Genomic DNA, 70,905 nt, shown 5'->3' with positions numbered 1-70,905 from the left:
GCCGTTCCCATCAGGACCATTACAGTTGTTCACCATTTCCTCTGCCCAGAACTCTTCCACCTGCACCTCTGCATAGACAACTCCTTCCTTCCCGCAGGTCCTATTGGAGTACTTAACCTCCCCAGAGACTTGCTTGCTGACCACCCTACTATAGAGTTGACATCCATCCATGATGACCTCACCCTGGGTAATCACCTCCATAGCCCTTGGCATAGCTGAATACAGCTTCTGATGGCATCTGCTGGTTATTATCTACCTTCCTCCACTCAGCCTCCCTTGAGAAGGTTTATGAAAAGAAAGTAAGAATTTTGGATGGGAGTGTCAGTGAAAGGATGGATAAATGAATGAATGGATTGGTGAATGTGTTAGTAGGTAGAAGGCTGTGTGGATAGATGGGTGGATGGATGTGTGGATGGGTGGATGATTAGATGGACGGACAGGTGGATGGATAGATAGGTGGATGATTGAGTGGTTGGGTGGATGCATGGGTAGGAAAATGAACAACTTAATGGGTGGGTGGGTAGATGGGTGTATGGATGGATGGATCGATGGATGGATGGATCGATGGATGGATGGATCGATGGATGGATGGATCGATGGATGGATGGATCGATGGATGGATGGATCGATGGATGGATGGATGATGATTGAATTTGAATGAGTGGTGTCTTAGAAAGGGTTTCTATTGCTCTGACAAAACACCATGACCAGAAAGCAAGTCAGGGAGGAAAGGATTTATTTGGCTTACACTTCTATATCACTGCTCATCATACAAGGAAGTCAGGACAGGAACTTAAACTGGTCGGGAACCAGGAGGCAGAAGCTAATGCAGAGGCCATAGATGGGCCCTACTTCCTGGCTTGCTCATCATGGCTTCCTCAGCCTGCTTTCTTATACACCTCAGGACCACTACCCGGGGATGCCACAACCCACAATGTGCTGGGTCCTCCCCATTAACTATCTAATTAAGAAAATGCCTTCCAGCTGGATATTATGAAGGAATTTTCTGAATTCAAGTTCCCTCCTTTCAGATATGTCTAGCTGTGTCAAGTTGACATAAAAAGAGCCAGCACAGGTGGATGGATGGATGGATAGACAGATGATTGAATAGTTGGATGAATGGATGGAGGTGTGGGTGGGTGGAAGCCTGAGTGCATGGGTGGGTGGGTAGGTGGATGGATGGATGGATGGATGGATGGGTGGATAGTGGGGTGGGTGGAAGACTGAGTGCATGGGTGGGTGGGTGGGTGGATGGATGGGTGGATAGATAATTCAGTGGAAGCATAATACAGTCTGGCTGCCTGCCTCTTTCATGCCTTACTGTTTGCCAAAGAACTGGTCACTTTCAAATAGACTCGCTGTTTTGGTGACTTACTATATTTGTTCCTCATGTAGAATGCTTGCTCAGCAAGTGCAGGGGTTCTTACTGACGTCAGTCCCAGGTCTATGCCTGGTGGGAACAGCAGGGGCTTGCACATATTAAACACTCAGTAAATATTTGCTGGACCAGTCACTGGCCCCCATGCAAAGGGGCCTCCTCATTTCAAGGGCTTGGGGAGAACTGAGTGGGCAGGGGATGGAACAAGGTTGGGATCAGTTTGGGAAGGGAAAGGCCTAGAAACCAGAGGACCCTGAAAAGCCTGGGAGGCTGCAGCTGAGGGTGAGCTTTCTTTCCAGCAGCTTCCTGGCTGTTGTGGCCCACATTCCCCATGGAGTACCACTGCCCTCTTGTGGACTATACCAAGACGTAGCTGGCTCCAGACTGTAGTCTCCCTTCCACCCAGCAGACCAGTTCTCTCAGGCTTGCTTAGTCCAGGTAGCTACTCAGCTGCTTCTATCACGAAGGGCGCCTGCAAGGGAAGCCCAGGAAGCATGTCCTCCCCTTTGAGTCCGTGGCTTCCCATCAGTGTCTGTGGAGTGCCTCTGCCTCCCACCTAGGCCGCTCCCACAGTGTGTGTGCACAGCTGCTTTGTGGTCATCTGAGCTCAGGGGTCATTGCCAGCATGTGTAGTGTGCTGTGAACCCATATGGAGTGCCAGCATGTGTAATGCAATGCTGAGTGGCTGTTGACACCAGGTAAGGCCTGGGCCCCAGAGGGACGGGGTGCCTAGCCCTGACTGGAGAGAAGTGTTTCTCAACCTGTGGTTTGCGACCCCTTTGGGGGTCGAATGACCCTTTCACAGGGGTCAAATATCAGATATCGTGCATATCAGATATTTGCATTACAATTCATAACAGTAGCAAAATTACAGTTTTGAAGTAGAAATGGAAATAATTTTGTGGTTGGGGTCACCACACCATGAGGGACTGTATGAAAGTGTAGCAGCATTAGGAAGCTTGAGAACCACTGCTCTGGAGGATGACCACACCATTTTGCAACAGTGGCCCAGTGGCTGAGAATGTGACCTGGTGGGCTTGCATGCATCTGTGCAATCATGCTGCGTGGCTGACTAGACTGTTATCCTGAACCGAAATTTCCTATCTAATGAATTGATCCAGTTACTAATAGGTAGATTTCATGTCACTAACTGGATGTCTAGATTCCCTGAGAACCCTCAAAGCTCTGGCCGTCTGGCTCTGCACCCATGTTCCCACCTGGGCATGAGAGCTGGGAAGGGCATAAGCTCTGTGCCCCCTTGGTGGAAATGCACTCTCCAGCAGCCTGGTCCTTTGCCAGCGCTTGCTCTCCCCAGCGACCTGCCAGAACCCTATAGCAATTTTACTTGAAGACTCGTGCGGTTTTCCTACAAGGGTATGGATGGCCTTGGTAAAGTGGCTATCAAGGAAGATCACCGAAGGAGGGCCCCTGAAGGGTGGGGGAATGAAGGGATGATACAGTTTGGGGTGACAGTAGGGTACCCAGGACAGGCACCTGCTCCTCCTCTTCTAAAGTCCTTCTCTCTACAGTGCCTTTCACAACCTAAGCTGGGTAACAAAGGAAGATGTGAGGTCGTATCAGCAAAAGAAATCAGCAGCAAGGGGCAGAACACTGGTGGGTGCTGGGCAAGCAGCTGACTACTATGACCTGTGAATACGTTTGTGTCCTCTCCATCTACAGATGAGAGCACTGAGGTTCTGGGAGCTAGGGAAGCAGGCCACATGGCTAGAACTGGTTTTATTTTGATTTTGAGGTTCCCAACTCCAACCTCTGGCCCTCAGAGGCTGTGCATGGGCCTGAGAGGGAGTTTAGCCACCTGCTTTGGATTCACTTGAATGGGGACTTGTGTTGTTAGCATTAACCTCCAGGACTCAGATCAGAGGGCACTGAAGGAGAAAGTGAGAAACAGCAGCCTGGGACCATCTGACAACTTGCCCGAAATGCAAGTTCTCAGGCTCAGTGCTCCATGTGGTCACAAGGCCTATGGGGGTGTGTGTGCTTAGGAAATGTGAGAGTCTCTGGAAGGATTACAAACATACACTCGGGTATGGGGCAGGCTGCCTAAGCAGCTGTACCACCCCTTGCTGGGTTACTTGGCCCGTGGCTCCCTGCAAAGAAGGTCTCAAGCCACAGAGGGAGTGGTGTCCATGTGGAACTGCAGCCCGAGCTCCCAGCCTCTCTCACCACCCTATGCTCTCCTGGTGCATCGGGATCTGCCTGGGGCTCTCTCTACCCTGGTATCCAGCACAGAGCATCAGAGGCCACATAGAGAATGCTGGCAGATTGTTTGGTCCTTCTAGGAGCCTGCCCGGGCCTTCTAGGAGCCCGCCCTCTCCTCCTCATCTGTCTCATTGACCCATTGGTAGCTGATGCTCACTTTCTTCCTCTGGGCCATCACCGCAGTTGCTCTACCCCAGGGCAAGTAGGGAAACTCCTGCGCAGAAGGTCCATCACACCCGTGTCTACAACCATGCACTGGTCATTGAAGCCCACTTCTGCTTGTGCCATCTCCCAGTCGAAAGCTACCCTGCTGTACCCCGAAAAGCCAGAGGCTAATTGGATTTTTTTTTTGCTTGCCTGACTCCCTTTTAAGGTTCCTTACAGCATTGGCCAGGAAAGGCCAAAGGCAGTCAGGGACAAGAAGGAGCAGAAGAACAGTGGAAGGAGAGAAAGAAGAGTGACTTGATGAGCATCCCATCTGTTTTAGCTGTGGGTGGTGGTGGTGGTGGTGGTGGTGGTGGTGGTGGTGGTGGTGGTGGTGGTGGTGCAGGCTGATGTAGTCCCACCTGAACCCTCAGAAAGGCAGGTGTATGAGCAATCATGGCCCATAGTTCTCTGTTGAAATCTCAAAGAGACTGGGGCTTAGAGTTCCATTGTGACATTTTCAACTGCTAGAGTAGGCAGTCTGCCCTGTGGTAGGGTATCGGAGGCTAGATTCCAGCACAGCAGGGTTGCCAGGTGAAGCCCCGTGGGAGGTGAATGGGTTATGAGCATGAAGACCTCATCAATGGAATGGCGTCACTATTTCAAGAGTAGTGTGATAGTGAAAGAGTAGCATACAAAATTAGCCCACTCTTTTCCATTCTCTCTCTCTCTCACTGGCTCAGCCTCAGCCTCTCTTCTCCCACTTTGAGATTGGTTATTCCCACTCAGCCTCACTCTCTTGGATTTCTTAGCCTCTAGTATCCTCAGCAAGTCTCTGTCATTGTGGCAGACCCAGAGAAAAAAATAAAATGAGACCTCATCATGGAAAGATGAGTGTGCCTGGGTTTCTGGTTCTTAGGAGGTTGCAGCAGGTTAGATCACAGGAAACAGAGAAGACTCCACCCCTGGCCGTTTGGCTCCCATGACACCACATTCCAGAGCAGATGTTTGGGGTCCTAAGTTGCCATTGTTTTCCCTCTATCCAGTTCACAAGTACAAAATGTTTCCACTGTATCCAGACATCAAAGAAATGTCAGAATTCTTTGACCTCTGCAGGACAGTCTCTATTATGACTCCACTAATCTGATCTTTGTAGAACACAGCTGTGGCTAGAAACACTCCCAGGTTTGCAAATCCTCAAGCTCTCTCCATTCTCTTCAGGAAACCATTCCGAGTGCACCCAGGATTGTGGCCTCCGTCCTTGACGTGGCTGCCTGACCTCTGGGAAGGAATACGAACGGATGGATAGTTCAGGAGCTGTACCTGCATTTTCTCCTCAAATTCACCTAAGAGCTGTGCAAGGGACTTTCTCTGACCCCCTCCATTTTGCAGATGGGGAAACTGAGACCCAAGGAAGTAAGAGAAACTGTCCACAGTGGCATATCAGTAGTAAGGGTTAGAGCTGCAGCATTGATTCCTGACTAGTGCTTCCTTCAGGGACTACTGACCATTACACACGTCTTTGGTTGGGTTTTTTGTTTGTTTGTTTGTGTTTTGTTTTGTTTTTTTGCTTTCCATTGTCTTGCCTAATTGAAAATGTATCCCCTCATCTTCCAAAGCAATCAGCCCTGGTTACTGCTGAAGACTGTCCTGATCAGCCCTTTTCATACTGCTCTGAGCCCCAACTCTGTGAGTCCCAGCTCTATTGTTGCGTCAGGCATGTGACATCAAGACCCAAGCCTTGCAAAAGCTCTCCACCACTTGCTGGCCATGTAACCTTGGGCCAGTCACCTCACCTTACTGATAACTTCTTGTCACTGACATTAGACTCAAGATAACATCTTCCTCTGAGGCACATGGAAATGTTTAGTGGGACAGTGAACCAAACAGAAGCCTTCAGCACTGGGAGCAGAAGGGCTTCACTAAGAGCTAACTTGGATTTGCTGGTGTGCCCTTAAAACTACCTCTCTGCCCTCTTCAGTTAGGCTGTGATGTGGCAAGGCCAAAGGCCCTTGGATGCTCTCCTTCTAAAGTAGGGAAGGGAAGCGGCCACGTACTGGGGGCTCCTGTACATGCAGCCCTGGATTTTCTTCTCTCTCTCCTCTCCCCTTCCTCTTTTTCCTCTTCCTCCCTCCTCCTCCTCTCCCTCCTCCCTTCCATCCTCCTTCTTTTTCCCCGTTCTCTCTCTTTCCTCTCCTCTCCTCTTCTTCCTTATATTTCTTGTGACAGGGTCTCACACGTAGGCCAAGCTGGGCTGAAACTCATTCAACAGTCCAGACGCACCAAGTTGTGGCAATCCTCCTACCTGAGTCCTCCGAGTGCTGAGATCACAGGCATGAACTGCCATGTCTGACTGGACAGTTTTTACCATGGCTGGCTGGATAGCTTGTTAGTGACTTGACAGCTACCCTGTGGGGCAATGTCATTATCTCCATACTGCAGCTGAGAAGTCTAAATCTTCACAGTAGAAGTGAAGGTAGGAAATGGGACCAATCTGAGACTCAGCACCCTATGTCCCTTGCATTCTAGAGAAAGGCCTCAGGGCATCTTGGTAGAAATCATTGTTTCCACAAAAGAATCTGATACCTCTTACCTGTCCCAGTTTTGGTCTAGATGACACATTCTTTCCTATAGTGGCACTATGATGGTGGTCTTATCCAAAGCCTATATGTGCCTTTGAAGCATCCTCTAGCGTTTGACCACTTCACACCACTGGGCAAGGCCACCCACGATGTCACTGAAGTTCCTCATGCAGAAAAATACACAAAACTATAAAGATGTTGCAAAGAGATTTATTCTGGAACAGAACATCCTGCTCTGGAGAACTGAGGTTGACTCCGAATATAGGCAAGTGACCTTATGGAGAAATGACACTAGACGTTGTCTTCTGGTATCCATACACACATGCGTATGTGTTTCTGCACACATAAAAACATGAACATACAATGTACACACACACACACATACACACACATACACACACACACACACACACACACACACACACACACACACACACACACACTTGGTATGGGAGCTGGCCAGGTCTGGTGACACTTTGTTGACTATATATTCATCTCTCTGACTCTACTTACATAATTCAATGATAATCTACATATAATTTATATTTTCCCAGAACTGCAGCCTTGTCCCAACCCGGGGCAGCCACAGCTATGAAACTCTGAGGCAGAAGGGGAAGAAAGAACCAAGTAAAGAAAAGGGATTCCTCCCTCTTATCTGATTTCTTTCAGATGCTCAACGTGTGGCCTGGTGCTTGTTTGCATATCTGGAATATTTTCTCACTGGCCTTCTCTGCCCACCAGCTCTTCTTCCAGCACAGTGGAGTCTTCAGTGTGTTTCTCTTATCTTCTGAAAAGTGTCATATAGTCTGGGCACTTTGAAGTCAAGCACAGTGATAAATCATCTGTTTTTTTTTAAAATAACCATAAGAACATGTATGTAAAGATTATATATATATACATACACACACACACACATATGTGTGTGTGTGTGTGTGTGTATGCATATAATCTCCATATCTACCCCCTCTAGAGAATCAACCAGTTGGGAGTGTTTTCCCATAACTTGTACCCGATTCCCTTCTCCAGAGTCCTACAAAATTGTTCTGAACATGCTTACTTGCCAGACAGAGAGATGGACTCATGTTCAGAAGTCACACAAGACAGGACTGGAAGTAGAACACACACTGGACGGGCATGTAGGCATCTTGGGAGTGAGGCCTGGTGAGGCAGGGTAGAGCAAGCAGCAGGGCAGTCCAGCTGCAGAGTCGTGGTGCAGACCCCCTGTTCTGACCTGTGGAATCTGGCTGTAAGAAAGGCACCTGCTGTTGCTCGGATGGTGGGACCTCTTTCTGCCCTCACTCCTCCCACACCTGTTTTGTTCTTTCTTGCCTTTCTTCTCCATGCTTACTTTTCCTTCTTGAAAAACAAATTATATACAGTGAAAATGACAAACAAAATTTTCAGTATATTCTCTCATATTCCAAAAGCAACACATATTTTAAAAGTTAGTCATCATCCTTTTTAAAATAGCAAGTTTATTGAGATATAATTTACATACCATACAGTATATGCTTTGTAAACTGAAAGTGTACACTTTAATGGTTTTTTAAATTATATTTGCAGAGTTCAGTACATATCACAATTACCAGAGTTCAGTTTCCATTGCTGTGATAAAGACAAACAAAAAGCAACACGGAGAGGAAAGGATTTATTTGGCTTACACATCCTGAGTTATAATCCATTGAGGGAAGTCAGGGCAGGAACAAAAGCAGGCCAGGAGTCTGAAGGTAGAAACCATAGAGAAGTGGTGTTGACTGGCTTGCTCAGCCTGCTTTCTTATAGCACCCAGGACAAACTGTACAGGAATAGCACTGCCTCCAGGGATGATGTCTCCCACATTAATCATGAATCAAGAAAATTTCATGGCCCAGAAACTTGTGAACAGGCCAATCTTATGGGGACATTGTTTTAGTTACTTACTTTTCTATTGTCATGGCAAAACACCACAACCAGGGCAGCTTATACGAATGTAAAGGTTTAATTTGGGGCTCATGGTTGTAGAGGGTTAGAATCATGAGCATCATGATAAGGTATTGCTGGATCCTAATGGCTCCCTCAGGGGAGGGGATGAGAAGGCTCTGCATCAGTGACACAGACACCAGGAGTCAGTTGAAGGCAAACAACAGACTTGCTTATTCAATAATGGGGAAGGCCTTATATACCCTCTTCCCAGCACCCAGGCTGTGTTCCAATCTAGTGACATTGCATGGTTTGTTCCTCATGGCTGGGCACGATTAGGAGCTCTGACAGCGCCTGTTGCTAGACCCTCAGGCAGACTCCAGGTTGGCTCATAAGGAAGTATGTTATATGCATGCCTTGGCAAATGGTTTGAACCAATTTCCTTGACCCTATGGGCCTGTCCTACTTACTACAGTGGAGATCATGGCAGCAGGCAGGCAGGGATGGCACTGGTACAGTAGCTGAGAGCTTATATCTGATTCACAATCATAAGGCAGAGAGAAAGAGAGAGCTAACTGGGAATGGTGTGGGTTTTTGAAACCTCAAAATCCACCCCTAGTTGTATACCTCTTACAAGAATGCCACACCATCTAATCCTCCCCAAACAATTTCACTCACTGAGGACCAACTGTTCAAACATATGAGCATATGGGGGTCCATTCTCCTTCAAACCACCACAGGTATTTTCTTAGTTTAGGTTCCCTCTTCCTAGATATGTCTAGTTTTGTATTAAGTTGACAAAAACTGACCAGCACAATAGTTAAGAATGTTTTCATTTCCTCTCAGGGAAATGTCACAGCCTTTAGGCAGTTCCTCCAGCACTCCATACCCTCTAGCTTTAGACAATTCTGATCTATTTTTCAACTATAGAGCCCACTCTAGAAACTTCCTATAAATGGCGTCTTATAATAGATGGCTTTCTGTGACTAGGTTTCCTTCATTAAGTATAGTGCCACTAAGATTCAGTCATGGTATAGCCCAGGCCACTGCTTTCTCATCTCATGGATTTAATGTACAAAAGTTAGCAAATGTTGATCATTACAGAGAAGAAAAAAATCACAAATAAGCCCACTATACCCAGTGTAAACATTGTTAGCATTTTAGTGTATTTCATTTCTGTATTAGATATAGACAGACAGAAGAGAGGACTTACCTGTAACCTTCTTTAGAAGTAGTAAGTCCCCTGTGTCTGGGGCTATGGAAGCAGAAGCTGAGAAGTATTACCAGGGATGTTATAGAGTGACTTGAGCATCAGAGGCTGGTGACACAGAATAGTAGACACATTTCCATGCTCTTTCCTGCTTTAGAACTGGAACTTGGAGATTCTATCTAGTTGTTTTCCAGAGACACCTTCATGTGGTTTCCCTAGGGATGCACAGTGGGGCTCAGTTCTCCAGCAACTATATCTAGGTTTCATTTGTGGCTAATGAGTAATATCAAAGAAAATTCTTGATATCCCTGCTATTTTCCATATTTGCCTCATGGACCTGAGTTCTCTACTTTGGCCCTGGTTGCAAGGGTCTTGGATACTTAAGACAGACCTAGTGTGGTTCAGCATCTGCCAACACTTACAGGCAGAAGTTTCCAGGAGAATTGGTTAGCAACAGAAATAGGGAAGGAAGGAAGAAGTGGTGATGGAGGGGGGAAGGATGAAGGATATTCAGGTGAGAGGGAGAGAAGGAACTAACTTTTACTGAGTACTACCTGGTTGCCAGGTACAATATTCAACATGAAGGCAGAATGGGCTAGTGGAAAGACAAAGATTCAGGCCTTTGTTCTCTTAATCATTATTTTTTCCTTGTATTTAATGAACATTTATCAAGCCTGCTATGTGCCAAGTACCATGTTAAAGACTGGGCATTTAGTATTCTGCCTTATGGAGCTTTGGCCTGCTAGGAGAGACAGACATTGGGTAATCAATTCTTCAGAATGATCCCTAAAGACAAACTGACGGATGCTCTAAAAACATGCACGCGCGCGCGCGCGCGCGCGCACACACACACACACACACACACACACACACACACACGAGAGCAGGGATAAGTTTTGATGGAAGAATCACATTCAGACTGTGAGACTTGGGACTTGGGCATGCCAAGGACATTTTCTATGAAGAAATGGTCCTGAAATAAAACTTCCAGCATACAGAGGGACTTATCTGAATCAAAGATGAAAGGATGTTTCCTATTGGAGCCTCGGGGTGGAAACACATTAGAGTGTCTAAAGAAATGAAAGGAGTGTGGCCAAAGATCTCAGACTTCGGCACTCTATAGGACCTGCTCCTTCTTAATCTTCTTCTAGGACACCAATGCTCAGCCGCTTGATGCTCCACTTGAAGCAGTTCAGTGTGAGGCTCTGCTGAGGAAAGCACAATTTTAAAGTTTCTCCATGCTGCACCCCAACTTTCCCACTCATCGAACACCCCACCATGATGTGGGAATGCAGCGGGGATTCTTTTTTTGTTGTTGTTGTTTGGCTTGTTTTTTGAGACAGGGTTTCTCTGTGTAGCTTTGGTGTCTGTCCTGGATCTCACTCTGTAGACCAGGCTGGCCTCGAACTCACAGAGATCCACTTGCCTCTGCCTCCCAGGATTAAAGGCGTGTGCCACCACCCCGTCCTGGATCTCTTAAAAAAAACCTATTCATTTCCTTGCTACCTCCAAATGTGTTCCGAATGCCTGCTCTGTGCTTGCCTTGTGTGAAGTGCTGAGGTTACCGAGGTAGATTTCATAACTTTTTTTATCAGTGAGTGCACAGTCCAATGAAATGGACAAGCATAAAGAAAACACATGCTTGTTTGTGTTTTTCCAGAGAAGATACAAAATAGAAAAACTGCCAACAAGTCCATGAAAAGATGTAGCTAGAGTTTTCCTGCCTTGCCCACAGTCAGGACAAATCTCTGTCACCCGCCAGTCCCACAGCCGCTCAGACCCAACCAAGTAAACACAGACACTTATATTGCTTTCAAACCGTATGACCGTGGCAGGCTTCTTGCTAACTGTTCCTTTATCTTAAATTAACCATTTCCTTTTATCTTAAATTAACCATTTCCATAAATCTATTCCTTAAAGTAATCCATTTCTACAAATCTATACCTCGACACGTGGCTGGTGGCTTATCAGCGTCTTCACATGCTGCTGGTCATGGCGGCGGCTGCAGCGTCTCCTTCTGCCTTTCTGTCCTTTTATTTCTCCTCTCTGTTAGTCCTGCCTATCTTTCCTGCCTAGCCACGGCCGATCAGGTTTTATTTATTAACCAATCAGAGCAACGTGACATACAGACCATCCCCCAGCACAGCCAAGTGCAGACCATCTCAGACACCTGCACTCAGGCCCATGGTCCTAATCATCCTCTATACGGACCTGCTGGGTAACGCCACAAAGAACCCAAGAAGGGCTCCCACAGGACAAACAGAACATCCCACAGCAAAAAGATGTTCAATATCATTAGTCCTTGGGAGGATTCAGGCAACAGCTGAAGAGCTATCATTCACCTCCTATAGATTGGTCATAATTTTAAAAACCAAAAGCAACAAAAGGTGGACTGGGAAGAAGCTCAGTCAGCAAAAGTAATTGCCTCGAGTTTGGTCCCTAGAACGCATGTGAATAAATGCCAAGTGTGATGGTGTGCCCTTGTAATCCCAGTGCAAGGGAGGTGAGGATAAGCAGAGTCTTGGAGCTTGTTGGCCACCTAGCCAAACCTACCCGATGAATTCCAGGCCAGTGGAAGACTCTGTCTCCAAAACGAAATAAACAAAGTGGATGGCTTCATAGAGGAATGACCCTAAAAGTTGTCATGTTCCATTTACATACACATAAGCATCTACAAATATACAAACATGTAGCTATACATATGTATATATGCACACACGCATAAACACAGGTTGGTGAAGATGAGGAGATACTGGGAACTATGTAGTCGCTGCATTGTAAAGAGGCAGCCAGTGTGGAAGTAACTGGCAGCAACTAGTTAACTAGTTTAACTAGTAACTAGCAACTAATTGAACCTAGAATTACTACTTGACCTAGAAATCCTACTTCTTATGTACCTCAAGGAAACGAGTCCCTTGTTCAAACATTTGTATACAAATGCTCGTAACATCATTGTTCATACTAGCAAAAGAATAGAAATGGTCGATATGTCCACTATGGATGAGTGGATCAACAAAATATTTCATCACCACATCAAATAATACTTTCCAGCCATGACCAGTGTGGTGGTGCCTGCACTCTTTAAAGCAGCACTTAAGAGCTGAGGTAGGAAGGTCTCAACTAGAGGCCTACCTGAGCCACATTGAAAAATTCTAGGGGTCATCTCAAAGCAAAACAAAATAAACAAACAACAAAAAAGCTGTTAACATGGTACATTTTTTAATGAAAAGAAAAAAATCATGGAAAACACTGTAAGAAATGGAAATGGTTGCATAATATACAGCTGGGCTATGAAAGGACGACAGTATATAGCTTCAACCACACAGCTACTGTTTCTTTTCAAGTTTTAAAGATTTATTTATTTTACTTTATGTGTACGAGTGTTTTGCCTGAATGTATGCATGTGCACCATGTGTGAGCCTGGTGCCCACAGAAGTCAGAAGACGATGTCGGATGCCCTGGAACTGGAGTTGCAGGAGCCACAATGTGGGTGTTGGGAAGCGAATCCCGGTCCTCTGGTCCCCTGCAAGAGCAGCAAGTGAACTTAACCTCTGAGCCATATATCGATCTCCTTCTTTCCAACCTCTAAGCGCAGCCTACAGAGAAGCCGTGGGTGATTTAACTGTGCTTGCAGAAATACAGTGGCAACAATGTGAAATTAAAAGTGCACGTAACTAAAGATAAGATACAGAAAAGATGAGCAGAGCTGATGGAGCAACCAGGCTGCCGAGCATCCTTATCTCCTAGGATGGGGGAGTCAAGAGATACTGTCTAGGGTTGACAGAACAAGAAATATAGCCTAAGTACACTATCTAAAGCGACACATAAAAGCAATGAAGGAGCGAAGGATACGGTGTGCATGGAGAAGATGGCAGTAGTGGACAGTCTATCTTCGGCTGCCACATTCAGAGGCAACAGCTTAAGCCTATGCACAGGAATAAACAAGGGAACTCATTACCAAGAGAAGCAGCTGAGAGAAGGGAAGGTTTGTCACGAGAGATGATAGTGTGAAAGAGACTATTGACTCTCATCATAAACACACAACGTGCTCTTTGATTTTTAACCATACACACATTACTTTTCTTTTAAAAAGCTGTCATAAATTCTGTAAAGGCAATCATGTCACTCCTGACTATATATATTCTTTCCATAGCTAAGTAAGTTACATTGTGAATCCTTCACGGATCCCTTGGATCCCTTCACAACTTCATCACAACTTACATTGCCAGTGTCATAACCAGCTCTTTCTGAAAGGACTTAGGACTCTAGCCATGCAGCATCTTGGAAACCATTCTCTTCAGTCCTCCAGGCTTTTGCAAGTCTTTATTACCGTTATTACTGTTTTGATATGGGACAAAGGCTCATTGTGTATTGAGCCGGAAGTCACCATGTAAACCAGACCGGCCTTAAATTCATGGAGATCCACCTGCCTCTGCCTCCCAAATGCTGGATTAAAGGCATGTGCTGCCACATGCAGCTTGCACATCTTCTTGCCTCTACCTGATCTCCCATCCTCCATCTCTTCCACAGGCCCACACCCATCTTGCCAGGCTCGGCCTGTGTTAACCTTCCTTCAGAAGCTCTCCTGCGCACGCCACAGGAAATTTGGCTCTCCCTTTCCTTTGCACTTTCTCAGCATCTGGCTTCCCTCTCTGTGAGAGCTCAGGTCACATGGAATTTAACCAGCTGTGTCTAGTTTCCTTCTGTATTGTATGACACATTTTTGTTTTGGTTTCTGTGCCCAAGGCTTGGAACATGCAATATTGAGCTGAATATGATTTTTGAGAGGATGTTTAAAAAATACTTCTCACCAAGAAACGAGGGGAAAACAAGAAAGTTTCAGGAAGCTAGTGCAGTGCACTGTATTACAGCATCACTAGAACCATGAAGAGAGAAACAGATGTTTAACTGGGCGGTGGTGGTGTACACCTTTAATCCCAGCACTTGGGAGGCAGAGGCAGGTGGATCTCTGAGTTCGAGGCCAGTCTGGTCTACAGAGTATCTTCCAGGACATCCAGGGATATACAGAGAAACCCTGTCTCAGAAAGAGAGAGAGAGAGAGAGAGAGAGAGAGAGAGAGAGAGAGAGAGAGAGAGAGAGAGAGAAAAGAAGAAGAAGAAGAAGAAGAAGAAGAAGAAGAAGAAGAAGAAGAAAAGAGAAGAGAAGAGAAGAGAAGAGAAGAGAAGAGAAGAGAAGAAAAGAAAGAAAAGAAACAAAAAGAAAAGAAAAGAAATCGGCTGTCTGCCTGTCCTTCACAATATTAAACACATTTACCATATGACATTGAAAATCTGGTCCTTAAACACAAATGTTCACAACAAGATTATTCATAACAACCAGAAGAATACAATCCAAATGACTGCCTACTGCAAAATGAGTTAGTGGAATATAGTATACCCATACAACAGGATGTTATATTTCACCATGAGGAAAAATGAAGTGTTGCAATATGCCCCTACACAGATGAGCCTTGAATTCATTCTAAGTGAAGCCAGGCACAAAAGATCCCAAACGGTATGTCTCCATTTATATCCGATATATAGAACAGGCAAATTGATAGAGGCAGAAAGCAAATGATGCGTTGTTATGTAGGGCTGAGGCTAGAACAGAGGCAAGTAGACGTGGCTGCTAATGGATACAAGATTTCCTTTTGGGGATGCTAAAACATTGTAAAACTAGATAGTAACGATGATCATACATCTTTATGAATGTAGTAATCGACCACCACATCACACACTTTAAAAAATGAACTTTATGATATTTAAAGTATGACTAAATAAGTTTTTTTTTCAGGGAAAACTGGAAAAGAAAAACAGAAATCCTGGCAGGAAATACACAAAAGGGTGGAGACATGGTCTATTTGGGCCTGCAGGAGTTAATGAGAGTGATTGTTATTCAACTTCACAAAGCAACCCATATACTCTATGATGGATGTATAGCATCCCAAACAAACAAACAGATTGTTAGTATTTTTAAATATCAATAAGGATAGGGAAGAGGGCAATTGCATCTTCTTGATACCTACCACACACTAGGAAGTTCTCTTGATCTGCTTGCTCTCTGCTGTGGTGACAGGATACCCCATCCTAGAACAAATCATTAACAATCGAAGCTTATTTTTCTCACAGTTATGGAGGCTGACAAGGCCAGGATTGAAGGCTTGTATGCCTGTCATTCTAGCACTTGGGAGATGGAGGTAGAAGGATCAAGAGTTGGTCAACTATTGGAGAAATTATTTTGGCCACTCCACGTAGTTAAAAGGATATTTATTTAATGGCGTAACTCACAAATTAAGTAATGGGTAGGTCGCAGGGTCTGGGGAAGGTGTAACGCAGTCCAGCGGTGTTCTCCGGAGCTCTGCACAGTCAATCTGCACCGGTCAGCGTCCCGGCACCACCGAGAGAGCGCCCAGAGAGAGCGCTGACCCATCCAGCTCTCGGGTCCCCCCCCCCTGGCGCCTCCACTCGCCCCGCCTCGTAGGCGTGACAGTTGCCAGAGTCTCAATGGGGGTTGGAACTTCCAGAACCAAGCTGGAATGGCTACCCACTACAGTCAACCTCTGCTATATAGTGAATTGGAGACTGTCCTAGTTTGGTTGCTGTGATAAAGATCATGACCAAAGTCGACTTGGTGGTGAAAGGGTTTGTCTAGCTTATAGCTCTTGAGTCACATCCTTTGTTGAAGGGAGTCAGGTCAGACACTCAAGCAGGACAGGAACCTGGAGACAGGAGCTGATGCAGAAACCATGGACGCATGCTGCTTACTGGCTTTCTCAGCCTGCCTTCTTATATAAACTGGGAGCACTTGCTGAGGGGCAGCCCAGGCCCTAGGAGGCTCAGTGCTCCTGCATCAATCATTAATCAAGAAAATGCACCACAGGTCTCCCTATCAGCCAGTCTGGTGGGGGTATTTTCACAATTGAGGTTCCCTCTCCCAAAATACCTCTAGCTTGTATCAAGTTGACAAAACAAAAAGCCTAACCAGCACAATAATCAAAAGCAATTTGGGGAGAAAAGAGTTTAAAGAGTTTATTTGCTTTATACTTCCACATCACAATCCATCACTGTGGTGGTTTCAGTGAGAATGTTCCCCCATAGGCCCATGCATTTTAACATGGCCCGCAGTTGGTGGCACTGTTTGGGGGAGTCTAGGAGGTGTGGCCTGACTGGAGGAAGTATGTCACTGGCATTGGACTTTCAGGTTTCAAAACCTCCCATCATTTCCAGGGCTCTCTTTCTCTCTCTGCTTCATTCTTGCAGTTCAGTACGCGAGCTGTCAGCTTGCTGCTTCAGCTGCCATGCTTGCTGCTGCCATTCTGGATTCCAGCCCACTGTACTGTAAGTCCAAGGAAATGTTTTCTTCTATAGGTTGCCTTGGCTAGAGTGTTTCATCACAGCAACAGAAAAGTAACTAATACTGAGGGAAGTCAAGGCAGGAACTCAAGGCAGGAGCCTGGAAGCAGGAACTGAAGCAGAGACCATGAAGGAATGCTGCTTACTGGCTTGCTCTCCACAACTCCCTCAGTCTGCTTTTTATATAACTCAAGACCACCTGCCAATGGGTAGTACTACCCACAGTGGGTTTGGATGTTCTTTATCCATCATTAATCAAGGAAAATCTCAATATGATGACGTTTCCTCAATTTAGATTCTCTCCAGATGACCTAGTTGTGTCATGTTGACAAGAAACTAAACATGCAAACAGACATCAAAGGAAAGAAATAAGTGAAAAAAGATCGAAAGCCTATATCTAAGGGCCTTCTTTCCTCATCATAACATGGCAGAAGGGCAAGAAAGGCCAGGTGGGACAGAGAGAGGGAGCACTCACAGTAAGGTCATCAGTCAAGGTCAAGAATGGTGGTACCTGCCTGTAATTCCAGCACTAGGGAGCCTGAGGCAGAAGGATTGCTATGAGTTTAAGGCCATCCTGGGCTACAGTGAGAGTTCATAGGCATCCCTGAGGTGTCGGCAAACTATATTGATGGTGCAGGGCTCCTTTAATTGTTCTGTTCTCACCCTACGCAAGAACTCCCCTAGGATACCACTATTCCTGCCTCTGAAGGGAGCCTACCCACCAGTTCCAGCCTTCTCTGTTCCATACCCCTGCCTCATCCTCATTGGAGTGTTAATGACTCGCTATGTCTTTGTCCCCACCTCATTTCTTTTTTCTCCTCTCCCTCGACTGTAAGGACCATCTAGAGTATCTAACCACTAGGGCATCTCTGTGTGCTTACTGCTGTGCTGAGGGGCTGAGAAACAAGCTTGACAGCATGAAGATGTTGCTGGCCTCACTTCCCTCCTCCCCTCAGTCACTACCCTTCCTCAAATGACAGCCTTGCTCAAGACCTGGGAAGTCCTAGAAGTCACACAAGTTTGACTGAAACTGAGCCTCTAATTTTGACACAAGTACCTTCAACTGCCCACATCACCTCTCCAGTTGGCTGAAGGCTCACGAGAGATGTCCATCTGCCATTTGTACAATGACCCTAGAGACACATGAGGTTTTGTGTCTTTATTTTTCATGATCTTAACTTGAGTACTAGGGTCTTTTGTTTGTTTGTTTGTTTTGTTTTGTTTTTGTTTTTGTTTTTGTTTTTGTTTTTCAAGACAGGGTTTCTCTGTGTAGTTTTGGTGCCTGTCCTGGATCTCACTCTATAGACCAGGCTGGCCTCGAATTCACACAGATCCGCCTGACTCTGTCTCCTAAGTGCTGGGATTAAAGGTGTGCGCCACCGCCACTCAGTAGTACTAGGGTCTTGTATGACCCAAGGTGTCCCTGGCTGTGCTTTCCCATACTTGACTCAGGCTATCTTCTCCAACTTTCTAACACATGACACACACACACATACACACACACACACACACACACACACACACACACACACACACACACACCTCCTGTGTATCTTCTTCTTCTTCTTTTTTTTTTAGAGAGTGTAGTACATGCTAGAGAGCTGTGTACATTAGCTTTAGTCTGCACTCAAGGTGATCACATAGCAGTTCATAAGGGTCAGAAGTGGATTGAAATGCAAATCAATTTGACCTCAGAGTCCAAGTTCTCAACAGCTGCATTAAGAGGCAAATGAGATCCCTGCACCTCCCTCATGCCCGGTCCCTCCGCTTGTCTTCAGAAGCTGAGGACTGTAGTTAAGAGTTTGCATTGGAAGTCAGACAGCTAGTTACCAGACACCACCACTTCCTGACTGTGGGAATGTGGACAAGTTACTTACTTTCCATAGTATCACTTCTTTGGTGACAAATGGCAGTAATAATAGTGAGAATTCAGAGCGTCCAGCCACTTCCATGGTGCAATGTACATAAAGGGATTAGCATGGAGCTTGGCGCATGGTAACCACTCAATGAGTGTCTATGAGCTGGTGGCAGTACCCGAGACAAACACATCATGACAGCACTGTCATTGTTCCTGCTCCTCACCTCATCCTCTTTGTCCCATTATCTACCCCAGAGAATGAGTGATGTATACCAAAAGATATGTCCTAAATCCTGGACTCTAGTTTTATCTCATTTGAAAAAGCATTTTTGGTAGATGTGATTAAGTTAAGGATCTTGGGATGAAGAGATCTGTCTGGGTTATCTTAGTAAATAATCCAATGAAGTGTCCCTATGAGAGAGAGGCAGGAAGCTATTTGATTTTATCATCACAGTATCTGTGTGTTGTTACCTCTATAATGTATTTAAGTTATAAGATGTCTGGAGAACATAGTATCATTCCAAGGCCTTAACTTTTTTTCTGGGGAAGAGGTTAGTGCAGTTTTGGTTGTACACAGGATAGTTGTGTCATTCTGGGTGGCATTATGACTCTTTAAACTGTCTTTGAAGGTTAAACCTGGTTTAAGGAGATGTGTATTGGTGCCAAGTTAATAAGAGATGGTCTTTTAGTGGTTAATTTTACATACTAACTCTAATGGGCCATGTAGTATGCAGATGCTTGATGCAACATTATTCTGGGAAATGGATATGGTATCTATAATCCAAGCACTCAAGAGACTGAGCTGGCGGAGCAAGAGTTCAAGGACAACCTGGCTCCATAGACATACCTTGCCTTAAAAAGCCACGCTACTTCCTCTAGGCTGTGCTCCAGTATTCCTGGATCTCAACCACCTAACATCTGAGTTCCCAGGGAATGCTTTCTTTTCCTGACCCTTTGTTGAAATGTCCATATCTTTCTCTCTTGGTTTCTCCTCTGCCACATGAGCTAGGGGATCTCACTCAGCCCTCCAGACTTCACCACTGACTTCAGCCTTAGAAGTAGTCTTCTTGTCTCCATCATCTGGAGCTTGTCTCCATCGTTCTGCAGCTACATCTCCCGGAAGGTAGGTCTTCATGGTCTTCTTTGACAAGAATGGTACAGAGAATCCAAAGAAAGATGTAGATAGTGTATTCATCAAAAAATGATGAGCAAGAGATCATAGGGACAGTGGAGACATTTAGTGAGAAGGTTTAAGATGGACAAAAATGAAGTTACATTAGTGATAAATTCTAGTGTAACTTTCAAAATCTAAGTAAATTCTGTGAATAATGGTATGTGCACCTAAGGAAAGAAAACTTGACTTTTCCTGATTATATTGTCAAAAGTCCACATGGAAATCATGGGGGTTGCTGGGAATCTCAGAGTAGTTATGACTTAAAACTTCAGGAGTAGGTGGCCAAAGGCGTGAGCCCCTCCCTCAGTGTTAAAATAAAGTCCTGAAGTTCACTGACCAATGAGAAAAGGAAATAACAATACCATCAAGCCCAAATGATTACTCTGAAAATTTTTATAAGAGGGATTTTGGATTATATTAGAATTAATTTTTTTTGTGGTCTGATTATTCTTTATTTTATATCTAGAATCCACTTATGAGTGAGTGCATACCATGACTGTCTTTCTGGGTTTGGGTTACCTCACTCAGGATGATTTTTTTCTAGTTCCATCCATTTGCCTGCAAATTTCATGCTTTCATTGTTTTTCTCTGCTGAGTAGTACTCCATTGTGTATATGCACCACATTTTTTTCATCCATTCTTCCGTTGATGGGCATCTAGGTTGTTTCCAGGTTCTGGCTATTACAAATAGTGCTGCTATGAACATAGCTGAACATGTATCTTTATGGTATGAATCAGCATTCCTTGGGTATATGCCCAAGAGTGGGATGGCTGGGTCTTGAGGTAGTTCGATTCCTAATTTTCTGAGAAACCGCCATACTGATTTCCACAGTGGTTGTACAAGTTTACATTCCCACCAACAGTGGAAGAGTGTTCCCTTTGCTCCACATCCTCTCCAACATTGACTGTCATTGGTGTTTTTGATCGTAGCCATTCTGACAGGTGTAAGGTGGTATCTCAGAGTCGTTTTGATTTGCATTAGAATTAATTTTTTTTTAATATATTTGAGTGTTCGAATGTGTGCCTGCTCACCATGTGCATGCCATGTGCTTGATGAGACCAGAAGAGGGCACTGGATCCCCTGGATTTGATGTTACATACAGCCGGCCATAGCCAACATGCTGGTGTGGTAAGCCAACCCTGGTCCTTTGCAAGAGCAGCAGGAGCTCTTTACTACTGAGCCTCAACATTAACATTTAAGTGAGTGTAGTGAGTAAAGCCGATTGCCCTTCCTAATGTGGATGAGATTGAAGGTCTGCTGAGGAGAACAAAGGGCTGCCTGGTCGTTGCCTAGGTAACAGCATCTTCCTGGAGGTCTTCAGTGGAAACACTGGCTCTTTCAGGTTCAATACTCAAACTGAGATGTCAGCTTTGCAGATTTTGATGGGTTCTATTTTCATGGTTTTTCTAATGGTTTTATTTGTAAGATAAAAGCAATTCCTTACAATCCACTGGCCACTCACTTCCCGAAATCCCCTCTCATCTGTTCTTGAATGTTCATCCTTGGTGGAGCTCTCAAACCTCAGCTGGAAGGGTGTGTGTGTGTGTGTGTGTGTGTGTGTGTGTGTCCATCCGTCCGTCTGTCTGTCCATCCAGAAGAGGGCATCACATTCCCTGGGACTGGAGTTACAGACAGTTATGAGCTACCATGCGGGTGCTCAAGTCAATCCTAGGTCCTCGAAAGAGCAGCCATTGTTTCTAACCACTGGGCAATCTCTCCAGCCCCACAATGTGGTTCTTAATAGCCAGAAGTAGAAACAACCCAAATGTTCATAAAGTGATGAAGGAGTAAACTTTTATCACTGATCCATACAGTAGATCATGTGGCAATATCATCCAACATGAATAAAGCTCTAAAATAAACCCTACATAAAAAGCCACTCAAGACCGCATAGTGTATGCATTTGTACGGCATATTCAGGATAGGCAAATCTACTGAGGAGGGACAAAAGATTAGTTTGGAGTTGGAGAGAGGAAGGAGGAATGAGGCAGGTAGTGCCTGATAATGGGTATGGGTTTATCATGGTGGTAGTGAAATCTTTTGAAATTAGTCTATGGTGATGTTTACACAGCAATCCAAGTGCATTAAAATGCAGTGGTCTAAGCCCTGCTGATGGATTGATTGGTTGGCTGACTGGCTGGGTTTTGTGGTGCTGGGAGTGAAAGCCAGGGCCTTTAACGTGGCAGGCAAACACTCTGTTGGCGAGGCCCGCCCTCGCCCTTGGGTTTGCTCACTTTAAAGGAGCAGCTTTTACGGCATAGAGATTCTATCTCGGTAAAGTCATCATAAAATAAGGAATAACCTGAAAAACAGTGACACTATAAAAAGTAATGTAGACTCCAAACCCCAGTTTCAATAAAAATGAAAAGCAGGAATGAGATATAAATGGTGAGCAAATATTTGAAGCAGTCCAAGACAGCTGAGGAGGTCTAACCCTTTCTATGGCATTTGACGGATAATGCCTTTCACAGGTCATTCAGCCTTCAAAATGACTGTGAAGCAGGCTCCTATCGCCTCACAAAGAATCCTGGGTAACAGTCCTCCTTGTCCAGGAGCCTTGATGAGCCGTATGGGGTGACATGTGCTTCCACAATGCCCACCTGGGCACTACTGACTCCAGTGACCTGATTTCATCAGGGCGTGGACGATTGTGTGGAAGACTTGCTGACCTGAATGCCTTTTGGGCAGGCTGCTAGCTGTGGCTTTTTCTGGAGGTCCCATTAGGTGCCGGCAGCAGCATGCAAGCCCATCTACTCTAATGAGTACCTGGAGTGTTGATTTTCGGAGTGGCAGGCAACTGCCGTCAGTCTCAGCAATCAGCCAGGCTGGAAGAGAGCCTGTCAGTCACTGGTGGAAGTCGCCAGTGACGGCCTGTCTCTTCCGAAAGTGTCACCACCGTGCTCTTGTTCAGCAGTGGGACCTGGGAGGTCCTGGGGTGTAGAGTTGAGAGTCTCTGCACGAATCCGTGTGTTCCTCAGCAAATGAAGAAAAAAGCAGGGGGGGGAGGGACCACAGTTACCCAGTTCTGGGCCTGAAGGCCAGGCTGTGGCCAAGTCAGTGGGAGGCAGGAAAAAAGGCGGAGAGCTGTGCCCACCTCACCCCTCACAGTTGCCTCAAGCCAAAGCAGATGCTTTTCTTGCCAAGGTCTACCAACAACTGAGCTCCTGAAGGGATCTTCATGGAGGGGCCTCCTTGGGCAAGAGTAGCTTAGCTCGGCTTCCTCCAGGTTATCAGGCTGCTCACAAATGAAATGTCTCAAGCAAGTCCAGACGAGAGTCAACTTCAGGGCCCCTGAGACATGGCTCAGCCAGTGTGGTGCACACTTGTTGCTTTTGTGGAAAGAAGCCCTGGATTTGGTTCCTAGCACTCACGTGGTGCCTTGCAGCCATCCCTAAGTCCAGCTCTAGGGAACCTAACGTCCTCTTCTGACCTCAGTGGGCACTAGGCACACATGTGCTGTACAGACGTACTTACAGTAAAAACACCCATACACATAACATGGAGATTTCAAAAGAGTAAAGGTCCAATTGGTGGGGGCCTCTTTTGTGTGGTTCTTCCTGGCTTGAGACTCTTAGTTAACAGCATAGCATCAAGGAAGGGAAGGTATACAACTCTGTCCTTCTGTCTGTCTCTTCTCTCTGTCTCTGTCTCTGTCTCTGTCTCTGTCTCTGTCTCTCTCTCTCTCTCTCTCTCTCTCTCTCTCACACACACACACACACACACACACAGCACCTCATGTAGCTTAGACTAGCCTCAAAGTCACTAAGTGGCTGGGGATGGCCTTGAACCTCTGATTCTCCTATTTTCATAGCTCAACTGCTGTAATTACCAGTGTGCATTACCAAATCTGGTTCTCATCTCTCCTGTTAGGGTTCAGGCCTCAGAAAATGGTAGGCTCCTGTGGAAGGGCAGCTGTGTTTGTGAGGTGGACTGACCCATACTGATCCCTAGGAGGTTTGATCAAACTTCTCAGGGAATCACTTTCCTTGGCCCTGGAGTCTTGACATTTTCCTTGGTCCCTTGACTGTAAGGGTCTTCAGCTTGACCACAGACAGCCTCCTTGTTTGGCAGACCAGGGAGACTGAGCATCTAAGCTGAGATTTGTCCATCAGCCAATTGATCAAAGCAGAGCAGAGTTGCCCTGGGATGGGAGACAGAAGGAAGTTTAAGTACAGCAAGCCACTCCACGTGCCGGGCACCACGCGAGCCTCACTGAGAATCACATCAGCCATGTTGTTAGGAACTGACTTGAAGTCATCCTTACATCCCTTTCAAGGATAAAGGAAATATTAGTCACATACAAGATGGAACTACCTGTAGCTAAGAGCCAGAGAGACCTCTGTCAAACCTCGGGTCCTGCTTCTTCTTGGACAGGAAATGCTGCTTAAGTTGTTTGACTTCTGAGAACCCTGACTTCCTTGTCTGTACATAAAATACATTTTGTTTGAGAGAATGTATACAAAGCACCCGGAGCATAGTAGGTACTCAGTAAACGGTAGCTTTCACTGCCGGCCCTACCGTCATCTCTATTAGCGATTGTTGCGTGCACCTTGTATGTCAGTCCTTGTACTTGGCCTTGGCACAACAGATAAAGGAGAAACAGCCAGAGGATCCTGTTTCACCTTAGTATCTAATGGGATAGGTAAGATGCACACAAATAACCTGAGTCCAAATGGCAGTTTCAGGTAGTACGCTGAGGAAGGATTGGCGTCCTCTAAGAAGGCCACCCAGAAGTGAATGCTTAAGACTTGATCATTTCATTTTCCATCTTTGCACAGAGGCTATGGAGAAAGGGGCGGGGTACATTCCTGGTTTCTTTCAGACCCAGCCAGCACTGCAAATTGGCAGGCTCCTGAACTCCTGCTGTTGGATTGTTGGGCGGCAGGCTTTGAGAGTGCAATTCTCAAACTGGCCACTGGAGAGAGACAGAGTTTGGAGAATAGGGAAGCAGCGGGGACTTGGGAAGTATTTCCTCAAGGACTCCATCAACTCTTTGATTTCCTGACCTGAGGAGAAACTTCCTTTTCCCACCTTTGGAACCCACCTCCTCCCTCTCCTGTCTTTGGAACTCTAATACCCTCAGACACTCTCCTTTCAGGGGTTCCTAATCTTCCTTTTCACACCTCTAGCCTAGGATAAATCCCTGGAATAAAGTTCACATACCCTTGTCACAAGGCAGAGGCTGTCATATGCTTTGCTCTGTGTCCTGAAGAAGGGCTGTGAACGACAAGCCAGGCTTGGGATGTGTTTATACTTGGGAAGTATAAGCTTACTGTGGGGAAGCCCCTGGCGGGGTTGGGGGTGGGGTGAGGGTGGGGGGGTGGTAACTGAGGTCAGTACCTCAGCCTCACCTCCATAGGCAGCTTTAGGGAGGCAGAGGCCTGGGTGGGGAGCCTAAAGGTCTAGGAAGAAATTGGGGTCTTGTGGGAAGTAGGTGGAGGTGGGAATGGGTATAAAGCCCACCTGTGTGAACACGGAAAGTTGTGAACACGGAAGAGAGGTTTCAGTGCCAGCCATGTTGTCTGCACTGATTCAAGAACAGTAGGAGGGCAGGGGCCCGAGTGTCTCATTATTTGCCAGTAGTTATCTGGCGAGGTGGGTTCAGGCTGTTATCTGTCCAGGAAAGTTCCCTGGAACTCATGACCTGTCTCCCACAGGCCTGGGGTTATCAGTGAAGGGACTCTAGAATCTGACCCTTAGTCTGTTTGCTAAGGGGTGATGCAAGACGTTAGTGCACGGGCTTATGCGGGCTTAGATCTCCCAGGCAGCTGCGGCCCCTCAGGCTGCTCCATCGCTTGCTCAACCTGGGCTGTTTCTCCACAGCATCGCTCTCTGTAAACACAGAGCCTGGTGGGTCCAGTGTTTTCTTCGGTCTGGGCAAAGGTGCTGTTTCTCCAGGCAGCACAGGCCCACCCTCCCTCTAAGATGGGGAGCCAGGCTGGGGTCAATGACAAGTGGGGACAGCTGCTGTTCCCTTCCCCTGAATTCCTGAGCCCCAGACAGTGATGGATGGCCTCACCCCTCCTGGTACATTCCCCAGGTGACCAGAGTGAGGGAGCAACAGGTGGTCCGGGTCACAGTGCTCCAGGCTCCTCCCCACCTGGACTACCTCTTGCTGCACCAGGGAGAGGACAGGACAGAGGGCCCTGTAGAGGAAGCTGAGACCAGCTCATCGAAACACAGGAGGGCTGAGATGTCAGGGGTGACGCCTCAAGAGAAACCCATGCCCTTAGTTGCAGGCCAGAGCCTCACCTGCCCGCTAGGCACTGGCTCTCCTACACCTTTGCTATGCCCTTTCCAAGCTCTTTGGGGTACAGTGTCAGACCATTTGCCTGAATGGGACCCGAAGACTTGGGTCCGGTGTCTTGGATGAAGGGACATGGTGGCGGGGCGGGGGCGGGGGGGGGGGAGGAGACAGAGACACAGGGAGGGCGAGGAACCAAGCCTGGTGGGGGCTCTTCTCATTCTTGGTGTCATCCTGCTAGCAGCCTGACCAGAGCCACGCTGTCACCCGACAGATCAAGGTGACCTCAGTGCAAACACCCATAAACCAGGCACGCAGCAGGAGTGGGGACAGGGAGGGGCTAGCCGTAGAGAGTGGTCGAACCTTTGGCCTTTGGAATCACCCCCACATTCCCTGGCCACTGTTGTGAAACATACTTTCTAAGCAAATAGCCTAGGGCCAGCTCTGTGTGGCCTAGCTCTAGGGTCCTGGAACAGATGGGGCAAGGAGATAGAGTGGGATGGCTCGGCCGCACCCTGTGCTCGCCCTGAGACGGACCTAGAAACAGTCACTTGGGACAAGCCAGGAAATTCACTGGAGGAGGGAAGTTAGCTTGGGCCCAGCCTGGAGATGAGCTGCCCTCAGCTAGGAGGGCAGTGGAAGCAGTTGTGGAAGCAGGAAGTAGGAGCGGGGACAAGGTGCTTGAGGAAACAGGCCCGTGCAAACTAAAGATGGCAGCGCAGAGGACCGGCGGGATGCAGCCACACTGAACTCAAAGCCCCGGGCTTCTGATCTCGCAAACAGGGCCATGCATAATGTCAGGGATGTTGCAAGGACTAAACTAAGGTGTTGCAGCACCAGGTGGGAGCGGTCACCTGCCGTTTCTGGCTTGGGGGTCTAAGGAAGGTGGCTCTTCTTTGCCTGGAGGGAGTGGGTGTGCACTGTAAGCGGGTACAGGCAGATGCGGTCTATTTTAAGGGCACATTCAAGAAGCACAGGGGTGCTAGAGATGACAGTTGAGATCAGAGGGCGGCCAGCCTCTCTGAGTTCGCCCAGTGTGCATGGCTTCTCGAGTCAGGACACTTGCTCCTTGACCCTCCATTGCTTTTCCAGGTGTTGCCTCTGGCTGCTGCTGGTGGCTCATCAAAACGCCCCTCCTCAGTCCAGAGCCCTGGGATACCAACAGAGAGTTGTGATTAGAAAGTTAAGTTGTTTGTCCAGATGGCCTGACTTCTGTGCTTCTTGGCAGTATGGCCTTGGGTGGATAGCTTCACTGCTCTGTGTCTGACTATAAGGCGGGTAAGATCCGCAGAAAGAGAAAGGAGGTGACCTTACAGTGGATGGAAGAGGTGGAGGATTGGACTCCAGGTGCCCTATGGGCAGAACCTGGCCTTGCCAGCTACAGCTCAGCAAAGAGGGAGAGTCTGTATGCAAATGTGGATGTGTGTGTAAGACTAGAGGGGAATTGGAAAATATGTGAATGGCACACAAAGCATGTGTGGACTGGTGCAAATGTGTGTCACCGGGGATAAGAGTGTCTCCATGGGAGGCTCTGTGGAATAATATGAGTTTCCATTTAGTAAGGCCCCTGGTAGGCCAGGGGAGATGCTAAGCCTTGTCTGCACATTATCTCATCCAGTACTCATAGGGAGCCATGAAGAAGGAATGACCTCCAGGCCAAAGAACAGTAACAGGTCCACAGAGGTGAGGTGATTCGTCCACAGCCCAGAACTGAAAGTTAGCTCAATTCCCTCCTATGGGGGTGGGCAGCTAGGACCAGAAGACAGAGCTCCATGGTGTGTGTGTGTGTGTGTGTGTGTGTGTGTGTGTGTGTGTGTGTGTGTGTGTGCTGCCCAGTGCCTGAGGCTTCCTGCTGCTACCATATGTTTTTTTTTTTTTACACATCTGGGCCCAAAGCCCCACAATGCTTGGCACTCCCGTGGACAGGGCTTGTTTAGATCACTTGTCTGGCCAGCACTCAGGGACCACAAGAGGTCTTGGATCCTGACACTCATGTGGTGTGTTGACACAGTGACCTGGGAGTGTTGGGCTGTGGCTGTCTGTTGACTAGTAAGGGCTTGGATAAGAGAATAGCATTCCCCACAGATCCTGATGTCCTCTCAGGCTCCCCTAGGGAATAATTGTTACCCTCAGTCGGGGACCTGGATCACTACAGCTGAAAACCTGCCGGGGTCAGGCAATGGTAGGAACGTTCAGCTGCTGGCTCTGGCTGAGGCAGAGTGGGTATGGCCGTGTCCCTGAAGTCCTTGGTAAGCTGAGGTAGAAAGGCCATGCCATGACCAGAGGTGAGCCGTGTGTGGAACGGGTCTGGACACGAGTCCTCTCCTTATTCCCTCCTCCCTGGATTCGATGGTAGCACACTCAGAAACCGACCTTCTTCCCAGGTTTCCCAAGTCTGGTAGCAAAGCCACATTCCTGCAGCTCCCCCTTAGTTTGGGACTGTCCTCTGGAGGGGCACAGGACATGTTGGCCATGGAGAGGAAGAATCTGAGGCCAGTCTGGGCTTAGCACTAGTGATCTTGTCTGAGAAGAACTTTAGCTTAGGGACAAAATAAATGACCTTTCTCGGGCCTGGTGACCTTCTGAGACCTGTGAGTGAAGAACAGTGGTCTGTCTGGCCATCCTGAAGGTGGTTGCTTTCCAGGTACCATGCAGCTCGTAACTCTCAGTGAATCAAGAGAGCAAGTAAGCATGGAGAGACTGTAAGTGTGTCCATCTGCACGGCATAGGAGAATGGCCAGGCAATGTCCTTGTCCATGGGAGTGCCGATGTACAGGAGACTGGGCATAGAGACACCAGGAACTGAGTCCTCTTCCCCCAGGGACAGGTCACTTCTTCAACCCCGAGCCCTAGCTTCCTTCTTCAGGAAAAACAGGGACGGCAGAACTGATTTCAGAGGGTGGGGACAGAAAGCCATCTGACCTGGTTCTTGCTGCCTAAGTAGACATTTTGTAAGCAGCTGTCTGCTTTTAAGATTCACGCTTGATGGCCTCTTGATGGCTTGGCTCTCAGGTAGACTGCTGGTGTGTCTTTCTACCTTTCTCATCTCTCTTGGCTCTGCACATCCCAGTGCAGAGTCCAGTTGGGAACACAGAGACCCTAGACTGTGTACCCAGAGCCATTGTGTGTTGCAAGGTCTCCATCTCCAAAGGTAGGAGGGCTCAACTTCTTCCATCCTGCACTCCCCCACATAGATGTCCCCACTACAGCTACAGAGATCAGTGGATGATGCAGTGAAAGATTCAGTAGCTCCAGCTCCCATCAAGTGAGATGATGGCTATGGAACTCATATAAACGGCAGAGTACCTTTTAAAGAAAGGTGCTCAGCCAATTATCTCCATAGAAAAGTGACAAGAAGGAACTGAAATTTAATTCCTGATAGAGCCCTTAACTAGTAAGTCTGAGACCCTAAGTTAGAACCCTCGTTCATTAAAATGAAAAAGAAAAGTGGAGAGGAAGAGGAGGAGGCAGGCAAGTGCGCGGGGGTGGGGCGGGGGGGGGGAGCATAAATAGGAAGTCTTTCTATCTTTGGCAATACCCAAACCAAGCCCCAAATCCAGATCTTTCCCCAGGCTCTTTCCTATCTTTTCTACACCAAGTGGCGGCTCTTGCTAATGCCATGCCTGTCCCTGTTTGTGTGCTCAAATTCAAGTGTCAGGCTTGCATATCAAGCTCCGGGTAGGCGGCTTCGGCTTGTCCCTGGAGCCCGCAAGTCTATAGAAAACCAGCAGGGGGAGACATTGGCACGTGGGTACGTCCGCTGGGACCTGAAGAAGGCGAGTAGGTCAGACCGGGAGGGTCTGAGCTATGGGATTGAGCCAAATTATAAGCAAAGAGACAAGGAGGGGCGGAGAGAATGGGCCAGGGCTGGGAGACAAAGCCCCAGATGGTGAGGCCGAGGCCGGGAAAGGCTGGAGTCCGGAATCCCAGGGCCCAGATGCCCGCTTATGCTCTTTCAAAAGGCTTCTGCTCTGCTCCTTTTCCTCTCTGCCTCGATCTTTCTGTATAGCCATGACCTTTTGTCCCAACTCGCCTACCCCAGGCCCTTTCGTGTGCCTCCAGACAAGACTGACTCTAAATCTGTGTACCCAGGGACGGGAGGGGGGGGGGTCCCACAGGGCTCACTGTCAAAGATGAGATTCTTAAAGGCTTGCTCTCTTGATGCAAATAAACTCCCTTTCCTTTTTGGACACAGTACTTTTTCTGAGTCTCCATCACCCATAGCTGACACTTTTGTTGTGGTCAATGAAAGGAAGGAGTGTGTTTTGAGGACAGAAAGAAGGCCCAACAAAATGTGGATACTGGACTAGGGGCAGGCAGACTGATTTGGCCACAGAAGTGGGCAGAGTGGGATTCTGCAGCTGATATGCGAGTGTGTGTGTGTGTGTGTGTGCGCGCGCGCGCGTGTGTAGTGTGTGTGTGTGTGTGTGTGTGTGTGTGTGTGTGTGTGTGTGTGTGTGTGTGTGAAAAGAATGCAAGAACTGCTCTCTGGAGGTACTTGGGATAGGGCTTGTCTGGTCTAGGTCAGTGGGCCGGATGGTGACCAGGTGTGAGTAAAGCAGGGCCGGCCAGCAGCTTTTGAGAGGAGACAACTTCCCAAGAACACCCTGGGAACCAGACTAAGCGGGACACAATCATAACCGCAAGAGCCGCACATTCAGATTAGTGCCATCGAGAGCGCAGCGTCCTTAAGAGCTCCCCGAAACCCCGCCCCTTCCTGCTCTGTGGGCGTGGTGTGGGGCAAGGACCCCGTCACGGAGCTTTCTATTGGTTCGAAGGAGCAGGGTTGGCTTTGCGCTCGCCTGAGCAGGAGAGTAGAAAGCTCAGCGGCAGCGGAGGGAGTCTATGCGCGCTGGACAGCAGTGGGGGGTGTGTGAGGTTCGCACTGACTGCAGACTCTCGGGCTCAATCGCCGGGGATTAAGGACTTGGCGACCGGGCTGCCGGGCTACCCGGCCGAGGCTTTAGAGGCGCAAATTGGTGGGACTGGTTTGCTCAGCAGGGTCGTGCTTTTAAGTACACCGAGAGGGGCCAGTGCTAAAGTAGAAGCTGTCGTGGGACGCGCGGCGCGGAGTCCCACTGTGGCCCGGAGGAACGGAGTCCGTGCTAGGGGGACCCAGTCGGGAGCCTGGGGATCGAGCTTGCGTTGCTGGAAGATATCCCCCCTCTTCTCCCCAGAGGCGTCCATCCCAGGACCGTCGAGGCGTCGGGGCAACCACTGAGCGCTCTGCGGGGAGACCCCATTGGAGAGAACACTCGCAGTCTCCAACAGTCTGGGGGAGCCGAGCGGAATCCGGCGGGATCACTCGGGGGCGGCGAGCCCCCGTCGCGCCTCGTGCGGCGGAGAGGCCAGGGGAGAGAGTCCTCGGAGGCCGCAGCCCATGCCCGGGTTGGGGACGCCTGCCCAGTGAGTCCTCCTGGCCAGCCGGGCGCAGGAGAGCGACCCCGAGGCCGGCGGGAGGGGAGTGCTTCAAGGCCGGCGGCTGCGGAGGATGGGCGCCTGAGTGGCTCCAAGCGCTGCGCGGCACCGGCAGGCGAGGCGAGCTTTGCTGAGGAGGCGCCCGGGGATCCTGAAGTGCATCCTGCCCCCGGGAAAATGGCCCGGCCTGGGCAGCGTTGGCTCAGCAAGTGGCTTGTGGCGATGGTCGTGCTGACGCTGTGCCGGCTGGCCACGCCGCTGGCCAAGAACCTGGAGCCCGTGTCCTGGAGCTCTCTTAACCCTAAGTGAGTAACTTATCTGCTCTGGTTCCTGAGGGTGGGAGACACTCCTTCGGGGTGAGGTCGTGCACCCCCAAGTGCGTGTGTGGGGGTGTCCGTAGGAGGTGCGGCGCCCTATTTTGTATCTGGCCTTTACTAATGTTTTCTTGCGGACAGTCCGGGCAGGGTGCAGAAGGGTGGGGTGGGGGCACTTGACTGTGTTGTGACCCTTCGGGTTGGCCCTAGCTTCCTCAAGTCCCAGATCGAGTCGCGATGGTCACACCAGGCAGATTAGGATGTCTGGGCGCTCGAGAGCGCACTCGAGAGCTGGGTGGGGGCGAGTAAGCAGCTCACTCCGGGGCCCCTGGGAACGTGGTGGTTTTCACTCACAGCCACTCTATGGGTGAGATCGACCTGAAGGAGGGACCAGGCCAGAACACAGGTTCCTCTTTTGCTTAGGTGTCAGGGCGGCTCGGGACCTAGCGCCCAGGGCGAGTGGCAGCATCTGTATCGCTTCTCCAGCTTCTCCCATTTTCATTTGTCTTTCTTCCCTGTCTGTTTGCCTCCCTGTCTTTCTCTTTGCCGTCTCTTCTTGCACACCCCCCCCCCTCCATTTCTCCCTGCCGGGGAGGTAGAAAGGCGGGCGCTGCTTCCAGGCTCACAAAGGCGGCGGGTGGAGAAGGGCGGAGTGGAAGAGGGTTTGTTTGAGGAGGGGGTTCCATCCAGCGCCCGTCGGGGGTCCAATTGAGCCAGGCAGTAGAGCTTCTTCGAGAGCCAGCCAGGGCTGAGAATGGTAGCGGAGCCAGCGAGGGAGGTGGGTGGGGAACGTGTGATTCCTGTCCAGGCAGGTCCTAGTCGCCTCCCCCCCCCCTGCCCCCCATCCAGACTGGAGAGCCTTGCTTAGATTTCTCCATTGGTTTGGGGGGGGGCAGTGATATAAAGGAGGTCCTTTTCTTTCTTCTCTTTCCCCTTCCTAACTCTGCCCCCTCCCATCTCTAAACAACACACACCTTTCAGGGCGGTGGCTCAGTGGTTTCTGGCTGTTGTGACCTCTGGACCCTTTTCTCTTTTGGCATCTAGGACTCAGGTTGGAACTCAGGGTCATAATCGCTCTTCCCGTTTTCTGGAAGTCCGGGCAGTGTGTGGACAACACAGTTAGTGGAAAACTGGGGGAGGGGGTGGCTGTTCCTTCCATGTTCCCAGATTCCTGTTTCTGGAATTTCCTTCTGTCCACTCTTGTGGGCTCTCTGCTAACTTCCTAGGTTCTTGCCTGCCTTGGCCCCTTGAATCCCAGGAATGGTGCATCTCTTACCCCAAAAGTGAGAGAAGAGGGCTTCTCATTTTCTCCTTAGGTTAAGATAGGGTCCCATTACCCGTTGGTGGCTAAAGGGGGATCAGGGTGCAGGATTCTGCCTCCATACAAGGAAGGGGACTCGCAAGGATTTCTACCTTACTTCGGAGCTAGTTTGGTCACTGTGCTAGTTTGGTCACTGCTGGGGACCACATTGTTCTGGGGACCCCTCTAGGCTATTAAGCCCATGGAGGAGAGCTTGTGAAGTACCCAGTTCTTGGCTGTCAGGGTGGAGGCTGGAAATGCTCCTTGGCTAGGAGAATTGCAATCTCCCTAGGGTAGCCCATCCTGGGGGCTCATGGGAGTGACCTAATTGCTCTCTTGGGTTGAGAGACCGTGCAAGTGCACAGCTGGAGAAGAGCCCTCCTGCAGAGTTGAGGTTGCTGGGAGAAACAAGATCTATGGGAGCGTCCCTCTTTATGTGTTCCCTGCCTTTAGAGCTCTGGAGCAGTTTACAAGCTTGAGAAGGTTGTGTCTGTCCCCTCTGCTCTCTTCCTGTCCACCTCGAGCTGAGGCCAGGCATCCTGGGCTGGGGGATGGCACTGCCTTTTGGACTCAGTAGAACCTGCCTGGATTCTAGCCTGTAATGGAGCAGCTTCTGGGAACAGGTTGGACTGATCCTGGTGGTCCCCCCACCCCCATTTCATCTCTGCTCAGGGGTCTGGAATGCAGTCTATGTCTGCGTTTGTTGGCACCAGGTGCAGGCCAGGAGGACAGGACCGGGGCACTGCCCTCAGCTCCGGGGGCTGCCTGTGCCGCCGCCACTGCCGCCGCCGCCGCCGCCGCCGCACTCAACCCTTGGGCTGCCACAGCTTTCCTGATAAGCACTGTCCGTCTTTCTGCTTTCTTCTGCCCTGAGAGTTCTCCCTCTCAGGCCGGCATTGTTGCCCCCTCTAACACCCTGTGAGAGCGGAGCTCACCTCCCTCTCCAGCTAAGCCGGCCTGCTCTCCCTCTTTCTCACACTCCCTCTCACTCTTAGTCACTCTCTGCCTCTTTTTCTCAAGTCCTTTTGTTTCTCGCACATGCCCGTGCTTTCCCTCACAGGCTCATTTTCTCTTATCCCTCCCCTCTTCCTCTCCTAGCTTTTTGGTCCCTCTCCTCAGCCCTGTCAGGAGCTGGCACCCCTCCCTCTAAATATCTCCCAGTGCCTATAAACCCTGCTTAATTGCTTCCTCCTTGGGAAAAAAAAATCAAAATAAAGAAGTGATGGGGTCTGCTTCTAGGTTCCAGGGCACATGCAGCCCCAGCCCCCGGGAGCTGGAAGAGCCAGCTTAAGACTCCCAGCCTGTCTCTTGAACTGCTCCTAGCTCTTGGCTGTCCGGGTGGTAGTCCCTGGGTGATGGGAGCTTCTGCTGCCTGGGCCCCACCTGACAGATTTGCCCCCAAGAGTACAGGGTGAGAAGATGGGTTCGGTCCCACTGGGGCTTGGTGGAAACCAGAGCAAGTGTGTTTGGGGCCTGGGGGGGGCATGGCCGAAATGGTCTCAGGGAAGCCCCCTCCCCCAGCTGCTTCCCCTCGGGAACTTGGGGCAGCCGGTAAGCCTCTCACACTTGAGTCCTCGGCCAAGTCCAGCTGCTGCAGTTCCGTCTCTCGGTCCCGTTCTGACCCTGTACTGCCCCCCACTCAGGTCCCCCCCCACCTCCAAGGAGTGGGAATGTGTTTGAGATCACATTACAAACCTTCCCTACAATGGGGGTGGGGTAGGGGGCTCAGTTTGGCATCCAGGACCCTTGACTCCATCCAGTATGGGTGGGGCAGCTGCAGACCCCAACTCCTACTTGCCTTCTCCAGGCTAAAGTGTTGGCCCCAGCCCCCTCACAGCTGTTCTAGCTCATAGTCCTGGGGAGGCCAGCCCAAGGGACTCCTTTCCAGAGTGGCTAGGGACCTGACTATTCTATTTTCTGTCTGATTGACCACAGGTGAGAGCCTGAGAGACCTGGGAACCCAGCAGTTCTAAAGGTTCCTGCTCCCTGACCCCACCCAGGGAAGCTAGGCAAGGGCTACAAGGGCCTATGAGGAAGCTGGGCTGGGGACTGAGTTGGGGTTCCCTTTCTTCTCTTGAGCTTGGGGGTCCCTCCGTTGCTCTCCCAGCTTGGGTGCGTGGGGATGCCTGGGCCCTGGATACTGCTTGCCGTGCGGCACCGCTTTCTGGGGTTAGGGCTATGTATGGGGTCGACGGGCCAACCAGGAGGCTGCTGGTTGCCATGGGAATACCAGGTTTGAGGGATAGTTCAGTCTGTGATGATAAGGGGATCTGAAGTGGGGGCTGCTCTCCAGCAGCATTTTGAGATCGTGAAAGTCCCTTCTCCCCGGTATGTTTTTCGTGGTGGTGGTGGTGGTGGTGGTTTGGGATCAGGGTGCCAGCAAGCCCAAAGTATGAGCATTTTCATCTCGCTACTTCCAAATGATACTGTGGTTGGCGTGCTAAGTAATAGGCAGGTAGCACCTTGCTTCTTACAATGTATTCTCATATATGATCTCATCGGGTGCTCCCAACAGCGCTGGGAAGTCGGCATTGGCCCCATTTTCCAGAAAGGGGAACTGACTTGTCTGAGAGTGACTTGTTGAATCGGGCAGAGCTGGGCTGTGTCCCATTCTTTCCATGCTCTCCTGCTGCAGGGAATAGGAAGGCACAGCTGGGTTGGAAGCAGGACCTCTGCTGCCCCTGGGTTCTCTCCCCTCTCCCCTCCCAGGCAGGCCTGCATCTGCTGTATGACTCAGGCCCTGCCCGTGTAGGGTAAGTGGTGTTCCAGCCTCTTCATTTACCTCTCCTAGGCTTAGCTCTGAGGGCATTCTGTACAGGTGACCTAGCCCAACTCACCGACTGGCACTCTGCCCCTCCCAGCTCTGAGTAGATCCTTTGGCTCCTCTCTGGGCCGGGAATCTCTTCCTCTTCGGAAGTCCAGGGAAAACATGGCAGCGGGTGGACTAAACCCCAGTCGACTAGCTTTGGTCAGGTGGGACAAAGAGGCGGGCACAGTTCACGTAGGTGAGGAGAGTGACTTCCTCTAGGATTCTTCTGGCTTGCCTGCCTCCGACAGAGTTGTGTGTGTGCCAGGGCCCAGCTGCTGTTCCTGCCCACCCACGCCTGGGCGGGCACTGCTGGGACACGCCAGGCCTGCTCCTGCTGCCTCGGGGGCTGGGTGGAGCTGGGGGAGTGAAAGAGGAGCCTTTAATTTGGGGGCTCCCCACCCTAGCTGGGATGAGAGCAGACTTGAGTTCTGGCTTGGGGTCTGTCGCTCATCAGTGTTACCATCCTGGGGTGAGAGCAGGCCTGGTAGTGGTGGGGGTCACCGAACCAAAATTGTGGCTGGAGTCTTCTACCACATTTAGACTTCCATGGCTGGGAATCAGGCTCCCCCTTAAACCTCTCTGGTAGAGCCCTAGGAAAGGGTCGGAGGGAAGAAGTATAGGCCTGGTGGGACAAGAACAGCTGTCGAGGCAGAAGTGTCCCAGCTGCGAGCTCTTCCCCTGTCCTATAGGTGGCCTTCAGAAAGGTAGAGGAGCTCATCTGGGCTAAAGGTGCAGGTGTGAGGGCTATTAGTGTCTCATCACTTCAGGGCCTTGGAGGCCGCTGTCCCCAGAGCCTGTGGGGTTTTCAGAGCTTGGGACTGGAGCAGTCTACAGTGGGACTTCTAATCAGAAAGGCCGAGGGGAAAGCCTTGGGCTAGGAAGAGGGGAGAGGGCAGGCCACAAGACGGAGCTGAAATAGTTCCAGCTGCCTTCCTAAAGTCCTTTTACTCCCTGGGGTGGCTCCCTGGGCTCCCAGGGCTATCAGAGGCTAGGGAGGGAAGGCCTCAGGTTGCCATGGAGACCTGCTTTAGGTTTCCTGCAGGGCCATGTCAATCCCCTTATTTTCTAGAAAAGGGCTTTGTCTGGGGGTGGCCCCAGGCAGGAAAGCTTGGCTTGATGATGGGGGGGCTAGTCCTTCCTGGAAGGTGGTGCCTAAAGAGTTTAAGTTAAAGACCTTTTCCTTTTCCTCTTCTCCCACTCATAACTTAGTGAGAAAACGGGGAGATAGGTAGGGTGTCCCTACAAAGTATCTCTAACACTGCCTGGCTTTGGCTTCACATCACTGGCTATACACCCACCCCTTGTTGTGATCCCATGTCCTTTCTGGGACTTCTCATGGGCCTAAGTGAAATTTGTCCAGCTAGAGGAAGATGCGAAGAAAGCGTGGGATTGGGGTCAGGGATGCAGGCCTCATTAGACTCCTTTCCCTTCCACACTTTAGGAGAAGGTGAGTTTTCTTCTGCCGGCTGCTATGCAAATGAGCTGATGAATATTTATGAAGTCTGTTCACTGAGGTTGGAGACACTCTGAGGGGTGTTGGGGGCAATAGTCCTTTCTTCTCCCCCTCCCCCCACCATGCAGACATCTGTTTCCTCAATGTGTCTGGGTTCAAAGTAGAACCCCAAGTAGCTAAATGCCCTGTTCAGTCCTGGAGCGCTGGAGTCTGGGTGAGTAGTAGTGAAAGAGTGTACCAGAGCAGACACATTTCTCTGGTGAGAAAGCCGGGGCCCAGTGGCTAGGAAGTGAACTGGTCGGTCTCCCATGTTCATGTCATCTGTGTAGCTACACTCATATGTCCTGCTGTATAAGGATCAGACACTGTGGAGGTCCTGTTAGAGCCCCAGGGATTGAAGCAACTGCCCTCAATGGGAACATTTCCCTGATCATTCATTTCTTCATAATACAGGTCTAGGCTTGGTCTCTAGGGTTCCTTTGAGCTCTGAAATGTTAAAAAATGGTCTATTCTTGCCACCTGGGGAGAAGCAGAGGAAAGTGAAAAATGCCTTGAGAATCACAGAAACTTCGGTGAAACTTGTGGGCTTTGTATAGCACATGGGGTGAGGGCATTCCTTCTCAGATGTTCCCTGGGGCCTCCGTGTCCTGTTTGCTTATGTTCTGTCCGCTGCAGAACTGTAGAGGTAGAGACCCCAGGACGAAGCATCCCATTCTGGCACTGGCCCTCCTGTACATCAGGATGGCACCCCTTAGCTTTGTGGAACAGGACATGACATGGAAGGAGGGCTGGTCTTGGGGTTTTTTCCCCAATCTACTTCAGCCATTTAGTCAAATTCCCTCCTTGCCTAGTGAGGTGTCAGGACAAGGGCGCATGTTTGACAATGTGAAGACATCTGCCCAGAGCTCTCAATATGCTTGCCTCCACTGTGTTGTGGCTCTCAGCAAATGGAACCACACTGTAGTAACCTGTGAACTGGGGCTCTGTACCCACACACCAAACGATACTCTTTATTCTTTCTATGCATTACCTTCCGCCCGCCATTCTTCTTTCCACTAAAGGGTCTGTCACCAAAGGGATGAACCCCACAGTGCTTGTCGTGGCCCTTGCGGAATTTCCATCTAGCCCCCCGCTATCGCTCCCACCTCTTTTGATACTCTTGACTCTTTCCTGTGCAGGCTGTGTGACTCATCAGCAAGCCTGTGTTTTGTCTCACCCATGGCTGTCCACTGTTGCTGTGTACTGACATTTTATCATTTACCTAGTAGTCACCTTCATCCTGCTCTTTACATGGAACCATCTCAGAGCATCATCACAGTATTGGGGTGAGATGGGCTGTCTTCTTCCTCTTGATACCTCCCGCCCGGGCCATGTGAAGTCCCATCTTCACATGTAACCTATGGATAGCCTGGAGCTGTCTATGGCTAGAGTGTGGGCTGTTTACTTTTTGGAACCAAACCAGATAATCAAGTCCGTGAGAGTCAAGCTGTGTCTTCTCTTCCTAGATCTTGCCTAAGAAACCACAGAACTTAATGTTGGTATCTGATCTTCTGCCTCTTGGCGGACAATTTCAAAGAAGGATTCCATGTTACTGAGTACCTACTGCATTCTAGGTGCTCAGGCACCTCCAATCCTAGGAGTTAGGGACCCTAGTTTATAAGTGAAAAAAAAAAAAGGAAGTTCAAAGAGACTGTGCAGCTCGTGCAAGCCACTAAGGGCCTAGCTTTGGAATTTGGTTCCAACATGTGTTCTTTCTTCCTTGTTCTCAGCTTCTGCCTGCACAAGCTGAGAAATGGCCAACAGCGCCTCACTTCTTTACTGTGCTTTCCAGACTAGACAGTGAAGCCTGGTCCAAGGCATGTAGTCATCTCCTCTTGGGACCTGTAGTAGCTGCAGAGTAGGAATAAGAAGGTAGATTACAGGTATGTGGGCTTCCTAAGATCCTGTGATCCTGTCTTAACATCTGTTGTCCTTGGTAGGACTGTCCTTTCTTTTTTCTTTCTTTTTTGTTTGTTTCTTTGTTTGTTTTTCGAGACAGGGTTTCTCTGTGTAGCTTTGGAGCCTTTCCTGGAACTCACTCTGTAGACCAGGCTGGCCTCGAACTCACAGAGATCTGCCTGCCTCTGCCTCCTGAGTGCTAGGATTAAAGGTGTGTGCCACCACTAGGACTATCCTTTCTTAACTTCTCATAGTCATCTTAAGAGTGAGAGACTGGTCAAGTTTAAGGATTTAGGCTCTTGGGGTGGGGGTGGGTGCATCTCCTGAATGATATTATAGAGCTGCTCCTAACCAGAAAGGGTGACCATCAGATCCTGGTTCCATTGCTTGTTTCTATCTCCCCATCATGCCCAAGGTTAGCAAGATGGTGGGGGGGCAGGTTCCAGGCAGGTTGAGTTCCCCTAGCCTTTGGCTGGGAGCTGCGGGGGTGGTGGCTAAGACATGTGTGGGCTTGCTCTCTCTCTCTCTCTCTCTCTCTCTCTCTCTCTCTCTCTCTCTCTCTCAGTGTGTGTGTGTGTGTGTGTGTGTGTGTGTGTGTGTGTGTGTAAATAGCAGCAGTGGCCTTTGAAGGAATGTGAGTGTGTTGGGAAGTGTGGGGAACAGGGCACCACCTCCAGGCAGCCTGGGCCTGACACATTGGTAGCTGGCCCATTTGGCCACGTCAACCCCCCTGCGGAAATGCCCCATTAGGACAAAGGGCTCCCCTAGCCAGGCATTGCCCCACCCTGCAAAGCACTGAAAGCCTGGCAGCCTTGCCTATGGGCCACCCCTTCCACACCCTGCTCGCAGTATGGCTCTCTCTCCCCGCCCCCCAGCCTAAGGATAGAGGAAGGGCAGAAGGCTGATTTGATATCTCCACCCAGCAGGACTGGTCTGGCCTTCATTGTCATAACCCCCTGGTTTGGGGAGAGCCAGAGATCCCGACCTTGAGGTTGACCATTTTCTTTCTTCTGGGCAGGTTCCTAAGTGGGAAGGGCTTGGTGATCTACCCGAAGATTGGAGACAAGCTGGACATCATCTGCCCCCGAGCAGAGGCAGGACGGCCCTACGAGTACTACAAGCTGTACCTGGTGCGACCCGAGCAGGCAGCTGCTTGCAGCACTGTGCTTGATCCCAATGTACTGGTCACTTGCAACAAGCCACAGCAGGAAATCCGCTTTACTATCAAGTTCCAGGAGTTCAGCCCCAACTACATGGGCCTGGAGTTCAAAAAGTATCAGGACTACTACATTACATGTGAGTGCCCACCCACCCATTGCTGGCTCTCCCACTAGGCTCAGCTCTGCCTTCCTGCAGCCTCCTTGTCTCTGGGGTAACAGTGGCAGCTTCTTAGTGCTACAGAGATACCAGCTGCACACATGTACAGTGCTGCCCGACGTGATCCCCTCTGAAGACTAGCATGCTCTCCTGGAAGCCCGGCCTTGGAGTTCTGAGCCCAACATCCAGCACACGCACGGCAGCTTGCCTCGGCTCCAGGGCATGGATGGGAAAGGCTTCCTATCCATGTTGCTTTCTTTCTCTTTCTTTCTTGAGAATGACAGAGTTGACAGAATCCTTTGAGATCAGCCAGCTGTTCTGCCTTTTGGGGGTGGGGGTGGTGCTAGGGCCCCAAGAGGTGAATAGGGTTGAGGATGTAGCTCACTGGAATTTGTGACTAGCATATGTGAGTCAATCTTTAGCCGCTCTGTCCTCCTCCTCTGACCCCCCCAAAGGGGTGCGTTGGTGCCTTGCCTCATCATAAAAGCAATTGTCCCCAGGTTGACCAAGGCCTGGCCACAAGCAGTGCCCTTAGCAGAGGGGCTCAGGGCCTGGCAGAGCTGAGTTACTTCCTATTGGGAGGGCAGGAGGAGGGTTTGAGGAGGGCAGGTAGGTAGGAGCTGTTTGCCATGGTCCACTCCCAGTGGCTGTCCTGGTCTCTCTGTTGATGATTCTGTCAAAAACGGCAAAAAAAAAAAAAAAAAAAGATACACCGAAAACTGCAGTTTCTGATTTCTCTGGCCTTTTCCTGCAGCAACGTCCAATGGGAGCCTGGAAGGGCTGGAGAACCGGGAGGGAGGCGTGTGCCGCACACGCACAATGAAGATCGTTATGAAAGTTGGGCAAGGTGAGTGCCCAGTTAAGCCGTGGGTGCTGGCAGCTGGTTGGGTTGTCTTGGTAGTGGGGACGTGGTCAGCAGGTTAGAGGGACAGAGGTCTAATATTTAGGCCAGTCTTAACCCACCCAAGGTAACCGAGGGGCTCCGTGCTGGCCGCCCTCTCACATGTCTTCTTTCTGCCCGCAGATCCAAATGCCGTGACACCTGAGCAGCTGACTACCAGCCGGCCAAGCAAGGAGTCAGACAATACTGTCAAGACGGCCACACAGGCCCCTGGTCGGGGACCCCAGGGTGACTCCGACGGCAAGCATGGTAAGTCTATATAGGTTGTCCGCAGTGGGCATTGCTCAGACACCCTCTCGGTCTCGTATCTGAAGACATTCCTGCTGGCCACCCCGTCCCCGAGCCTTGCCGCCTATCCCTGGTGAATGTGGGTGGCGGCAGGGGATGCGGAGAGTTCCTTCAGCCCTGGGATTGTTTTGCAGCCATCATGGTTGACGGCCTCATCTCCTGCTGCCTGACGAGCGATTTCCTTCCCTTTCCTCAGAGACTGTGAACCAGGAAGAGAAGAGTGGCCCAGGTGCAGGCGGTGGTGGCAGCGGGGACTCGGACGGCTTCTTCAATTCCAAGGTGGCACTGTTCGCAGCCGTCGGCGCCGGCTGCGTCATCTTCCTGCTCATCATCATCTTCCTGACGGTCCTGCTGCTCAAGCTCCGCAAGCGCCATCGCAAGCATACGCAGCAGCGGGCGGCCGCCCTCTCGCTCAGTACCCTAGCCAGCCCCAAAGGGGGGAGTGGTACGGCGGGCACCGAGCCCAGCGACATCATCATCCCCTTACGGACTACAGAGAACAACTACTGCCCCCACTACGAGAAGGTGAGTGGGGACTACGGGCATCCTGTCTACATCGTCCAGGAGATGCCACCTCAGAGCCCGGCGAACATCTACTACAAGGTCTGAAGGCCCCCCCCACCCCCGCGTGGCCTCAGGCTCCACAGGACACACGGCCTGGACTGGCCTCTCTTTTCTCCCCCACACCCCTCCCCTTGCCAGCTGTGCCCACCTTTGTATTTAGTTTTGTAGTTTCTTGGCTTTTATAATCCCCCGTTTGCCCTGCCCCCTGGGCTTCGGAGGGGGGTGCTTGTGCCCCCAATCCCCATGCTCATGTGCCTTCCCCCTCTGGCCAGGCCTCTGGGCCCTGTGGGGGCGCCCTTTCTTGGAGGGCAGGGTTGGACACTGAAGGACTGCAGGCAGGGAGACCGCCTCCTGGCCCTGCCCCCTCCTCATCCCCTTTCCCCCTTCCCGGGACTGCTCGTCCACTCTCATCACTGTTTTTAATGCTTTTGTGTTCATTTTTTTTTTTAGCTGTCAACTCATTTTCATCTGTTTTTTGAAAAAAAAAATGGAAAAATGTACAAGGCAGCCCCTCCCCGGGTCTTCTGAGCCTGGCCTGGCCCGGTATAAGAGGGCCTGGGGCAGGATGTGGGCAGCCAGAAGCCTAGGATGGCATTTCTTTCACAGTCTCCTCAGTATTTCAGGGGAGTGGGGGAGGGCACACCAGGGCTGTTTCTGCCTGTGAGGGAAGAGGAGAGAGCCGCTGGGCAAGGGGTCCCACCCTCCTTTTCTGACCCCCCTAATACAATGCTGTCCTAGTACCGGGGTAGTGACTACCACCCTTCTACCAAAAAAAAAAAAAATCCCTTCCTTGTGGGATTCTTGGGCATCTCCTGCCTCCTTCACTCTCACGGTAATTAATGTCTTAATTGGCTGTTGCCTGGGGAACAGGAGCGCTGCTGCAGGCCGATGACCTCATGGGGGGTGGAGGGAGGTGAGGTGCCCAGGTGGCTATTAGCCCTGCAGAGCTGGGAGGTTCCCCCCCCACCACCACCACCCTGTTCTCTCCTCACCTTTGGTATCTTCGCTTTTGTGGGGAAACAGAGGTACGAGGTGGAGATCTAAGCGGGTGTAAGGCCAGGTGGCCGGCTCCTTCTCTGGGCTCTAGTATGAGTAAGCACACCCCCCCACACCCACTCCCTCGATTTGGCTCCCACCGGCCCCCCCCTAGTTTTGAGCTGGGGCCCGGAAAGAGGAAGAGGCTGCTTGGGGCTGGGCCAGCCTGCAGTGCACCTTCGACCCCAGCTCCTGGCCAGCGCGGCTGCTAACAGACTGCCACTCAAGTGCGCCTTGCGGGCGCTCCTAGGGCTGCCGTGGAAGGAAGGAGCTGGGCCTTCCACCAGCCACCTCCACACCGCCTCCTGGCCAGCTGCCCACCCCGGTGCCAGGTGCGAGAGGGAGCGAACCAGCCAGCCCCTTCCAGGTGGCAGTCGGAAGGGATTTTTGTTTTTGTTTCTGTTGCCATTTGTGTAAATACTAGTCTTTTTGGAAGAAATAATGTAAAGATGTTTTGTATAAACTCTGAATTATTTTCTTGTTGCTTTTTTCTTAGAAAAAAAAATGAGAACTAAAAAAAAAAAAAAAATTAACCACATGGAGAAATGAGCGTAAACTAGTGTCATGATGTCAGGGAATGAAGTGTGACCGTGTGTCCGTGCGTGTGCCTGCACTTACATGTGAGAGCGTTCCTTCGCCTAACTGCAGGTCATCAGGGCAGGTGGCTGTCCCGTGAAGCAAGATGTTCCCAGCGTGCATTCTCCTCCTGCTGTTTTCCACCTCCCGAGTTGTCTCTGCCCCCTTCTTCTGCTGTCACGGTGCCACCCTGACTATCCTGTCACCTCTGTGGCTGTGGCACAGGGCAGAGGCATCTGCCCAGGCTGGCACCAGGCTCAGCCAGAAAGGGTTGTTGGGGAGGGGGGGTGTTCCCATGGGGAACCTGGGTGTGTCTGCAGGTACTGCCACCAGCTGGTTGGAGCTAAATGTGGAACCTGCCGGCAGGCCCAGCCCTGTCCTGCCCCAAAGATGCCTGGAGCTGGAGAGAAACAACGTCAGAAGATGGCCCACTGGGCACTGGGGTGACTTCAACCTGCCCAGCTCACCTCTCAGCCCAAACAACCTTCCTTTTCCTGGCTTCACAATGGGGCCACACCAGAGGTGCCACCATGGTCTGCTTGGTGGTTTCTGGCTGGCAGTGGTGGCTCTGAAGCTAGAGCAGCCCTGGAGTGCTCAGGCTCCCTTCCACAGGCGGATGAGTTGTCAGCTTGCTCAGGTCAGAGTGTGGTAAGGGCCCTAAACAGGGTTTGGCCTCCATCCTATGGACAAGAGGTGCAGACTGGCGGAGTCCAGAGCAGCCTCCGGGCCTTGTCAAGGGACCTGCCTCTGGCTATGGCTAAGACAGATAGATATCAGGGGAAGAGGACAAGTGAGATCCCACCAGCTAAAAATGGGTAGGAAGGTGATAGAGGAAAGGAGGAGGAGGAAGGAAGGGGAGGGTGAGGACGAGATCCAGAGCAGGGAGCCTAGTGGAGCAGGCATGGAGCAGGCCCAGCTCCCGGGGAAGTGGGGAACACAGAGAAGGAAGCCAGAGGAGGGCCTGGAGACTGTGGGATTTGCCTGAGGAGGGGAAAGAGGCTGGGCTAGAGAAGGGCTGGGCCAGCCTGGGGTGCTGCTGGAGCCAGCTGGGGCCGAGGCTGTTTATTTGGTTTCTCATTAACCAAAGGAAGTGCTTGGATCAGATCAGGCCTCGGCTGTTTGACTGCTTGCCCAGAGTGGGGCCCAGCTTGGGCCGAGGGTCTCTGACCAGGGCTAGCTCTGGATAGATTAGTGTCTCTGACTGACCTCAGGTCAGGTGAGCCTTACCTGTACTTCCCCAACAGAGTGGCCTTTAGCAGTCGCCTACTCTGGCCCAGGATGTCAGTTGCCTTTGCCCCAGTGGTGATGGGGTGGGGCGGAGGATGGAGGATCCTGGAATAAGAAACATTAGAAGACCAAGGAAAGTCTGGGCAGTCTACCCAAGACCAGAAAGCGTGTCTCCTGCCATGAGTGCTGTGCCTGGTACGTCTTAGCACACCATGTGGTGTAGGGTCCTTCACCAGGGTCCCACGTGGCACTTTTGTCAAATACATAACATAGTCCATCTCTCTGAGCTGCAAAAGATGCCCCGTGAGGATGGCAGGTAGGGAAATGACCTACCTCATATTTGACTGAGGGAATGAAACCCGCACTTACCCCCAAGTATCCCCCAGGTGAAGAGGGGGCATAAGGACACAAATAGACGTTCCCCGAGAGGGCAGCGCATGCCTCCTCTACTCCCCACGCCCGCCCCCATTTGCCTCTTGTCCTCCTTGTGGGCCTTGAGGAACAGGAGTGGAGTCCTCACCCACTTCCCGTAACCTCTTGTCTGCTCAGGGAAGGAAGGACCAGGCCTAGGTAGCTGGAAGCGGAGGGGGTGGTCCTCCAGCGGCTGAGTTCCACAGCAGCCCCACCCTCTAGTCTCCTTCCTGCCCCAGCTGGGCCCAAGCTCCTGGTGAGTCAGGGCCAGAGGATGCTGCCCAGGTGAAGGTGGGGCTGCCTGACTTCCTCTGCAAGCAGAGCCCTATTGACCTAGGAAACCCAAGCGAGCAGGTGCTACCCAGGCCTTGGTTCCTCTGAAAAGGACGGGCTTTGTAGAACTTGAAGGCCAAAGCTCCTTTGAGCTTGTTGACACCCAGTCAATTTTAAGGTCCTAAGAAGCATTTCGCGTGTTTGCAGGATGTGGATGGCCTGGTGCCCTCTACGCAGGGCCATACAAATAGATCCAAAAATCAAAGGAGGGTTGCGACCCACCTGGGGATGTCCTGGGTTGGACCCTGCTAAGCAAGTGGCCCTCTGGCCAGCTGGCGTCAATCACTCTTGGACGTCAAGGCCACCCACCTGTTTGCCTGGCCTCCTTGTCCTGCTTGGACATATCACAGTCCTAGGGACACCCCAGCTTAGTCAGCCTGAGGACTGTCCGACTGTCCTTGTCCATCTGATGCTGTGTCCTGTACAGCTGGCCATCAGATCAGGGGGACCAGGGCCCCAGCTGCTACTTGTTACATTGGCACCACGCTTTGGGAAGCAGCTGAGAGGGAAAAGCAGCAGCTACCCAAGATGGGGTCACAGAGCCCCGAATGAGAGCAATCGAAGGTCAGGGGGAGAAAATAATTGTAGGTTCTGTTTCCAATGGTTGATTATTCAGCTGGCAATGAAAAGGGGAAGAGGAAATGCTGGGAGTCGTGGGGCATACGGAATTTATGAAGGTCGATGGGAGGTGAGAGCACTTCCCTCTGGTCCACAGGGAAGAACCCCAGGCTTGTGAGCCCCTGGACCCCTGAGGGCCTGGCCCTCCTCGGCCGTGACTCCTCTTTTGACCAGGCCTCTGCCTTTTTGGGTGTTCATTTCCCTCTCTGATAAGGTGGAGGTAGTATTAGATTTTTTTTTCATTTTTTTTTTTTTAAAAAAAAACAACTACAGCAGAAGTGAGAATCCTGATCCCAGGCGCCCCACATTCTAGAAAAGTCCTTCAGTGCTTGGCTAAATTATTTCAGCTTACCTGGTGACTGGCTGATGGGAATGTGAGAGGCAGATCAAACATAGGCAGATTCCAAACCGGGATTCTACAGGCAATCTTTCATGCATGTATGTATTTGCCCCCCAACAAATGTTGAGTACATGGCCCCCTGCGGCTTCTTCAGTGCGCAGTGTAGTGGATAGTTTGGCTAACCTTGTGCTCTGTGTGCTCTTTTCGTCATAGCTAACCGAAGCTGGCCTCTTGCAGTGTTCCTAGGATGTTATGCTGCTGCTCTCATACTAGTCTGCTTCCCTCCAGCAGCAGCAGCAGCAGCAGCAGCAGCAGCAGCAGCAGCAGCAGCAGCAGCAGCAGCAGCACACCCCCTCCCCATCTTGGCCCCAAACGCTTCCATAGCCTATTAAGAAGGAGCTGCCCAGCCTGCTTTCCCCAGCAGCCACTTGGCTGAAGGTGATGGAGAGGGGCCGGCTTCTGAGGAGTTTCCCCTTCTCTGCCCAGATCTGTAGGGAAAAGGGTCCATGTGACAATTCCAGGTCCAGGAGAAACAAGGGGAGACCACATTAGCTGAATGTGAGCATTTTTCCTGTTGTCTCCTTTCTAGACCAAACCTGTCGTGAAGGAACTGAGGCCCAGAGACCAGAGGACTCTTCCTAAGGGCACACGGGCGCTTGCTCACTTGTGTTGGAGACAGAGACAGAGATGGGGGAGGGGGAGGGGGGAGGGGAAGAGGAGGCCAGAGAGCAGGGCCAGGTGTGATCATCAGGGGGCTGCAGGGGGTTGAGGCAACTACATCTACATGTGTGTAACGTTTATATTGACAAACTGGGTAAGTTTGTTCAAGGTGATTACCAAACCAGCTGAAGAAAATGGGGCCATGGGAGAATTACGCCTGGTTCAAAGCTGACTTAAAAAGTGCACTAACAGTGTGCATTTCTCCCCGGGGGCCGCTCTTCTGGGGCACCTCACACAGCTCTGAAGCCATTCATCAGCAGAACAGCTTGACAACATCTGTAAGGGCCTTCGACCCACTGGTTTGTGGCCGACTCTGAATCGGGCACTCCAAGGCGGCGCAGAGGCTTAAAGATCCAGTGGCCTCCCACTTCCCAGGGTACTGAGCCCCGCTGTCCAGCCTCCCGGGGTACACCTCATGTCAGGCTCCCTCCATCCCCCTACCAGGCCGCCAGGGCCTTTCTGGCCAGCCTGACAGTTAGCTGTCCCTGCCCTGTCTTCAGTCCCCCAAGCACACACTAATAGCCATGGCAGTAACATGCTTTCACATGCAAATTGCTATGGAATTCTCAGCCCCTGCCGGTGCCCCAGCCCCCAAGGCCTCCCCCTGGGCAGATTCAGAGAAGAGAATGGAATCTTTCAAGCTGTTAGGGCGTTTTGAGACCTTGGAGTCCGGCCCCCTTGTTAGATGGATGGGAAAACTGAGGCCCAGAGGAGGGGGGAGCAGGAACTGCCCAAGTCACGCAGAGAGTTCACCGGACTGGCCCGCACCCAGGTCTCCCGACTTCCAGTCCATTGCCTCTTCAACACCCACCAGCCCCCCCTCCCATCTGGCTTACTATGGGCCCAGGGATCCCTCTCTCTGGCGCTCTAGTTTCTCCTAGGCACCCCTCAGTGGGGCCTGGGAGTGTGAAATCTGGAAAGAAAAGGCCAGAGGTGTCTGTGACTTAGGGCATTCCCCAGAGAAGGGAGCCATTCTCCTTTGAAACGGGCAACAGGAGGGCTTGCTAGCTGGTCTTTTTGCCTCCCATTCCCCGAGTCGGGCCAAACTGCTCCTCCCCTAGCCCGGAAGGCTTGCTGAGCCCCAACAAGCCTGCTCCAGTCCAAGGCCTCTGTGGCCTCCCCAGGTGTGTGCATTCTCACTGCTCCAGGAAGTTCCAACCAGCAAAGCCTGGGCCCTCCGAGGTCCTGAGAACTCTGGTCCCAGCTGGGGTGTGGAAAAAGGAAACCACCACCAACAAAACAAACAAACAAACAAACTCCCTTTCCTTGGCTTTAGCTGAACAAGGTGGAGGAATTTTCTGAAATGCACTTTACAAGGAAATAAACACCAAAGGAGGGAAAGAGGGAAAGGTCCTTGTCCATCTCTGCTTACCTTTCAATTGTTGGTCATCCCTCCACTCCTGAGCATGGTTTACACGGCCCTGGGTGACCTAGACCTTTTCATGTCTTTAACACTCACCTCCGCCCTCCACCCCTCCCTGCACACACACAGCTGTTTATGTTGAGTACCCAACACCACCGACCTACTCATGGCACCTAACCAGGGGAGACAGCCTTAAGCCTCCATGCTTTCCACGTGCACATCCATGAGCCAGAAAGCCCTGGCCGTTGGCCTGACATGTTCCTACTGATCTCTCAGGGGCGTGTCTGCCCCTCTTGGAAGCCAGGCTCGTCCTCTTCTTGGCTTTCAGGGCACTTCCGCTTATGCCTTCAGCACCTATAGATGCTAGATGGTGAGTTTCTAGAGGGCAGGAACCTGCTTACAACTTCTTCTCACCTTGAGGGATACTCAGCATACACCTTAGCACAAAGGCAATGTCAATAAACCTTTGAAATATTGATTCAAATGAAAGGGCTTGGCTGGGCTGGGACAGTCATCCCCGGGCTCTGTTCCTGCCCTCCACTGCTCACATATCTGTCCAGCCAATCCACGGATTCAGTCTCCCATTATATTACCCTGCAATAAACACTAACATTTATTGAATGCCTAGGATGGGCCAGGCACCTTGCTCAACCCTGCATGTGTATTCCTTCATTGACACCTCCTGTTGAACTGATGTCTCGCTGAGGTCCCTATCTGCGACAGGACTATGATTAGCCTGTTTTATGATTGAGGAAATGGAGAGCCAGAGAGGGAAAGTACCCTGCTCCCAGGAACATGGCTAGAAAGTTGTAGCATGGGTTTCAACCCACAAGACCGGAATCCAGAGTTCAAATTTTAGACTAGCGAGGCAAAATGCTGTTATCAGCTGGACGGGGGCCATATGGTTACAGAAGCAGTTGCAGTGTGGTGGTTAAGAGTCCGATGTCTGGATTAGGCTAACACGGTTCACACACCAGCTTTGCCATGTTCTAGGGAGGGATTAACAATCAAGTTATTTAACTCTACTGCACTTTTGTTTTTATAGCTTGGCAAAAGTTGCCACCTCACAGACTGCAGTGAGGATTAAGGAGGGCAGAAGTGGTAGGCCGCAAGCTCTTCCAGGCCCCAGCTTAGCAAGATTGGGTATGACTCCCAGGTTACTGGGCCCCTTGCAAGAGCTTGTAGTCAAGATCCAGAGACGTGCTTCTAGCTGTGACTCCACCACAGATACCCAAATGTCATCTCTTCTCTCGGGTCTGCCTTTTAACATCTGCTGAATACGAATAGCATGATGTGAGCAGAACTCCTTTGTAGCAAGCAGCAAGTGCGTGTCAATGTGAGGAGCCACCATTTCCTACTAGAATGTATGTACCACTGGTCTGGGCCTCAGAAAAAGCTGGTCGATAGTGAATAAGCCAATATAGTCTCCACCTACAATCTACTCCCCGCTTAGCTAGAACACGAGTTCTGAAGCAGGTACATTTGCTTCCAGAGAGGCCCAGACTTCTGGGAGGGCAAAAAGAATGTGTTGTTGCATGCAGGACTCAAGAGACTGTTTCTTTCCCATCCTCTTTAGGGTCACTGGAGTTCCAGGTTCTGTTTGATGGGATGTCACTGCAGTAGCTGGCTCCTTTCTGTACTGTCACACTGATGAAGTTTGAACAGATGAGGCCCTTCTGAAGGCTACTTAGATAGGGAGAGTCAGTTCCAGCACCAGAGAAGACCATGTATATGGGGATGCTAGTCACAACTATGTATTTCAAAGTGGTATTCTAATATCAAAAAGTTGGCGCACACCTTGAAAGACACTTCCCCTATGTCATTCCAGTCATTCCAAATGCTTTTCATAATTGACATATACACACAAATACACATACATTCACAAACATGCTAGGGTATACACATATGCATATACATACACACATAAGTATGTGTGTGTGTGTGTGTGTGTGTGTGTGTGTGTGTGTGTGTGTGTGTACACATCCCTCTAATGACATTTTGTTGTTGTTGGGTTTTTTTTTTTTTTGGCTTTTTGAGTCAGGGTTTCTCTGTGTAATGGTTCTGGCTGTCCTGGAACTCACTTTGTGGATCAAGCTGGCCTTGAACTCAGAGATCCACCTGCTTCTGCTCCCTAAGTGCTGGGATTAAAGGCGTGCACCACCACCGCCCAGCAGTAACGATTTTTTTTTTTAAGTCAGTGCAGCATATAATAAATACCACCTATAAAAGTCCTCCCTTGTTTCCCTCAGGAATTTTGCATGTGTATCATTTGACTCACATTGGATTGTAAATAGAAGGTCCTCTCAGTAACTCAGCTTATGAAGTGGAGCTGCTAGAAGATGCCAAGAGATAACGCATGTCAAGCCCTTACAGAGACGCTGGGCACATCATACTTGTTCAATACTGCTGTTGCAACTCCAATCACAACACGAGATGGATAGCCGTGCATCTGGTTTTTGTCATTAAACCATGCTCTCTCCAAGTGTAGGGACCACATTCTATTTTTCTTGTTTGGTGCTCCACTGCCCAATGCCAAGCCTGGTACATGGTAAGTGCTGAGTGAGTTTGGTCAAAGAATAAACTTTATCTGATGCCTTCATTGTAGAGAAGAGGCCGTGGAGGTTCAGGAGGGAAGAAGAATTGGGACCGGAATTTAGGTCTCTGTTCTTCCACTGTGGTCTCCTGGGGCAGCAGGTATCAGGTGGGAAGCAACCTCCTAGATGCCTGAAGCTGGATATCCTTGACTCTCATCTTTAGTCTGGGCTCCCTATGATGAGAAAGAAGGTATCCAAAGTTGGGCTAATTGGGCTGCACTCTCCCCATTTTTTTGCCCTCACTCCCTTTATCCTGGGCTTTAGCCTGGCCCAGCCAAACAGGAAGATTCATTAACCATCTAAATATACAGAGCCCGGGGGCCATGTGCAGCCTGCAACAGAGCTGGGGTCCCAGTAGGGCCTGAGCCTGAGGCGGGGGTACTGGCAGAGGGCTGGCTGGAAAGGGGCCTGGAGAGGGAAAGCCCAGAGAACAACTAATGTGATGATTGATGGGGAGGTGAGTGGAGCCAGGCCAGCCCCAGGCCCTCAGAACTCCAGTACAGTCCAACTTGTAGCCAACTGTCCCTGCAGCCTCCATCACCCCCATCCAATCCTGGTCCCCACACCAGCAATGGGGCCATGCCCCTCTCTACATTATGACGCTACAGTCTGGGGTCCTGGGCTTCAAAAACATGGAGCCTAAGAGGTGGGCGGCCAGGGGTGGGGTGGCTATCCCCAGGCTCCTGCCTGCTTATTATTGTAAGGGCTAGTTCTCTAATCAAAACTCCCCAATTACCCAAGGGCCCCTCTGATTAATATTCCATGATAACAGGAACAGGTCACATCTGGCTGCAGGAGCTAGAATTCGACACTCCAGGAGCCCTGTGATTGGTCTGCAAGAAGAATAATAAACTTCCTTTCTCCTTCCCCCCTTTCCCTTCCTTTCCATTCCAAGGTCCCCTTTTCCTCTACCTCCCCTTCCTCAGGCCTGTGTCTAACTCTCTCCATTTGCATTCGAGGTCCCCACTGTGCCCTTGGCCTTCTGGTGAGGTGGAGGTCCTGGAGGTCCCCTTGCAGTTGTCCCCTGCTTTGCGAAGCATGCTCTTTGATGTGGCAGCATCCCCAGCTAATGAAAATAGGGGTGAGCAGGGAACGACTTAAGGTCCTCCAAACACATTCTCCTCCACCCTCTGTAAACCTCCAAGGACTGGAGTATTCTCCCTGATTGTTGAGAGGGAGCCTGTGCGGCTGAGAAAGCACAGAATGCACACAGGATCACACAGTCATTTCATGACAGAGCTGGAGTTTCCAACCTGGGCTGTCTGCTTCCGAAGCCCACCCTGACGTGCTGAGAAGGGCTTCTCTGTGGATGCTCAGATAAAGACAAGACCCATGGACACTGCACAGAGCCAGGCTCCAGGACAGCCACTCCTCCTGATTCCAGTGCACCCTAGCTGGAATCTTGGAAAGGGATGAGCCAGCAACTTTTAGTGGAATCCCACATCCTAGAGTGGAGAGGAAAAAAAAAACACTTGCCAGTATCCACACTAGAAGGGAAACGGTGACGGGAGACTCAGCCCTAGATCTGCTTCCACTTAGATGAACTTAGAAATGCTCTTCCATTTTCAGTCACGTGGCTGATATGTGGAAGAGGTTTCCCATCGCACCCACATGCAAGGGGCTGCCAGCATGTCCTCCACTGGCCTACCCCAAACACCAGACTGGACCCAGCTGCCTGAGTTTCTTTAGTCTTCACTGGGGAGCTTGCCTGGGTAGGGGTGGGAGTAGGAAGCAAGAGTTGTGGCCGCTGGTGGTGGCCAAAAAGGATTCTCTCCTTCAGCCAGTCCTACCTTTTGGTGCTCAGCCCCAACGCACCATGAATCTCTGTGGGAAAGCGGAAGGCAGTCTCTGTCTCAGGGTCACAGTGATCCGGGGGGGCGTGGAGCTGGTGACACTGTGTAGGCTGTATCAGTGACAGGCAGATAGAAGTTTGGTTGGCCCAGGACATCTCCACCTAGCACTTTCAACTTGCTTCTGACTCCCCTTCCCATGCTTTCATGACCAACTCTAGTCAAAGCAGCAGGGAGCTGTTTAACTCAATGAGATAAACTAGGGGCTGAGGGCGAGGGGACTAGGCTGTTGGACAAAGTCAGTGGCCGTTGACCCCAATCATGCCACGGCTATGCTTCATCTCTTGCTTGGTGCTGTCCTGGCCATAGCCTGAACACAGATCTACCGCGACACATTTCTATCTAGCTTCTTGCAAGGCCTGAGTCACCGATTGTTGTTTGTCGAGACAGGGTCTCACTATGTAGCCTGAACTGTACTGGAACCTGAAATCCTCTTGCCTCTGTCTCCTGGTGTTCACAAGAAGTGTCTTGTTTCCTTTCATGGCTAGTGACCAAACCCTGGTCCTTGTGCCTGCTAAGCAGGGGACGCTCTTTACCTCCAGCATGAGGCATAACTCTCTCAGTGCTGATGGAGGCCCAGGTAGGCCTTTAAGAGCTCCAGCTCTGCCGAGAGGAGCCCAGGCCCAGGCCACACCCATTCATCCCATTTTTCTTGCTGCTGTTGCTCTTTGTCCAGCTCCCCACAGCCTCTGACTCCACCCCTTGCCTGTCCCCTAGGCTCACCCTACTCCGAGTTACCCCTCTAATCCATCTCCCCCACACTGAAACGCTGCTTACTTTCTGCTCCCTCGCAGTCTCTGAGCCTTCGTTTGCTCATCAATGAAGTGGGAGAAAAGTCACACCCAGTTCACGGATTTGTGAGGATGAACAGGGAGCATGCTCAGAAAGCGCGCAAGAGCCAGGCCTGAAGTAGCACAACTGCTCAGTGCCACTGAGTAGCCTGCTCATGAGGAAGCAGGCCGACACTGAGGGAGTGGGGACTGCACCAGGGACTCTTCTAACCACGTCATGTGAGAACTTTGCATAATCTCCACGACAATTTTACATGGTATCCCTCCTGTCCTCTCATTTCTTAGATGACTGTCTGAGATTCAGAGATATTATTGGCATGGTTCACCTTACTAGCAACCTGCAGAGCAAGCATCAAAGCCGCGTAGTCTGACCCTACCTTTGGCCTCTCAACCACACTGTCATTTTTAACCTCCCTTGGAAATCTCTGACTCCTCAGTAGCTCCAGCATAAAGTCTAAATTCCCTAAATCGCCCCCCAAGGTTCCCTCTTTTCCTCTTGTTCCTCATACTGCAATGCACTCCAGGATTGGGGGCTTCTGCAACGCCCCAGTGATCTGTTGGCTTTCGAGTCATTTCCCAGCAGCTCCCACCACATAGATTGACCCCGTGTCCCAGAAAACCCTGTACTTGTCCACAAGCCGGTTTCTACAAAGGCTTACATCTTAAAGCGGTTGGGATCCAGCCAGCACTTAGAGAGGCAGTGTACCCGTGGCCAGTCTCGGGGGTGGCATATAAAGGCTCATTAAAGTTTGATCATCCCTGTGCAGCTGGATGGGACCTTAAGTCTGGCCTGGTACAAAGGCCCTTAACCATTTGGGCACCTAGTCCTGCCCTTTCGAACTATTCCTCTCACTCTTCTTCTATGACCCAGAAGCTAGGGCTCTCCAGAAGCTTGTCTACCAAACTCTCTGCACTTAAAACTATAAATCAGGGCTAGCAAGAAAGGTTTGTCTCCTGGGAAATCAGATACATTTAAGAGGTATATAGATTTTGCCACCACCACCCCCCTTTCTTCCGAACTTGAGTTTGAATGACTCCATGTGACTTCTGGGCATACAGGATGCTTGTGCTGGGCCCCCTGCAAGGGAGAAGAGAAAGATCAGTATTTTCCTCTCTGCTGTTGATATGGCTTTATTGTCATGCTCTAGGATTGACTGTAACAGACAATTGATCCTACTGCCCAATTATTGTCAGAAAGCAGGACTTAAGATCAACTACCCGAAACCCGAGATCATCAGCGTTGGCAGACGGCCCCCAGCATTCAATTGGTTTTTCTCCAACAATTTAATACAGCAGGTCAAATCATTCAGTTACCTGCGGGTGCAATTTGCAACTAATTCATCTTGGAGGGTTCACCGGGAAGCTATATTGCCTAAATTAGATGTTCTAGGGGTGTTTTATTGAGAGTTTTTAAATGGCCACAGTGGCAATTGGTAACGCCTGCTTTGAAAGCATTCCAGACAGAAATAGCTGCAGGCCTGGCTCGATGGTGGAGAATTTAGCACATTGGAGGGTTTGTAGACTGTTTTCAGTGGGGAAATGCCCTGTCTAGGATTACCCTCTGGTGCTCTGTGAGCATCTCCCCTTGGACTTCTTCATCCGTCTAAGTACCCCTTCTGCCCTGCTCGGAAGGGTGCCCAGGACTCTGCTGGGCATGAGCAGCTCACAACTATCAAGGTGCAGGATTGCTTCAGAGAACTCAGTCCGGAAATGCCTGATGCCCCCGCCTGACTGCTGGCTCAGCTTGAAGAAATAGTATTGAGCATAGACTGCCTATCAGGCAAGCTGTGCAGTCTCTGTGCTCAAAGCTCCTGCTGTCCTTGACACAACACATCTTAGCAGAGAGTTGCACATTGAACTTGCTGCACCACACGTGACCTTGCAGGAGGCAGGAGAAGATGGTAGTTATCAACCTGGGCTCTACTAGCAGAGAAACTTGGGTTTACCTCCTACCATTTCCTGCCTGTGTGTCCTTGGGCAAGTGATTTTTACCAGACCTCAGTTTCCTCTGTATGACAAAGGTAAGAATAGTGCTTGCCTCCTGCATTTATTGGGGGAATTTGATGCTCGGCGTATAGTAAGTGCTGGCTATCGTTATTTGTCATTTTTCTTGAATAGCTGCCACAGGGCCTTCTAGTAGGTGGGTTGGAGGGATCGTCATGTAAAAGTCAACCTGGTACTCTGCCCTGTCATAGTGTCTCCTGGTGTCCTCTTTGTGAAGGAGAGAGAGAGAGAGAGAGAGAGAGAGAGAGAGAGAGAGAGAGAGAGAGAGGCATACTCAGGAGTCCTTGGTTTATGTCCATGTCCCAGATGTCTTGGAGCGTCTAACTGATGGCATGTCCTTTGCTTATGTGACTTTCAGGCACGCCAAGGCTGAAGGCATCGTGTATATGTGTATGCCACGCCCCCAGGTTGATTATTTTCCTAACCTCGTTCTACTTTCTCTCCATTTCTTTTCAAATACATATTTGATCATTTCCAATTGTTCAGCTGTTCAAATCTTTTCGTGAATAACATGATATGAATGACTGTTGTAAGAAGTGCCATCATGTAACAAATGTTCACTGTCCCCAGTGCTTACAGGGAATCAGCTGATTTAATCTCACAACTGTATGAGGAAGCGATCATTGTCACCCCGCCTTTTACAGACGAGGGCATTGAGGTTCCAAAGCTCTAAGTTACCCCATCAATCCATCTGGCTCCTGGGTCTGAGAGTACAGCTGTGCTGGCCGAGTCTATCCCTTTCTGAGCTGTCTCAGATTCACAGAAGACAGGCACAGAGGCAGTATCTAGGGGATGCATTTGTACAGGTGACAGATTAGATGGATAGATATGCACAGGCACAGTAGGTCTAGACGGCAGGCAGCAAGGTGAAGATGTGATAGAGTTTTCCATGTCATAATAACGAGACTGGCCTCATCCAGGTGATAGAATTCTAGCCTAAGGCGAAAGAAGCTGGGATCGGGCACACACAATGTTGCCATTAGGAAACACTTTCTCTGTAGGACATTCGCTAACGTAGATGATAGTGCCCATGCATGGAAGCCTTTGTGGATATCTAGTCCCTCATCCATGGCTCTGTCGTGAAACTGCACTATGGCTGGGCATTGGAAACACACAGATCACTAAGAAGTGGTGGGTCTCCACCCTCAAGGGGCCTCTGACTCTCTGAGGAACAGTTATACAAAGATTGCAGGTACCCTGAACAAGATCCTCAGATGCCCTGGGCCAAAGTCTCTTTAGGGAGTTTGGGAAGCACTGAGGAGGTCAAGGGTCAGGGTAGATCAGAGAGAGGCAGAGAGTGCTTAAGTCGTCATCTCTTTGGAAAAGGCTTCCGAGAGGGGAGCTGAGCAGAGAAGAGGGGCTGATTAAAGGGTTGTGTGCCTTCAGAGGTGCCGGACGGAGGTCAGAAAGAGACGAGCTACAACAGAAAAGGCAGGAGCGTGAGAGACGCTTTCCAGAGGGCAGGGCACCTGTTAGTGACCTAAGAGATGAAGCCGTAGGAGTGAGAGACTGAGGAGGTCCAGGCATTTGAAGTGTATTATGTAGCTTACTGGGAGAGGCTTGGCAGGAGTGGGGGCTGGCCAACCTGCATTTTAGAGTCTTCCATACACTCAGGACAATGTGGCAGGAAGAGGCAAGAAGAGTTCTTGCCATGCCGCAGCCTATCATATGTGTTGATTTTTCAGATAAACAACATGGAACAATAGTTCCCTGCCCACAGAGAGCTTACTTTCCTATATGGAAAGAGATACATGCATAATAAACAACGGACATAGTATAATATATATATATATAATACTATGTCCATATATATATATATATATATATATATATGTATATATATATATATATATATATATATAATACTAAGAGGGAAGGAGACAAGATCTACAAAAAAAAGAAAAAGAAAGAAAATAAAATAAAATTGGGTACATAAGGAACATTGAGACCAAGAGGCAAGGCTGGCTTAAAGTGTTATAGAGATGATGATATTGAAACAAAAAACGTGAAGAAAGCAGTGGCCATGTGGGCACTCTTCTTATGTCTGAGTCCCAGACTGTCATAGCCCCTGGCAAGAAACCTGAGATTTCATGTTCTGGCACCTCAGGTGAGGATCCCCTCTGGGAGCCTCCATATTCTCTTCTGCTCCCCACTTCTGGGGACTGGGTTGAGAAGATGCTACGTGTGTGGTAGAAAGGCAGGGCCAAGGACTAAGGTCCTTATCGTGGGTCTTCTCCAGTATCTCTTCCCAGAACTCCAGCAGCCCCAGGGCTCTCTGAGGAGCTATGGAAGAGGTGGCAAGTCTCTGACAGTCTCTTGCTGAGGGAAGATGAGCAGCATCTACAGCTCCAGGATAAAGCTGGCCCATGTACTGGACCTATGGCTCTGTGGATACTGCCTCTACCTTGCACCACGGGGCATGAACCCACAGGGAGGCAATGCTTGAAGGAAGTTCCGATAAATGTTGCAGCTTGTTCCCTACAGGACAGATAGGGACGGTGAGGCCTGGGCAACCTGAGGACCAGCTTGTAGGTCCACAGTGAGGGAGTCAGAAGCCTGTCTGCCATTAGAGTCTAGGTCTCTTGCTCTTTAAGTGAGTCTTTGTTGCGAGTTTGCAGCCCACTGCTCAGAACTACAGTCCCCATTGACCTCTGTGTTATCTCACCAAGTCTTTCAGCAGCACTGTGAGGTAGCATTATTGCCCCTAATTTCCTTGATGAGGAAACCAAAGGTCAGAGGGGTCCGGCGACCCGTCCAAGGCCACACACACTTCAGAAAGTTGGGCAGCTGACCAACGTCAGTAGTTTAGCTCCAGTGGCTTTGTATTTAGTCACTAGGTCAGGCAGGTGTAAGATGGGTGTGTGTACGAGAGCGTGCCGGGGCTGCGTGTGTGAGCGTGGCTGAAGGTTGACTCAACAGGATTCCTGACTTACTTTCAGATCCTGTTTCAGGTTCTGCCATGGAACTGCCTGGGGCCAGGGCAAATTCTCCTTGAGACCTTCCTGGCATGCCTGTGCGGGGATTTGGTTGACCCAGGTTTAAGAGTAGCTCAAGCTCCTGAGCTAGCACATGAACAGATACATGAGGCAGGAGCTATTAGTGGTTCCCAACGGTGTGGCCCAGGCTGGCAGCATCAGGTGCTAAGAATGTGTTGAAAAAACGCACACTCCTGGGTCCCGGTCTGGTACTGCTGAGTCAGAGATGTGGGTGGGGCCCAGTAGCCTGTGTTTTAGCAAGCCCTTGAAGGCTTCTGAAGCCTGCTCAACTGTGAACGTGAGATAGGTACAGGAAGGACGTCCCACACAGGGCTGGGAGTTTGTGCTTCCATGTGAATTCACACTTAGGCTCGGGGCACATTGTGTTTTAGTTTCCAAAGGAACTCTTTCCGAGTAACCTTCCCCGAGTTTCTCAGCAACAGGGATCCTGTCTACGTCTCAATGAGTAAGCTGGCATCCCTGACAGTGAGGTCATAAGACAGTCCGTCCCTGACCGAGATTGAGCACGGCGGGCTTCTCTGGCACACACGGCCTCTCTTAGAGCCTCCCTTCACCCTTTCCTCCAAGCTGGGCCAGGGCTTCTCTGGAAAGAGAAAGGAGAAGGATGGGCAACGTCACCTGCCCCGTCCCATCCTTCCCCAGCATTCTCTCCTTCCTGTCGGCAGCACCTGCAGAACAAGTTCTGTCTTCCCCAGGTGAGCTCACCTGGCATGGAAGCAGACAGGTGACACAGGAAGTGGGGGGGGGCGCTTGGAGCCCAGTGGCCACTTTCTAGAGGATATACCTAGAGGGGCAGCGGCAGGTTTAGCCTTGGAGACCTTGTTCTCCTCTTTGCTGGATACGGAAACTCTATTGGAACTTAGACTAGGCCACGAGACCCTGGCACCACTGGGAGGTGAGGGGTAGGGCTTTAGGCTGACTCAGGCCTGTCTTTAATCCCAGCCCAGGCTTTACTCTAGGATCCCTGGTAGAGAAATTGGGGGGCTGTCTTGTCTAGCTCACCAGAGGGGCTGGGAGTGACAAAATGGGACATGAAGAGAAGGAATAGCTAGGCCCCCCAGATATAAATATACACATATCTAACAGATTGCGAGAGTGGGCTTGTGTCCAAAGCATATTGGCAAGCACTCGGTCCACTGATTCTCTACGGTTTGTGGCATCTTGGGGGGTCTACTGCTGTATCACCAGGAGCCACAAGTTCTTTCCATTCCTTCCCTGCCTCCAGTCTCTCCCGCCATCTTCCCACTCCATTTTGTTTGGTTGGTTTTGTTTTTGAGATAAGGATTTCCGGAGAGCCTAGATTGCCTCTGTGTAGTCCACACTGAGCTTGAACCTATGGTTCCCCTGCCTCAGCCTCGTGAATGCCAAGGTTACAGGCCTGTGCCACCACGACTGGGCACAGGTTCTTTGAGGATGAGATTTTTTTATGCTTTTCTTTCGATCATAGATGTAATTGTTCTTATAAAGACAAGTACAGTTTGCAACTGAAAGGCGTTTTCATAGCTATCATTCAGCTGGAGAGTGTTTCTCAAGTGGGAACATACAGATCTGTACTGGATTGTAATTGACAATAGATATCTATTCAGAAGGCAGCTCTCCTGGAACTTCTGTCCTATGGTCTGTGCATTACACCCCAAGTTTGAGAAGGACTGATCTCATCCAGCACCACCAGAGGACACTAAGGCTCAGAGACAGTCAGGTACGTATTTGAGGTTTTCCAACACACCCAGCAAAGAGTGAACACTTCAAGACCAGGTTCCTGAGGGCCAGCCTAAGGATCACCCTGTCACACTCTGCAGGGTTATCATGGTCTGTTTGCTGCTGCTATAGCAGAGAGCTTGATACTGGATGACTTGAAATGGACAGAAATTAATTAGCGTATGACTCTGAAGGTCTGGGAAGTATAAAAGTGGGGTGCTAGCATCTGGAGAGGCCATGATGTGTCATCTCGTGGCAAAGGCAGAAGGGCATGGGAGGGCAGGAATGAGAGAGCAGGGGAGGCCAGCTCACTGTTAGAACGAGCTGATCTAGACACACCTACTCATGTGACAACGGCACAAATCCACTCATTGCAAGTGCAAATGACCTTCTTATTAAGGTTCGTCTCCCAGCACTGTTGAGTGGAGTATACATCTCTAACACACGTACTTTTGGTGATAGTCAGACATTTGCAAGGGGGAAGGTTAAATCTGGCAGAACACAGTCCAGGTAGCAGAGGCGTGTGTCCATAATGTCCCCACAACAGAGTTGTCTCTCCTTTTCCTACTTAACCAGGACTGTGCATCAGTTGGACTATTGTTGGTGTAGCGAAATACCTGACAATGAACGATCCAGCAAGAGAGGAAGGATTTCATATATTGTTGTGGTTTTAGAGAGGTCAGTCCATAGTCCTTGGGTCCATTGATTCTGGGGACATGAAGAGGCAGACAATCAGGATGTTGTGAGTAGGTGCAGAGGCTACTCACCTCGTGGAAGACAGGAAACAGCCAGGAAGGGGTCCAGAGCAAAATACCTGCAGGGACTCACCCCAAGTGACCTAATTCCATCAGCGTGTCTTCACCTCCTTCAGTTTTTAGAACCTACCAAAACAATACCACTAGATAGGGTCCATTAAAAACCTGGGATAGCCTTACTTTCCATTTTTAGTGAATGGGTTTATTACACATAATAAACCCATTATTATGGGTAGCAAGTAAAAATAAAAGAACAAGCAGCAAGTACTATGTAGACAGACAGATAGACAGACAGATATCATCATCAAACCAAGTACAAACAACTGGTACAGCTTGATTGAGAGAGCAAGTAAAAGGACCATCATCCAATGTGGGGCTTACAACACACAGCAGAGGGTGACTGGGGAAGAAGTGGTCATGCAGCCGTGCCCACCTGGGAGTCATTCCATCGACTGGCTTTTGGCCTCTAGTTCCACTGAAGGCATGTTTATATGATGGGACAAACAGCAGTTACCTGTATTTGGTAATGGTCTACCTTCTTTCTAACTGTTCTCAAGGCTGTGGTGATTTTACTCATAGGCTGCTATGATGTCCTTTCTCCCCGTTCCAAAATTAGGGGGCCAACTTGCCTCAGGACAGGGAGATTTAGAAGACACTGAAGATAAGCATGCTGGACTTTGGGACAAGTGAGCCCTATTTGCTTCTAGGGTCTGCTTTCAACAAACTTAAACAGTGCACAACAGTTTACCAATATTGTGTATACATCCATCTCTGACTTGTTCTAGCTGGCCATGAGCAATGATGACAAGCAGACCTTAAAGATAATGGCATGTCTCACAATTCTCCAAAGTGGACTTTTGCACTTATAATGACATCCAACATATATTGGACATTTAATAAATGCCCAGCGTTTCACAATTGGGATGTCAAGACATGACTGAGGAAGGTACGGCTACGTTTTATAGATCGTGAAAGTGGGGGCAAAGGTCAAGTCGACTGGTCGGAGATGGCAGAGCCCAGCATATTGATTCTTGAGCTCACTTTCTATACATCCCTTGCTTTCCTGTGCTCACATTAGCCCTGGAGAGGAGCCAGAATGTGTCATCTGTCCCCAGTGCACAGAGAGGGGAGCAATGAGATCATGGGGTCTGTCCAGTCCCTGATACAGGGCTTCTTCACTGTCCCCCACACCATCCCACCAGGGACCCAAGACTGAGGAATCTGTGAGGATTTGGGTGGACATCAGGAACAGGTTTGTCAAAGGTTAGGGACAGAGGCAAGTTTGTGGAAGTCACAAAGTGATGGAGAACTAATATTTCCAGTCAGTGGTTTCCCTATAGTAGTCATCTCCGTGCACTATCAGGAAAAAAAAAAAAAAACAAAAAGCTTTCTGCAGCCTTTGAGCATATTTGTCTCCTTGCTAGATTTGAAATAATCTATTTTGGGGAGAATAATTTGGGAATCCATTTCCAACTCATTCTTCCCACCATGTTTACTCAGCAATGTTGTTATGACCTTTGAAATATTACCTGTGGTTCTAAGTCAATTGCCCCCCAAAGCAAGGGAATTGAAATAGAAATGTTTCCGTTTGCTAGCTTTGGCTTCTGGAAGTTTGGGAAACCTTTCAATGCGATGCCATCTGCTCTTCAACTGTGTTGCCTTTACATTTTTGCCAGTGATGCCAACTTCAACTTTAGCCCACATGCTTGTCGATGTCAATATATACCCTCTTTCAATGTAAGCCTCTTTTGCTTAGCATCTTTTCCTGACAGTCATGGGCCACCCCTGGAGATGCTGCTTGCTGGCAGAACGGAGGTGATGTGTGGTTTCAGAGACGAGCTTAGGCTGAGCGCTGTGCTTGAAAATGTTGCTGAGGCAAATGCTACACAGAGGACATGATGACTGTACAGCAGATAGTATGAAAGCATATACTCAAAATGCAGAACCAAGAGCTGGGCAGATGGCTCAGCCACTAAAATATTGCTGTGTAAGCATTAGAAGTCAAGTTCAAATCTCCAGACTCAAAAGAAAAATATAAATCCAGAGATGGTGGTACACGCCAGCAATCCCCGCACTGGAATGATGGAGACAAGAGGATCCCCGGGCCTTCCTGGTCATCCAGTCTAGTAGACCCAGCAAGCTTCGGGTTTAGTGTCTCAAAAGTAAGGTGGACCCGGGGCTGGAGAGATGGCTCAGAGGTTAAGAGCACTGGCTGCTCTTCCAGAGGACCCCGGTTCAATTCCCAGGACCCACATGGCAGCTCACAACTGTCTGTAACTCCAGTTCCAGGGGATCCAACATCTTCACACAGGCATACATACAGGCAAAACACCAATGCACATAAAATAAAAATAAATCTTTAAAAAAACATAAGGTGGACCAATAACAAGACGGTTCATGGTAGAGGTGCTTGTCACCAATCCTTGACCCAAGTTCAATTCCCAGAACCCATGTGGTGAAAGGAGAGAACCAATTTCTGCCAATTGTCATCCAACCCCCTCCATAAGTACAATGGCATGAATGTACACACACACGCACACGCACAAATGCAGAACCAAATCAGCACCCTAGTATGTTGAAGGGCACTCTGGGGTAGGATTTGTGGATCCTCAGTCTTACTGTCTTAAGCAGTAAGTAGCTGGGTTCCCATGCCTTCCCTGCTTACAGTCACTGTTTGCCAAGAAGCCCAGGGAGGGAGGTGGGGGACTCTACTCTCCATCAACAGGGAAGTGATTAGTGTAAAGTTACAGATAATAAATTGAGACTAACGTGGGGCCAAGCAGCCAATCTTCAGTAGAAACAGTTGTCCAGCACCTATTTTCTGTATGTCAATTACAAACCAGCTGCAAGAGATGTTCAATAAGGCAGAACTCCATCACTTGAGAGACAGTAGACAACACAGGCCAAAAAGAGCCAGAGTCTGGCTCCACTGTTTGGTGGCCCTGTGACTTTCAGCCTCAGCTTTTAATTTTCAGGCTGCACAGCGGCATCATCTGCAAATACGGATACTGATTATCACACCATTGCCTGTGGACACCATACCAAGTGTCTGCTGTAAATGTGTCTTTGACATATATACGGTCGTATCACACGTTCTTTTAAACAAAGCCTCACTATGCAGCCTAGTATGACCTTGAACTCAAAGTTCTCCTGCCCCAGCTTCCTGAGCACTGAGATGTACAGGTATATGCTACCACATCTTACTTCTCATTACATCTGCATATAGCAACCATATAAGCGGGTACCTAGACCCATTCAACAGATGAGGAAACCAAAAAGAGCAAACAGTGAGGTCAGACTTTGAGGATGGGCATGCTGGACCTAGAGTCTTTGCTTCCTGTTACTGTTATGGGGCCTCACACCAGTGGGATGGTCAGCTGAGTCAGTGATGTATCTGTGTATCAAATACCCAGCCAGGCTCATAACACAGTAGCTGTCAAGCACTAGCTGCCCACTTCAGAAGGTCTCACAGATGAGGCAAGAGAGCGCACGAGAAGGGAGTCTGTGTCCAGCCCCCCAGAGCGGTTCTACTCCCCAAAGTAAATACTTCTCTGCTGTGTCTATCACTTTTAGCTCTATCCTCTTTGTATTCTCCCCTTCCCTGTCCCCTCCTCCAGGCCAGGGCAGACCTTTTCTGCCCCTCCATACAGCCTGTCTGGGCCAGTGTGTCTCCCCAGCCCTGGTGAGACATTAAAAATTGAAACCTCCCTTTGAAGAGAAAACAGTTTAATAAATGCTCCATCCATTTTTCATGAGAGGAACAGGGCAGCGGTGGGGGAGAGAAGAGAGACGAGGTGGAGACAGGCAATAGGGTAGGCAGTGGGAGTCTTGGGGTTCCCTGACCCTGACGGGACTAGTCTCCTCTCCTCTTCTTTCCCCTCCCCCTCTCCCTGTCTGCGGGGCTTGCCGGTGGAAGGCTGGGGAAAGGACAACTTTTTCTTGGGAATACCTCCCACCTTCTCTTCAGAGAAGGGCTCTTTCCACAGAGGAAGGAGAGTACTAGGTGACCCCTGGCCCGTGGGGCCTGCCTCCACGCCAGAGTAAGATGAGGCCTGCCACTTGAGCCCTGACCACTCGTGATGGAGCACTAGGGTAGAAAGCCTTGGCTAGACACTGGGTAAGTGCTGAGGCTTCCGAAGAAGGCCAGCGGAGAAGACAGCGCAGGAGGGAGTCAAAGTGAGTCACTTCCCACGCCAGGATCCTGTTCTTTGGACCCAGGGGCCTAGCTAACCACGGGGGACACAGTTCATTTACTCTACCCTTTCTTATCTCTCCTACCCCTGCTACCGCAGGTCCATTCAGGAGAGAGATCCCTCAGCCTGACCCTGGCAGGAAATATGTGTACCCAGATTTAGCAGAAAGGGGTATCTGCCATAGAGCCGTTTGTGAGCACGCTGTCTCTCTCTCTCTGTCTCTATGTGTGTCTTTGTCTCTGTCTCTGTCTATCTGTGTGTGTGTGTGTGTGTGTGTGTGTGTGTGTGTGTGTGTGTGTGTGTGAGAGAGAGAGAGAGAGAGAGAGAGAGAGAGAGAGAGAGAGAGAGAGAAAGTGGGCTAGGGATGTGGGTAGATGCATGAATGTTCCTATTGCTCCATGCTGTGAACAGACACAAGCCGTCCGCACGCACATGCTAAAGGGCGGATGGAAGGGCTAAGGTGTATGAGAGGGAACGGGAAGAGAGGAAAGGAGAACAGGCACCAGAGAACCAACCAAGCCCCAGGGCCTGAATGGCTGGCAGCCCTGACGAGGCCAGCTCTAGCCACGTGGCTTCTCCATTTGGGCCCAGGGAACAGAGAAAGGATTTGCTTCCAGACCCCACATAGCTAGGGCGGGCAGCAGGGTTTGCGCATGTGTGTAGGACTCCTTCATCAGCGAGGGCCAGTGGCCTGGGCGGATTACCTTGGGCTAGTCCTTTCGGCTTGGGAAGAGGTCAATGTCAGCAGAACATAACTCCCACCTCTCTCTGACAAGGAACCCAGGGTCCAGCCTCCAGGCCACTGGGATGTGGATGGAGGTCCTGGCTCTGGACCAGGTCCTGGACAGAATTTGAGACCACCGTGGGGGACCTTGTTCAGACTCCAAGCTGGGTTTACTTGGGCTATTCTTTCACCCACCCCTCAATTTTGTGCCACCAACAGGCAGCTACGGCCTTGTTCTCCAGGACCACCAAGTCTAGTGCATTCTTGCTTCCTCCTCCTCCTCCTCCTCTTCTGCTTTGTTTGTTGACGGTACTGAGGATGGAGCCCAGGGCCTGCTGCATGCATGCTCGTCCAGTGTTCTTCCTTGATTTATTTTTAATACAGGGTATGGTGTATACCCTAGGCTGGCCTTGAACTCACGGTCCTTCTACCTCAGCCTCCACAGAGTTCCAAGTGTGTGTTCTGCCACACCCATCGTTTTTGGCTCTTTTTCACAGCTTCACATATCCTCTTCCCCTAAGCCTGGCTAAGTCAGGCGGCAGCATCACTGGCCAGGCAGTCCGAAGGCATGGATCCTGACGTCCCTTCACCCGTGACTTCAGGCGGCTCATTTCATTGTCCGTGTGAGGCTTTCCATTTCCCAGTTATATGGCGAGAAGCAGAACTAAGGCAGGCTCAAGGGGTTCCCCCTTCTGTGGTGACTGCTGCTTCTGGACACGCAATGGAAGACTTAGAGATGATCATCTCTGTAGAGATTTTCCCTTGGTCAGTGGCTCTGGGTGGCCGTGGGCAACTGATGCCATGTCTCTAAGCTCAGTTTACCCAATTGTAGAAAAGCATAAGAAAACTGTCTCACTCAGAAGGTCTTGGAAGGCATTGACAGCGGGTGCTCACATAGGCACAAATCCTGGCTTGGTGCATCTGGGCCTTGGGCAGCATGAGGTCTTTCTCAGTCCGTTTGTGATTTTGTAACAGAATATTTGACTGGGAGTTTGTAAAGAAGCGAGAGAGCTACTTCTTTCCGTCTCAGAGGCGGGGAAATGCAAGGTCCGGGCCTACATCTAAACGAGGGCATTTCGGCAGCATCCTCTCCTAGCAGACTGCAGAAGGACAAGAGAGCATGTGAGCAAGGCCGAGAGGGGAGACTAATCTTCTCCAAGCAGCATCTACTACTGTGATAACCCACGTCTGTGAGTAATCCAGGTGGAGAGGCCATACCAGGTGTGCGCTCTAATCGTCTCCTCCCTGCCTCCTGGACCCAACGTGGGACCCTTCCAGAGACCAAGTCAGGGGACGTAGCATTTGAGGCATTGTGTCTGGATGTCTGTCGGAGCGGAGCGGAGGAAGAGCTGCTTTGCAGGTGAGTGTTAGTAAGACAGCTGGGAAGGGAAGGGTGTTGGGGGAGCAGGGGGGTCCCTCTTTCCTGCTTCCTCTACTCAACTGTCCTCTTTACTCCCTCCTCAGAGGACGGAGTAGCCTTCTCTTCCCAAGTCCAACCAGCCCCATCCCCCAGGGACCACACTCCAGTAATCATCTCCCCTCTGCTGGCTCCTTGCCCTCAGCCTGCAGATGCATTCTAGACGATTCCATCTGAAAGAATCTCTTCCTCCATGGCTAAGCCGCCCTCTTGAGCTCCTTTCCCTCCTCCTGCTTGCCTACCCTCTCCCCGCCAAGCCTCCCCAGCCAGTGTCTGCACTCCCTGCCTCCTGCCTGGCCTGCCTCCCACTCCCCGCTGTCACTGTGAGAAGCAACCATGTCTGGAGGACTGAAGGTCATCTCCTCCCCTCCAGTCCTGGGTCTTGACAGCCACCACCTGGTGTTTGGACGCGTGGGCATGGCCATCATGTCCTTGCAGGGCTCATTCCTAGGTTTCTTCAGTTCTGAGTCCCCTGGTCCTCCTGTTTCTCTGCTAGTGTTCCCTGGGCATCTTCACGCCTGCCCGCTAATCCCCACTGTTCCCTTGCCCGGATTGCTTCTTGGTGAACTTTCTCCTCCTCTTGCCTTTGGCTCCCTCTTAGACTACAGGAAGACTAGGCATGTGTGCTGGGCCAGCAGGGGACATTTTGTGCTTTCCTTCCATGGGAAGAGATAAGGGCTAAAAGAAGAGGCCAGAAAGCAAAAATGGTGGCTCCCTCTGGCAAGCCTAGGCCTGAGGAGGCAGGGTTGCCGAGGCAACCTGGGATACATTGAGGGACCGTCTCAAGAAACAAAATAGGTAGACCAATGATTGTAGCTGGAGTTTTCTCCAGTCCTGTCTGGCCCATGGTGAGGACAAATCTCTCTTACCTGCCAGTCCTGCAGCCACTTAGACCCAACCAAGTAAACACAGAGACTTATATTTCTTACAAACTGTATGGCCACAGCAGGCTTCTTGTTATCTAGTTCTTTTATCTTAAATTAACCCATTTCTATTAGTCTATAAGTTGCCATGTGGCTCGTGACTTACCAGTATCTTACATGTTGGTACTCATGGCGGTGGCTGGCAGTGTCTCTCTGCCTCAGCCTTCCACTTCCCAGAATTCTCCTCTCTCCTTGTCCCACTTATACTTCCTGCCTGGCTACTGGCCAATCAGTATTTTATTTATTAACCAATCAGAGCAACACATTTAACATACAGAACATCCCACAGCAAATGATAGATGGACAGACAGAAAGACAATAGATAGCCAGAAGTGGCAGCTTTAGCCAACCACCTGGTCAGAGTTCCTAAAGTCCCTCCTCCAGGTCTGACGTCCCCCCATTCTCCTTGGCTGTTATCCATCATCTACCATCTTCAGAGTGCTGTGTGCCAAGAACTATGTTGTGTTGTAGAGTACAGCAAGGAGGAGGTGGGTGGGATTGATGCTGAGCAATCCAGATGGGCATGTGAAGAGTGACCCTGAGTAGCAGGTAACACAAGATCACTCTGGGTCCTGAACGCCATGGACTTGAGGTTTTATTCAGAGTTAAAAAAGAGGTTGTTGGGTTTTTAAAAACATGTCTGTGACTGGAATCTGAGTTGCCTTGTTTGTTACAGACCTCACAGACTAAACTGGTCTTGAACTTGCTCTGTGGCTGATGCTGACCTTGAACTTGCTCTGTGGCTGAAGCTGACCTTGAACTTGCTCGGTAGCTGAAGCTGATCCTTATGTCTTTGCTGGGGTTACAGGCATGCCGATCTATACCTTCAAATGAAAAATCACTGAGGTCTCCAGGATGAGGACAAGCTGTGACAGAGAAGGCCGTGACGGGCGGCTGTCCTGTAGCCTGTCTGCTAGTCTGGATGAGTGGGGATGGTGGCTTGGAGCAGGGTGCCTGAGGAGACATAAGTTATGAGTGGATCCACAAATGCACCAAAGTGGAACTGCTGGATTTGTCTGGTGGATTGGATGCTGGATAAAGAAAGTGGGAAAAAGTCAAAGGTAATACTTCCTAGGCTGGAGCAATTGAGGACATAGTGGTGTCGTTCATTGAGATGGGGAACACTGCAGGAAGAAAGGCCTGGTGGGAAAGTGAGAGCTCTGTTTTGACCATGGTAAGTTCAAGATCCCATTAGATATTTAAGCAGAGGTGTCAGGTTGCCTGGAACTCAGCTGAATGGCCAGGGCAAGAGATATGAAGTGGAAGGTATCCGAATTCTCACCTTGGGGCCTTTGAACTTGCTCTACCCTCTGTTTGCACACATCACGTGGCAAGCTCATTGTCTTCATTTAGTTCACAGCTCAAACTTCTCTCTCAGTCCTCTTCTTTCTGCACATGCGTGTTCAGGTGTGTCAAGAGTGGAGACTAGAGCACAACCTTGGGTGTCATCCTCTTTCTTCCTGAGAAGATCTCTCATCCAGACGTGAGGCTGATCAATTGGGCTGGCTGGCTGTCCTGCAAGCCCCAGGGATATTTCTGCTTCCACCTTTGAACAGAAGGGCTGACAGGCCTGTGATAGCACACCTGATATTTTTACTTGGGTTCTGGGTTTCATGCTCTCCAGGCAAGTGCTTTGCTGACTGGGCTATCTCCTGACATATCGTCTCCATCTAAAGTTGCTTCCTGGGTTTGGTGGCGCAGGCCTGTAATCAATCCAATCAGAGCACTTGGGAGACTGAGGCAGGGGGACTGAAGTTCTAAGTCAGCCTGTGCTATATAGCAAGACCCGGTCTCAAAAAGTAAAGCCAACCCCCCACCACATACACAGTGGTATTTGCTCTGCCCATGACCTTGGGCTGTAGGGACAAAGGAGGCGGTGCTTTCTGCCATTGTAGTTGACCTCTTAAAAGGAGAGGGAGAAGAGTTAAATGCCCCTTCTTCCTGCTTCTGCCTGCAAGGTGGACTCACTCCCG

The 70,905-nt window shown here is 50.1% G+C and overlaps 1 protein-coding gene across 1 annotated transcript; it reads left to right on the top strand.

Annotated features, from left to right (window-relative positions):
• The first annotated feature begins 30,866 nt into the window (after positions 1-30,866).
• Positions 30,867-43,874, top strand: Efnb1 (ephrin B1). The gene is made up of 5 exons (XM_006981170.4): positions 30,867-31,785; positions 40,313-40,590; positions 41,366-41,458; positions 41,636-41,761; positions 41,997-43,874. Exons 1-5 carry the CDS (start codon positions 31,658-31,660, stop codon positions 42,407-42,409), a joined length of 1,038 nt encoding a protein of 345 aa, XP_006981232.1. The 5' UTR covers positions 30,867-31,657; the 3' UTR covers positions 42,410-43,874.
• The last annotated feature ends 27,031 nt before the right edge of the window (positions 43,875-70,905 follow it).

The sequence above is a fragment of the Peromyscus maniculatus genome, chromosome X (genome assembly GCF_049852395.1).
Source record: "Peromyscus maniculatus bairdii isolate BWxNUB_F1_BW_parent chromosome X, HU_Pman_BW_mat_3.1, whole genome shotgun sequence".
NCBI classification, from domain to species: domain Eukaryota; kingdom Metazoa; phylum Chordata; class Mammalia; order Rodentia; family Cricetidae; genus Peromyscus; species Peromyscus maniculatus.
This window is presented reverse-complemented; position numbering and strand designations above follow the sequence as displayed.

Bases quoted from the DNA above. Each gene is read 5' to 3' on its own strand.
- Efnb1 (XM_006981170.4), top strand. From the start codon at position 31,658: ATGGCCCGGCCTGGGCAGCGTTGGCTCAGCAAGTGGCTTGTGGCGATG. The intron at 31,786-40,312 runs GTGAGTAACTTA...TCTTCTGGGCAG, and splicing joins TGGAGCTCTCTTAACCCTAA to GTTCCTAAGTGGGAAGGGCT. The intron at 40,591-41,365 runs GTGAGTGCCCAC...CTTTTCCTGCAG, and splicing joins TCAGGACTACTACATTACAT to CAACGTCCAATGGGAGCCTG.